Source organism: Odocoileus virginianus, chromosome 11 (assembly GCF_023699985.2).
Source record: "Odocoileus virginianus isolate 20LAN1187 ecotype Illinois chromosome 11, Ovbor_1.2, whole genome shotgun sequence".
Taxonomy (NCBI): domain Eukaryota; kingdom Metazoa; phylum Chordata; class Mammalia; order Artiodactyla; family Cervidae; genus Odocoileus; species Odocoileus virginianus.
In genome coordinates this window covers 49,955,355-50,027,443 of record NC_069684.1, presented here as the reverse complement: position 1 = coordinate 50,027,443, position 72,089 = coordinate 49,955,355, and the positions used below count along the sequence as shown (strand labels likewise).

At 43.7% G+C, this 72,089-nt stretch overlaps 1 protein-coding gene, 1 long non-coding RNA gene and 1 other non-coding gene across 4 annotated transcripts; 1 reads left to right on the top strand and 2 right to left on the bottom strand.

The window, feature by feature from the left end:
• Positions 1-37,013: 37,013 nt before the first annotated feature.
• LOC110128626 (uncharacterized) lies at positions 37,014-60,941 on the bottom strand. Of its 2 annotated transcripts, none has more exons than XR_002311240.2 (3): positions 60,785-60,941; positions 53,249-53,478; positions 37,014-37,088 (listed from the first exon to the last, which is right to left on the bottom strand). It is a non-coding gene; the product is annotated as an uncharacterized lncRNA (long non-coding RNA). The 2 variants fall into 2 exon arrangements; XR_011490389.1 differs by lacking the exon at positions 37,014-37,088 and adding an exon at positions 44,299-48,891.
• Positions 60,942-61,020: 79 nt separating this feature from the next.
• SRP9 (signal recognition particle 9) lies at positions 61,021-71,867 on the top strand. Its single transcript, XM_020879494.2, has 3 exons — positions 61,021-61,204; positions 65,832-65,900; positions 70,324-71,867. The coding sequence occupies exons 1-3, from the start codon at positions 61,133-61,135 to the stop codon at positions 70,441-70,443; spliced, it is 261 nt and encodes an 86-aa protein (XP_020735153.1). The 5' UTR covers positions 61,021-61,132; the 3' UTR covers positions 70,444-71,867.
• TRNAG-CCC (transfer RNA glycine (anticodon CCC)) lies at positions 66,526-66,598 on the bottom strand. The gene has a single exon. It is a non-coding gene; the product is annotated as a tRNA-Gly (tRNA).
• Positions 71,868-72,089: the final 222 nt, after the last annotated feature.

Sequence of the window (72,089 nt, the reverse complement as noted above, 5' to 3'; positions counted from 1 at the left end):
GTCAGCAAAGAGGGGTTTTAAGTGTTTACTCAGCGACTCTGAGGACCCTGCTTTAACTGGCCAACAGAGGTATGCGTCAGACCCAGTGGGTCCCTAATCCATCCGGCAGTTATGTGTCTGGTATCTATCTTCTGCTGGCCTTACTTAAATCTTTAGGGATACAGCTGTGAGCAAGGAGATTCCACTCTCTTCTCAAGGAGTTTGTAGACTGGAAGGGAGACAGATGAGCAAATAGGTAGTTTGTGGATATAACGTGGGGAGTGTTACAATGGGGGTCAATATGGAGACTGTGTGGAGATAACTCCAGTCTTAATAGAGAACTGGCACTAGTGGTAAAGAATCCACCTGCAAATGCAGGAGATGCAAGAAATTCGGGTTCGATCCCTGTGTTGGGAAGATCCCCTGGAGAAGAAAATGGCAACCCATTCCATCATTCTTGCCTGGAAAATCCCATGGACAGCAGAACCTTTCGTGCTATAGTCCATAGGGTTGCAAAGAGTTGGACATGACTAAGCACACACATGCAAAGGCTATAAAGATTCTTCCAGCCATGGTGAGTGGCAGGATCAAAGACCCAAAGGCAAGAAAGAACCCCACAGTTTTGGAAACTGAAAGTGGAACTGAGTGTGCCTGGAGGGAAGAGAAGATGAACAGAGTGGAAATGTCAGGGTAGTGGGAGGAGCCAGATCACGAGGAGCCCAAACTATCCCACCAGGGTCCATCCAACATGCTCCAGAGTCTGGTTTTATCCTGCAAGGAGGGAGGGAGTTTGGAAACAGAGGCCAGTTAAGAAAGTAATGACCATGAAAATGAAAAAAATGAATAGCTTTGAGGGATTTATAGGAGGACTAATTGACAAGGCTTGTTGATTGATTGGATAAGGGAGAAATGAAGAAAGATTCTCAAGTTTCTAGCTTGGACAACTAAGAGTGATGTCACTCACTCAAAGAGGAAACAGTAGGCAAAACTAGTTTGTGGGGAATGATGATAAGCTTGTTTTTGAACACATGGACTTTGAAAGGCCTATGGGAAATGCAAGTAGAGAAGGCAATGCAGAGTATGTGCATCTGGAGGTCTGGGCTAGAGGCACTAAATTATTGGTCCTCAGCATCGGACGGTAAAGAAAGTCACAGAGTCACTGGGCTGAACCAAGGGAGAGAGGAGAATAAGAAGAGAAGCAGGTTGAGACTAAAATAGGAGAGAATCTAACCACTTAGGGGAGGGCAGAGGCTGAAGGACCCGCAGAAGAGGAACTCACACAGGAGACCGACGAGGGAAAATAGGAGGAAAGTAGGAGGCAAAGCTGGGAGAGTGTGAGGTTATGGAGTTCCAGGGAAGAAAAGGCATTTCAAGGAAGGGACAATCAACGGTGTTAGAAGCTGCGGAGAAGTCGAGGAAGAAAAGACTCAAGACTGTCTGTTGGATCTTGCAGCCACATGATGATTTTAGTGATCTTGGTAAGACTGGCTTGGAAGAGTGGTAGGTGGATTCAGAAAAAAAAATGGAGGAAGGAAAGACAGTGAGAGGGGATCACTGTTTAAAGAAGGTTAAGTAGAGGAGAAAATAGAATGACAGATGGAGGGGCATGTGGGGTCAAGGAAAGTTTTTAATTTCATTGTCATTTAAAAAAACTGAGATAAATTGAGTTTTAAAAAAATGCTGATGGATAGGAGCCTGTATAAGAAACACGGAAGAAGTAGAGAGAGTGAATAACTGATAGAAAAGCAGTTCCTGAGGAGGCAGGATGGGATAGAACTCAGAACAACGAGGAGGGCCCTGGACTGATGCCCTCTGCTGAGTCTTTTACGACCATTATCTCATTTAATGCCCATAATCATCCAGTAAAATAGGTACTATCATTATCCCGATTTTTAAAGTGGGGACCAGTGTTTCACACAATTTGCCTCACAGCTAGTTAGCAATGGATCTGGGACGTCAGTCTCAACAGGAGTGGAAGAGAAGAAGATGGACTCAGATGCAGGCAGATCTGGTGACGGGAATCCCTGTTTACTGTCTTCTATCTTTATGAATTGGAGGCGGGGGAGGGCCTTGGACGGGCCGGAGAGGAGGGAGAGGTCGCCTGCCTCTGTGAGCTGTGACAGATAAGCAGCGACAAGGCCACGTCTTCCGCAGCTCCTGGAAGCCAGGGAGCAGAAACAGAGGCAGCGGCCACACAGGAGTGGTTCTCGCTTGTCTCTCTCTCTTCACCTTTCAGACCCGAGGGAGGGCTGCCTTGGAGGTGTACTAGCCGGACCGCCAATGTAGAGAGAAAGGGGCAGGAATCTCTGGTTACCTGCCAAGGCATGTCAGAACAATAGTCCTGCCAGGTCCTGGAAAATCATGGTGCAACGCCCATGTCATTACCATCCCTATAATTTTTCACTGGCTTTTGGAGAAACTTCCATTTTCTTGCTCCAACTTTAATTTTGAGCAACTTTCATTTCCATTTCATTTTTGAGGTACTAAGTCTCAGCAACATAACAGTTTTTAATTCTCAGATGTTTCATTCATTTCATCATTCATTTATTCATTCCACAAATATTGATCGAAAGTCAGACTGTGTTTAGTTGCTCAGTTGTGTTGTTCTTTGCCACCCCATGGACTGTAGCCCACTGGGCACCGCTGTCCACGGGGATTCTCCAGGCAAGAATACTATCCCTTCTCCAGGGGAATCTTCTTGGCCCAGGAATCAAATGGGGTCTTCTGCATTGCAGACAGATTCTTTCCCAGTTGAGCAAACAGGGAAACAATGGTGGCGAACACATCCATTTTCCCTGTCCTCCAAAGCCAGGGAAACAAATCTATTCTAACCAGAGTGTAAGTGCCACAAGATCAGGGATTGACTATTTTGCTCACTGCTGCATTCCTACTGCTGGTAACAGTGCCTGGCAAGCAATAGATAATCAACAAATAGGTTTTGGATTCAGAAACACTTTTAACTGTGAAGTAAAAGAAGTTGAAGCTTAAGCCCCTTGCTTGCACTGGTCCCTTTCAAGGCTCTGGGAGGGACCCTACTATGTGCTTTTGTGGTTATATGTTTTTATTAAAGTTACCAAAGAAAGATATTTTAACTACTTAAGACCTATTTCTACTCCAACTTGCCCTCCATCACCTTTCCCTCCTATCAAGGGATATTGGAGTGGCCACAGGCATTTAGGGATTGGGCTAAGAGGAAGCTGTGCTGGGAATACATTTAGTATGGGGGGTAGGGGACACAGTTATATGGTATGCTGTCATTTAAGTATGAAGTTATGGCTAGCTGTCCTAGTATCAGAACATCTTCAAGGAACACTCCCACCAACCACTTTGAAGACTTGCCCAGCATGTCACAAAGGAGCAGAGTCTGATGTGGTGTCACAAAAATGACAGTGCCCTAGGCTCTTGGCACTGGAACTTGTATGTGGTAGAGAAAGAAAGTCTTCCTCAAAGAGGGCTTCTGAAATTGTTTCAGGCCCCTCAAAATGTGGATCTGCCCTTGGCTAGATGAAAAGGTGAATCTAAGTTCTCTTGGGTTGAGAAATAATCAGCTCCTTCTTTACTTGTCTTTAGTTCTTATGGACAATAGAGTTAAGTTCACACCTTATTTTTGGTCCTGGGGAAGACATCAAACCCTGCTAGTAAATGGCTCGTCTTCCTAAATGATGCTCTTGTGAGACTTCTCACCAAAGGGCAGCTAGCTTCCAATCACACCTCTAGAGCTGATATAGCCATCAAGTTCTAATTCCCTATACATAACAACCAAATAAATATTGTCACCGCCAAGTTCTTTGTACCAGTTGCTTTACAAGCAGAATCATTACACCTTAGCTAATGGTTTTATTATTAGACTTCTGGTGGTGGTCATTCATTTGTTTGTTCATTCATTCATTCAATAAATGTATTGAATCTTTACTATGAGTCAGGCATTGGAGGGTAAAACATTAAACAAGACACAGTCCCCTTCTTCAAAGAGCTTTTAGGCTCATGGAGAAGTGAGACATTTAAATAGGCAATGACAATTCAAGATTCATACTAAGATGGGGGCGGTGATGAGCACAGCATTTTCAAAGCACTTGGGTGGAGCATCTAACTCTGGAGGCGAGTCAGGGAAAAGCTTGGAAAAGCTGAGTCAACCCCTTGGCAGGGATGTGGAAGCTCCGGGTGGGGGTTAGGGGAGGGTGAACTGGATCAAAAGTTCCCAAGTCAGGCTGATCATCACATCACCTGGGGCAGCTTCGAGACATCCAGGCCCACCCCAGACCTAGTGACTCAGAATTTCAGTGGGGTGAACCTCAGGAATCTGTCTTTTTAACAACACCACAACCTGGCGGTGTTTTTGATCAGACAGATCTGGTGAAGTGAATGACCTTTGGGACGGTAGGGAGGCATAAAGAGGCCTGCAGGGACAGGGAAGGTCCTATGGTGGAGATTACATGAGACGGAGGAGCTGAGGATGGAGGCAAGCAGAGGGGTCGTTCCAGGCAAGGAAACAAAAGCCTCCTAGATGGACTGTTTGAACAGATCACAGGCCCTTTTAGAGGTCACTCAGGGCAGCTGGCAGTTCGTAAGGCTGCCAGCTAACTCAGACTGTGAAAGCCATTTAACACCCTGACAGAGGGCACAATGCCAGGTGCGTTTTGCAGGAAACAGGTGTGTGAGTACCTGTGTATGAGCAGGAAGGAGAAGCCTCAGGCTGCCCTATGACCCTGCAGGGACATGCCCTCCCCCAAAGTTTGGCCCTAGTCTCGCCTCCAATTCTTCTAGTTTAAGAGATAGTTCCTTGTGTCAATTACCTTAAGACAAAACCAAAAACATTACTTAGATTTAATTCATATTTTGGCTTGGCCAAAAATTTCCTTTGGTTTTAAAGTAAAAATAAAAGACACATTTTTCATTTTCACCAAGAACCTTTATGAACAACCTGTTCACCGTTTTGTTCCACTACCTTCTGCCATTTCTCAGGCAACTTCATAATTTCGTCTTCCCAAAACTTTTTATCTCTTTGAGCAAAAAATTGTTCCAGCTGCCTTTTACAGTCTTCCAGGGAATTGAAATTTTTTCCATTAAGAGAATTTTGTAAAGACTGAAATAAATGGAAATCTGAGGGGGCAATGTCTGGTGAACATGGTGGAGGAATCAGAACTTCCCAGCCAAGATGTAACAGTTTTGCCTGGCCATCAAAGAAATGTGTGATTTTGTGTTATCCTGATGGAAAGTTATGCACTTTCTATTGACAATTTACAGATGCTTTTTGTCGAGTACTGCTTTCAGTTGGTCTAGTTGGGGAGCAGGGTGAAAAGCAAAAGTGGTAGTGGTTCATTTCACTTGCCCCCCAACCTCTTCCATTCCACATTATTGTACAGTATCCACTTTTCATCACCCATCACAATTTGATTTAAAAACAGAACATTGTCATTTCATTTCAGTAGAGAGTTTGCATGTGGGAAAAGGGTCAAGGTTTTTTGTGCTTAGCTTAAAGTGGAACCCAAACATCGAAGCAGCTAACATAACCAAGCTGGTGCAAATGATTCTCAGGGCTTAATTTGAATATTTTTAATATGTTGGCTCTCTCTCACATAGTATAAAGTTGACTGTTTTCAATTAATATCTTGATTTGATCTCGATCAACTTCAAATGCTCTACCTGACTATGGAGCATCATCCACAGAAAAATCTCCATATATAATTTTGTAATCTCCATACAAAGCTATGTAAACCACTTTTGACACGTTCAATCAATCACAGCACCTTCTCCATACACTGCACAAATCTTTTTTTGCATTTCAGTTGCATTTTTATCTTCCTTCAAATAATAAAGCATAATATGCCAAAAATGTTGCTTGCTTTCTTCCATCTTCCATATTAAAATGGCTACACAAAAATTCACCAATTTTGATTTTTTTTAAAAATGCACACTGATATGAGAGCTGTCACAACACATTCTAACAAAATTGTTTCAAATGAAGTTAAAGACAACTAAGCTTTTTCTACTAGGAGGCTGCCCAGGTGGCACGAGTGGTAAAGTATCTTCCTGCCAATGCAGGAGACCCAATAGCGTGGGTTCGATCCCTGGGTTGGGAAGATCCCCTGGAGTAGGAAATGGCACCCCACTCCAGTATTCTTGTCTGGAAAATTCCATGGGCAGAAGAGCCTGGCAGGCTACAGTCCATGGGGCTACAAAGAGCCGGACACAACTGAGCACCACCAAGTAAGCGCTACTAGAGCCTCTTACAGAAAAAAACAAACGAACATTTTGGCCAATCCAATACCATAAAATTCATTCTTTTAGTATATAATTCAGTAGTTTTTAGTATATTCACAGAGCTGTGCCACCATCACCATTATCTAATTTTAGAACATTTTCACCACTCCTGAAAGAAACTTGAACCCATTAGGAGTCACTTCTCATCCTCCTCTTCCTCCTACTCTTGCCTCTCTCCCCATCCCCTAGACATCTCCAGTCTGGTTTCTCTCTATAAATGTGTCTGTATATTTCATATATAAGTGTAGTCATATTATATATGGCCTTTTCATAGCATGTTTTCAAGGCTCATCCATGTTGAAGTATGTATTGGTACTTCATTCCTTTTGATGTCTCAAGAATATTCCATTGGATAGGTTTTGTTTATCCATTAATCAGTTGCCAGACATTTGGATTGTTTCTATCTTTTGAATGTTAGGAATAATGCAGCTATGAACATTGTGTATCAGTGTTTGTGTAAACAAGGGGTTTTAGTTCTCTTGGGTATATACGTAGGAGCAGAATTTATGGGTCATGTGGTAACTATATGTTTAACTTTTTGAAGAACTGCCACACTATTTTCCAAAGCAACTGCCCCATTTTATATACACATCAGCAGTGTAGCAGTTCTGACTTCTTCACATCCTCCTCAATACTTGTTTTTTACCTTGTTTTCATTATAGCTTCACCCAAAGGTGGAGTGGCACCTCATTGTGTTGATTTGCATCTCTATTATGATCAATGATATTGAGCATCTTTTCATGTGCTTATCAGCCATATGTATATTTTCTTTGGAGAAATGTCTATTCAAATCCTGTGCCCATTTTTCAGTTGTCTTTTATTGTCAAGTTGTAAGACTTTCTTATATATTCTAGATACAAATCCCTTATCAGATATATGGCCCATTCTGTGGCTGTCTTTTCAATTTCTTGATGGCATCCTTTTGAAACACAAACGTTTTTACTTTTGATGAATTTATTTTTTCTTTTGTTACTTGTGCTTGTGCATATTTAAGAAACCATTGCCTAATCCAAGAAAATGAAAACTTACTTCTATATCTTCTAAGAGTTTTATAGTTTAGCTCTTATATTTAGATTATGATCCACTTTGGATTAATTTTTATATGGTGTGATATAGGGGGTCAACTTCATTCTTTTCATGAGGATATCCAGTTGTCCTATACCGTTTGTTCAAAATACTATTTATTCCCCCTTGAATTGTTGGGATCCGTTTTGAAATCAATTAAACCATATGTGATGGAGAAGGCAATGGCACCCCACTCCAGTACTCTTGCCTGGAAAATCCCATGGACAGAGGAGCCTGGTAGGCTGCCATCTATGGGGTTGCACAGAGTCGGATACGACTGAAGTGACTTAGCAGCAGCAGCAGCAACCATATGTGAAGGTGTATTTCTGGACCCTCAGTTCTATTCCATTGGTCTATATCTCTATTCTTATGCCAGTACTCCATTTTCTTGACCTTTGTAGTAAACTTTGGAAACCAGGAAGTAGGAGTCCTCCAACTTTGTTCTTTTTCAAGATGGTTTTGGCTATTCTGGGTCCCTTGGATTTCCATATGAATTTTAGGACCAGCTTGTTAATTTCTGCAAAAAAGGCAGTTGCAATTTTAATACGGATCTCACAGCAGTCATTTATCCTTGAAGTAGTTTCATGAGATAACTAACAGTTCAGTGAGGGGCACAGGTATTTATTATCTTACTTGACAGATAGGAAAATTGGAACCAAAACAGTGCATTTAAGAAACTCCTCACTTTGACAATGCTACCTTCAATAGTAGAACGGATACCTCCTAACCCCCATGATGCCTATCTCCTTCTCTGTTGTTCTCTGTTAATCTTCAAATATTTACTTAGCACTTGCTCTGTGCCAGGCACAGTTCTAGGTACTCAAAAATGTAGGAGTCAAACTTAAGAGAGAACCCTTTGAAGTTTGCAGTCAAACCAATTGTTACTTTTGATACAGAGAGGTGATGTCCAAGCAATTTTCATGCTCTGTACTGTACAGAAAATCCCAACTAAATTTTCTTTTAATCTAAAAATTTACCATTATTTTCCTGATTGCAAAACTAAATGTGCTCACTTCAGATAAGAAAGGGAGTGGATCTTGAAATTTCTTAAGCTCCTGGGGACTTTGCTAGTTTCCTGGGGCCTAAGTAATTTTATGATTTACAAGGTGAAACATTGTAAAAGTTAAAGAAAAACCAGCTGCAGTTTTGCAAACAAATGGAAGATGATATCAGTTTGTGGCCTGGGATTATATGTGGGAGCCCCCAGAATTACAATTTAAAGTCTTACCCATGGAGTGGACTCACAGCCTGGGAACCTTTCCCAGTTGGAACTCCAGGTTGCTGTCATTTGGGACTTTCAAGTGCTGTTCAAGTCTGGATGTAAGTGTTGACCCAATTTGGTGATGTATATACTATTACCTGTCTCTATTGTTTCTATTTCTTTTGGTGCTTCTAATGCAAAGAAATAGAAGAAAACAATAGGATGGGAAAGACTAGAGATCTCTTCAAGAAAATCAGAGATACCAAGGGAATATTTCATGCAAAGATGGGCACAATAAAGGACAGAAATAGTATGGACCTAACAGAAGCAGAAGATATTAAGAAGAGGTGGCAAGAACACACAGAACTATACAAAAAAAGATCTTCATGACCCAGATAATCACGATGGTATGATCATTCACCTAGAGCCAGACATCCTGGAATGTGAAGTCAAGTGGGCCTTAGGAAGCATCACTACGAACAAAGCTAGTGGAAGTGATGGAATTCCAGTTGAGCTATTTCAAATCCTGAAAGATGATGCTGTGAAAGTGCTACACTCAATATGCCAGCAATTTGGAAAACTCAGTAGTGGCCACAGGACTGGAAAAGGTCCGTTTTCATTCCAATCCCAAAGAAAGGCAATCCCAAAGAATGCTCAAACTACCGCACAATTTCTCTCATCTCACATGCTAGTAACGTAATGCTCAAAATTCTCCAAGCCAGGCTTCAACAGTATGTGAACCGAGAATTTCCAGATGTTCAAGCTGATTTTAGAAAAGGCAGAGGAACCAGAGATCAAGTTGCCAACATCTGCTGGATCATTGTAAAAGCAAGAGAGTTCCAGAAAAACATCTACTTCTGCTTTATAGACTATGCCAAAGCCTTTGACTGTGTGGATCACAACAAACTGTGGAAAATTCTGAAAGAGATGGGATTACCAGACCACCTGACCTGCCTCTTGAGAAATCTGTATGCAGGTCAGGAAGCAACAGTTAGAACTGGACACGGAAAAACAGACTGGTTCCAAATAGGGAAAGGAGTACATCAAGGCTGTATATTGTCACCCTGCTTATTTAACTTCTGTGCAGAATACATCATGAGAAATGCTGGGCTGGATGAAGCACAAGCTGGAATCAAGATTGCCAGGAGACATATCAATAACCTCAGATATGCAGATGACACCACCCTTATGGCAGAAAGTGAAGAAGAACTAAAGAGCCTCTTGATGAAAGTGAAAGAGGAGAGTGAAAAAGTTGACTTAAAACTCAACATTCAGAAAACTAGGATCTTGGCACCTGGTCCCATCACTTCATGGTAAATAGATGGGGAAACAGTGGAAACAGTGATAGACTGTTTTTTGGGGGCTCCAAAATCACTGCAGATGGTGATTGCAGCCATGAAATTAAAAGACAATTACTCCTTGGAAGAAAAGTTATGACCAACCTAAACAACATATTAAAAAGCAGAGACTTAGCCAACAAAGGTCCTTCTAGTCAAAGCTATGGTTTTTCCAGCAGTCATGTATGGATGTGAGAGTTGGACTATAAAGAACGCTGAGCACCAAAGAATTGATGCTTTTGAACTGTGGTGTTGGAGAAGACTCTTGAGAGTCCCTTGGACTGCAAGGAGGTCAAACCAGTCAATCCTAAAGGAAATCAACTCCGAATATTCATTGGAAAGACTGATGCTGAAGCTGAAGCTCCAGTACTTTGACGACCTGAGGCAAAGAGCCTACTCATTGGAAACAACCCTGATGCTGGGAAAGACTGAGGGCAGGAGAAGAAGGGGATGACAGAGGATAAGATGGCTCGACGGCATCACTGACTTAATGAACATGGGTTTGAGCAAACTCGGAATCAGTGAAGGACAGGGAAGCCTGGCATGCTGCAGTCCATGGGATCACAAAGAGTCAGACACAACTTAGCAACTCAACAGCAATAATCAGCAATTAAAACCTAGTGCAAAGGCCAGAGGACCTCCTTGGGAGCATATAAGGAGACGCTCACCTAGGCCTGGAGGACAGGGAAAGCAGAGGATCAGGTCCAAGACTTAATCACAAGAGTGGCAGAGCACTAAAGATGGTCAAGCTCCCAGCCTGGGTAGGACAGAGCCCCAACTGGGAAAGAATGGAAACTCTATACATGTAATGTGAATATCTGAGTTGATATATCCCCATAAATTTAAATTTTCAGGTTATCTGAACCCTCTGAGCTTGCAGAAATGGCCTGCCTCTCCCAGTGAAGGGCTGGCCCTGCCCCCTTGCTTACAGAAGATGCAGGGGACTCTCCCCCGCAGGATACAAACCTGCTGTAGAATCTGCCACTACCTGCCCTCCTGACCACTAAGCCAATACCCAAGGTACAGTCACAGCATAACGTGGACAGAGACAAGCTGGGCCTGATGAGGAAGGAAAGGGCTCCTACTCCGAGAAGCAGCCAAACCTCCCAACACATACCAGGAGCTGCTATGAGAGGACACAGGGGAATAACTACATCCTGAAGGCCTGGGATCAACAGGGCAACACAGGAAGTTGCAAAAGAGACTGATTTTCAATTTGGGAGCAGTCTTTCAGGACATAGCATTTAATACCCCGGCAAGATTCCAGAATGACAGTGTGAACACGCTGCTAAAAAAAAAACAAACCAGTTTTTTCTTTTAACTTTTCACTTTATATTCTAGTGGTAGTTGATTAACAATGTTGTGATAGTTTCACTATTCTCCCCTAAACTCTCCTCCCATCCTGGCTGTCAAATACTGTTGCGCTGAGTTCCCTCTGTTATACAGTAGGTCCTTGTTTGTTAGCTAGGATGCTTCTTGTTTTTTTTTCCTTTTTGGTCACATGGCATGGGGGGATCTTAGTTCCCCAACCAGGGATCAAATCCATGCCCCCTGCAGTGGAAGCACAGAGGCTTAACTGCTGGACCACCAGGGAGGTCGCTAGGATAGTTCTTGCTACTGCTAAGTCACTTCAGTCGTATCCGACTCGGTGCAACCCCATAGACAGCAGCCCACCAGGCTCCTCTGTCCCTGGGATTCTCCAGGCAAGAACACTGGATAGTTCTTAGAAGCATGGAAAAAGTGATGGCCCACACTAAGTGAGGTAGAAATGCCAGGATGGCCATGGCAGATGATGGAAGAAAGAAACAAAAAGGCTCGAGAAAGTGGCACTCTAGAATTGCTATGCTATGTGCAACAGAAAAGCCTGCCAGGTGGCTATGTCCCACCAGAAGGCCTGGGCACAGCTCAAAGTATAGGAAGTGCCCGGCGAGTGAAAGGGGGTACCAGTGCCATTAAGAGTCTACGGGCCAGGGCTAACGGTAGGAGATGCAGTTACAGAACCAAGCCTACTCATGATAATGAGGATGATAGCCCTGAAACACCCGGGGCCAGATGTGGTGTGGCACCCTCAGCAACCAGGTGGATGCGATTATCGTAACGAGCAGCAAGGCTGGAGTAGCAGCCAGGGGACCCTGGCCCTCAGAGAGCTGTGGAGCTGGTTGATAGAACACAGCAACAGTAACGGGGCGCAAGTGCTCTGCTTGTTCTGGTGATCAGTAATCCAAGGACAGAAGTCCCAATAAAAAGCCATGATCCTTTGCTCAGTTTCCAGAAAGGAACTCGTTTTTTGACCTAGAACTCAGAGGTTGAAAGACAGGTCAGGTCCCCAGTAGGAAGTACCCTGTAACACCATGGTGATGTACCTGGCAGGGATTTCCCAAGTCTTTCCCTAACAGGAACTGTGGCTGCTTATTTGGGTCGTCAGATACTGAGAAAAGTGAATACTCTTTCAAGGACAGTTGAGTATGGGGTCCGAGTTGAGATCCTGAAGTATCATCATGAGACCCCTGTTACAGTGAGTACACATAGGGGCCACTTAGTAAGTGGAGACTGGGCCAGGTGTGGCCCTCAGTATGTCCACTGGGCGTGTGGGCCCACTGGGTGTTCCTTTCCCTAGTCCCTGAATATACAATTAGAATGCTCATATCTTGGTTTCTTGGCCTGTGGAAAAGAAGTTATTTAGTGAAAAAGTCTTTGAAACTCCCTTTCTTGCACCACTCCTGCCCACAGGAGCCGAGACAATAAATCGAAAGCAACGGCACATCCCAGGGAGGATGAGAGCAACTCATACAAAGTAATTACGAAAGTACAATAATTCAGCATCTTAAGGGCTATACAGCTGGCGGTCCCCATCACGTCTCCATTTAATCATTAGTCTACACCCTGCAAAAAGTCAGACAGATCCTGGAGGATCACAAGAGATTACTGTCATAGAGTAGATCTGTCTGGAGCTGCTGGGCCAGCTGTGCTGTCTTCGCTGGAGCAAACTGTCTTATCCTCGGGTCCATAATCTGTGGCCAGTGAACCAATGAACACACTTATTTCTACCCCTGCTGGAAGGAGGATCAGAGCAGTTGGTTCACTTGGAACAGACAACATATACATTTACAATCTTGCTTCGGAGCTGTGTTAATGCTCCCACTCTTGGTATAATGTCATCCCAAGAGATCTGGACTGGTTGGATATTGATGACATCATGCTAATCGGAGCCGCTGAGCCAGAAGTGACTAGCACTTTAGAGACCTCTGTAACACATGTATTCCAGGGAGTGGGAGAAAAACCTTGTGAAGATTCAGGGGTGTGGATCTTTTTTTGGGGTTCAGTAGCCTGGGGCATGCTGAGACATTCCCTCTCCCCAAAAGTAAAAGATATATTTTTGGCTCTTGGCTTTCCCACCACAAAGAAGGAAATCCAATAGCTAGGAAGCCTCTTTGAGTTTTACAGCCAACATGTTCCAAACCTGGGAATATCACTTCAAACTGCATACTGGGTGACACAAAAGCCTGTCAACTTTAAGTGCAGCCAGGGGCAGTAAAGGGCTCTGCAGAGAGTGTCAAGGCTGCCATGCAGACAGTCCTGCTGCTTGGGCCATAAGATTTGGTAGACCCTGGGTTCCTAGCAGTATCAGTGCTAGAAAAAGACGTCATGTGGCATTCATGACAAGTCCCGATGGGAGAATCACAATGCCAATACACAGGGTTCTGGAGCAAGGCCATGCCATCTGCAGTAGAGAATTAAATACCTTTCTAGAAAGCTCCTGGCAGGCTACTAGTCCCTAATAGAGACAAAACACCTGACCATGGGACAACAAGTGGCCAGGCAGCCAGAACTGCTCAGCATGAGCTGGGTTTTGCCAGAGCCATTGGAATCCTAAGGTCAGGCAGTCCCAGAAGTAGTTCATCATAAGACAGAAATGCTCCATGCAGGATCAGCCATGGGCAGGATTGATGGGTATCAGTGATCTACTCAAGTTGGTCACACACACACACAGGCTGCCCATCCCTGCTACATCAGCCCCTCTCTCTCAGCGCATTCCCACGGCTCCATGTAGATCTCTGGAGAGCTAGTGATGACTGGTTAACAGAAGAGGAGAAATCCCTAGTGAGGTTCATGGAGGGGTGGTCTTGATACATGGGTGCAAGCTGGAGATGGATGGTAGCTGTACCCCAGTGTCATTCAGGGTGATCTCCAAAGACAATGGAAGCAAAAATCCTCTTCATGGCCAGACCTTCAGGCACTGAATCTGTCATCCAATTTGCGTGGAAAAAAATGTGGCTTTGGGTTTTGGAATAAATAAAAACTCATGGGCTGTGGTAAATGGCTTGGTCACTCGCCTCGAAAGAGAAAGAGTTGAAGATTAGGACAAGGAAGTCTGTGGTGGAGACGCTTGGGTGGACATTCGGGAGCCGGCATGCAGTGTAAAGGTTGCTGTGTGTATGTGCTCAGTCATGTCCAGCTCTCTGCAGCACCATGGACTGTAGCCCACCAGGCTCCTCTGTCCATGGAATTTTCCAGGCAAGAATACTGGAGCGGGTTGCCGTTTCTACTCAAGGATTGGCTAGCACAGTAATCCTTCTTCAAAGAAGTATTAAACAACCAGGTAAGCAAATGACTCAGCCAGCTGAGTCATATGTACGTCTGTCATATGTACTGGGACACTGGCTGCTTGAATAGAGGAAACATATGGAGGGATAGAGGCTATTACTGAGCCCAGAAGCTTGGGGTCCCTTTCACCAAAGCTGATCTAGCTACTGAGCTGCACGTCCAACAACAGAGCCAGCAACTGAGACCAACTCTGAGTCTTTTTTTGCTCTCATCCCTTGAGGAAACCAACTAGCTACTTTGTGAAAAGTAACAAATTTTTTAAGTAGAAAAACTAGCAGAAAATATGATATTTATTAAGTCTGAGCAGGACTGACAATTCTCATGGCTTTAAAGCAAGAGAAATTATCAGTGAAGAAAAGATGAACAGATTTGAATTTTTAAAATTTAAAACTTCCATGCAAATGAGGAGACAACAGACTGTGATAACTTGCATTAAATTATAACACAAAATGATTAATATGTTATGACTTTAATATAAAACTTACTCATTATATAAGAAAAGTGCTGGGACTCTAATAGATAAATATAGTATATGACAACTACCATTTATTGAATATTTTTCTATGCTAACAGATTTATAAAATAAGATGGTATGGGTTGTTTTGTGTATAAAATGTTTTGTAAACCTTTTTTTCACACAACAGCACAGACTACATTACTAACCAGTGTCTAGAACACAGTTTTCAGTAGTTGCAAAGTATTTTATTGGTGAGGAAATACACTCTATTTTACTGAAAGTTTTCTTTCTTTCTTCTTCTTTTTTTTTCAATTAATGTTGCAAGAATTAGATATTCCAGTGATGGAATATCTTTACTTTTTCTCCATGCAGAGCCAGTACTGCTACCCAAGTCTTCTAGAGTATTCCAATCCACCAGCATCAGATCCCACATAACATTGTATTAGACCAAGGGGCTCACTTTATAGCAAAAGAGACCTATGATACATACATTATACTATCTAATCAGAGAGAGTGAAGGAATAGGCTATTGCGGCATCAACTTGGAGGCATGATGAGCATGGCAACAAACTTTCTTAGTCTAGGAACCAAAAGGTAGAAGCATCACCCTCAATGATCCACAAAGCACAAGAGAATTTGAAGCACAAAGAGAATTTGTGCTTCCTGTCTCTGCAATGCTGGACTCCGCAGGGTTACAGATCCTGAGTATAAAAGAAGAAATAGTTCTACTGGGGTACATAAAAAATTCTCCCTGAACTATAAGCTATGGCTGCCACTCAGGGAATTTAGTTTTTTGATGCCAAATGACAAGTATGCAAGAAGAGGAGTCACTGTCTTGGCAGGGGTGACCGACACTGATCAGTGGAGAAGGTTGGATGGCTATGACACATTTGGGGCAAAAAGAAAGAACACATGTGGCATGCAGGAGATCCATTTGGGTGAGCCTTGCTACTCCCCCACCCATTTTTCATATGGACAAATCCGGAAATTCTGCCTGAGAAGGGCATGGTCACAGGGAACATATCCCTCAGAGACAAGGGTCTGGGTCACCCGCCAGGTCAACCACCTAGACCAGCAGACGTGGTATTTGTGCATGACTGGAGTCCAGAATGGATAACAGGGGCAAGGAGAGAAAATACATTTCAACTGCTGCCCCAAGGCGGTCTGCCATTTCAGGGGCTGTAGTTTATTCCCTTAACCTTCCTATTGTAAGCTTCCTCTTGGAAAGATGCCGCCCGGAATTCTGGAGGAGCTGCTCCCCAAACATCTACAAAGCAGTAGATCTAGCAGAGAAGGGTTGGATTATAATGGATGCTATAATGCACTACCCATGATCCCCATCAGAGCTGATGACCTTATTCGCCCTATTGGGAGTGTGGCCAGCAGACAGGCCTCAGCTGTCAGCTATGCCCTGGAACTTCCTCTGTTGAGGAGAGTCACATGGTCCCTTCCCTATGGTTGCCCACCAAAGGGCAGTTCAATCCAACAACTGGTTGAATCAGGGAAAGACTATCCTAGCCCCTTATCCAAACCCACCCCAGCTCCGAGAGGCCTGCAGGCTTCAGAACTCCACATGAGGTTGGCTGACAGCATTTTTGAGACACATAAACCCTGCTTCTTCCACTCTCTGATGTGGGAGTTGACCCTAAGGGCATTCCTTAATAAACTTGCTGCAGACCAGTTTGTCAAGAAGCAACAGTTAGAACTGCACATGGAACAGCAGACTGGTTCAAAATTGGGAAAGGTGGGCGTGAAGGCTGCATATTATCACCCTGCTTACTTAACTTGTATGCAGAGTACACTACGCGAAATGCTGAGCTGGATGAATCACAAGCTGGAATCAGGATTGCCGGGAGAAATATCAAATATGCAGATGACACCACACTTATGGCAGAAAGCAAAGAGGAACTAAAGAAACTCTTGATGAAAGTGAAAGAGGAGAGTGAAAAAGCTGACTTAAAACTCAACATTCAAAAAACGAAGATCACGGCATCCGGTTCCATCACTTCTTGGCAAATAGATGGGAAAACAAGGGAAACAGTGACAGATTTTATTTTCTTGGGCTCCAAAATCACTGCAGATGGTGATTGCAGCCATGAAATTAAAAGACGTTTGCTCCTTGGAAGAAAAGCTATGACAAACTTTGACAGCGTATTCCGAAAGCAGAGACATTACTTTGCCAACAAAGGTCTGTCTAGTCAAAGCTATGATTTTTCCAGTAGTCATGTATGGATGTGAGAATTGAACCATAAAGAAGGCTGAGCACTGAAGAACTGATGCTTTTGAACTGTGGTGTTGGAAAAGACTCTTGAGAGTCCCTTGGACTTCAAGGAGATCAAATCAGTCAATCCTAAAGGAAATCCATCCTGAATATTCATTGGAAGGACTGATGCTGAAGCTGAAGCTCCAATACTTTGGCCACCTGATGCGGAGAGCCAATTCATTGGATAAGACCCTGATGTTGGGAAAGATTGAAGGCAGGAGAAGGAGATGACAGAGGATGAGATGGTTTGATGATCACCAACTCAATAGACGTGAATTTGAACAAGCTCTGGGAGAAAGTGAAGGACAGGGAAGCCTGGAATGCTGCAGTCCATAGGGTCGCAAAGAGTAGGATAGGACTTAGCAATTGAACAACAACAACAATAAGACCAATCTCCAGTTCCAAGGCTGCCCCCAAGGCTGCCTCCAGGGAACCCAACCTGTGACGACGATATCTGAGCAGACTTGAAAAGAAGAAAAATGAAGATCATTGTGACTAGTCCAAAAGCCCTGAAGACAGGACTCTCTGTGGTAATAAAACAGAAGAAAGACCAAAGTGGCTGTGGTGGAGGGCATGAATGGGAGGGTAGTGAAAGATGAGATCAGAGTGATCGTAAGAAACCAGATCATGGAGGATCTTGAGAGCCTTCACTGGGATTTGACTTTTTACTCCAAAGCGGGCACCACTGCAAGGATTTGACAAGAAAAGTGCCGTACTCTAACTTAAAGTGAAAGAATCACTCAGGCTGCTGTTTTGAGAAAAGAGGTGGTGGGGGGACTTCACTGGTGGTCCAGTGGCTGGGACTCCGTGCTCCCAATGCAGGAGTCCCCAGTTCGATCCTTGGTCAAGGAACCAGATCCCACATGCCAACTAAAGATCCCACAGGCTGCAATGAAGATGAAAGATCATGCAAGCAGCAATGAAGACCCGGTGCAGCCATATAAATAAATAACAAAATTTTTAAAAAGTGGTGGAGAGTAAGGATGGTCACAGGGCAACGAGTTAGGAGTCTATTTCAATAACTCAGACCAGGCTAGTAGAGACAGTGATAAAAATTGATCTGATTTCAGATGTGTTCTGTAGGTAGAGTCAACAGATTTTCTAAGATAGGATGTGGGAAGGGGACAAGGAAAGAAAAAAAAAGTTAAGGATGACTCTAAGTTTTTGTTCTGAACAACCTGAAGAGCAGAATGGAGGTAGGAATGCCAGGGTCCGAGGAGCAAACTGGGGAGTAAAAATAAAGATGTTAATTTTATTTTATATATTCATTTTGAGATGACTATTAGACACCCAAAGATATTGTGTCATCAGTTGGAAAAATCAGCCGGTATGTCAGGGGAGAGATCAGGAAGGAAGAAATACTTTAGAATCATTAGCATACAGATATTACTGAAATTGAATGAGACCATCAGGCGAGGTGAAGGGGCGTAGGTGGAGAAGACCAAGGACTGAGTCACGGGTGTTCCATCCTTAACAGGGCAGGGAAAAGGGAAGATCCAGCCAAGGAGATGGAGGAATAACCAATGTGAAGCAGTAGGAAAATAAAGAGTGTACAGGGTCCTGGAAGCTAAGAGAAAAAAATGTATGTCCAAAAAGGAGGGGCCAACTGTGTCAAATTATGCCCAAAGGGTAAATATGACAGCTATGAATGAATCTTTGAATTTAGTCAATGTTGGTAACTTTGACAAAAGCAGTTTCACTGAAGTGGTGGGGGCAAGAAATGGGTGGGAATGAATTTCAAAGAGAGTGCAGATAGACTACTCCTTTAAGGAGTTTTGTTACCAAGAAAAGTAAAAAAATGGTGAGGAGCAGCACAGGAAATAGTTAGGAGAAGGTACTATTATTATTGTGCCCATTTTACAGATGATGAAACTGAGGTTTAAAGAAGTTGAGGAAATTACTTAGATTCATTCAGCTAGTAAGTTGTGATTTGAGCACAGACCTGTGTGATAGAAGCTTCAGTTCAGTTCAGTTCAGTCTCTCAGTTGTGTCCAACTCTTTGATAGAAGCTTACTTATTCTTAATAGGGTTGATCAATATTCTTATAGATAAGCATATAATCACATCTCTGATTATTTCCTTAAAATAAATTTCTAGGGGTAGAAATCCTGGGTCAAAAGGTAGGTACCTGTGCATAGCTTTGAATCTGCATTGCCAAAGCCCTAAAAAAAAATATTATGGATGGTTACATTTTCATCAGCAGCCTATGAAGTCTGTTTCCCTGTATTACTGTCGACACTGGATCCTATCTTTTCTCTCTTCCTCAGTGGTAGAGGTAAGAATAATAATATCTTATTTTGCATATGTATGATTACCAGTTAGAATTGACCATGTTCTATAAGTCTCTTTCCCAGCACCTTCTTGGCTTCTGCTGAGGTTTATTATTCTCAGAAATGGTCACCCTCATCTGACCACTCTCATCATGAATACTCATCCTTTGTGGCAACATGTCCAGTTTAGAATGTAAACTGCACAGAAAAAATATAATTAAAAGTTAATAATAGCTTAGAAATTAACTCTTGGGTGTTTTTTTTTTTAATATCTGAGCCACTCTGGAAGAGCTAAAATATTAGGAAAAGTTGGAGGGCAAGGTGGGACTGTGTGCTAACAGGACCCTCTGCTGCTAAGTCGCTTCAGTCGTGTCCAACTCTGTGTGACCCCGTGGATGGCAGCCCCCCAGGCTCCCCTGTCCCTGGGATTCTCCAGGCAAGAATACTGGAGTGGGTTGCCATTTCCTTCTCCAATGCATGCATGCGAAGTTGCTTCAGTCGTGTCCTACTGTGCAACCCCATAGACTGCAGGCCACCAGGCTCCGCTGTCCACAGGATTCTCTAGGCAAGAATACTGGAGTGGGTTGCCATTTCCTTCTCCCAGCAGAACTCTATAGATGACCCTTTATGTCATACGTGACTATGACATGAGAGTACCCAGTGCCAAATAATCCCCCAGAGGGTGCCACAGACTCTCCCAGAGGGTGCATGGGTGGAAGAAGGGAGATTCCCTTGTAAAATATACTTTGTAGCCCATAATTTCCAAGTCAGCCACTTTTTTTTTCAATAGTTTTTTTTCCCAAAAACTTTTCTGTTCTTCCTTTGATCTTCAATCTGGAAAGACAGCTGATAAACTGGCTGTTGCACCTTTAAGAGAAGTATAGATATTTAGTCATGCCAGCAATACTAGTTGTAAAAAGATTAGGAAATAAAAACAAGCAGAAAGAAAAACAATTAAACCAATAGAAATTCCTCCCATCGTTCTCTCAAATAATTATTATTTACATTTTCCTGATTTTTGTTTCCAGATAGTTTTATTAAAATTTTACATAATATATTTATGTAAGCTGTTATTTTCAATGAATGAAACCTGAACATCTTTCTAGCTTTCTAGTTGTCAATAAATGTTGATATATTGTCACTTTTAATGAGTTTATTTTTATAAAATTCTGTTATGTGGATAATTGTGATCAATTAATCTCGTACTTTGAGGCTTTTAGGTTATTTCTCAGTTTTTTTAATATTATAACAAATAAGATCTATAATCTGACAGATACATATTTGTACACTCATCCACTATTACGTTAGTGAGAAATCAAAGAAGGGTTACCAGGTCAAAGAGCATGCACATTTCTAGGATTTTCAAGATGTATTTCTAATTGTCCAAACATTTCCCAAAACACTTTATCTCCACAACAGAGTTCTAGCTCATAAATGAACATTGGTTTTCACTAAACAATGTTCCTGCTGAAATAATCAGAAGGAAGTCACAAGTTTTCTTTGGAAAGATAGTTCCCCAAGCAAGGATGTTACTTAAGAAAGATGAAGTGAAAACAAGAGATAAAGGAAGAGGGCATCTATTAACATCTAGAAAGTGGAGAAGCAGGTCTGTCCTCAAGGGGGACCTGAACTTCCAGAAGCTTCCATCTGGCCTTGACTCTGGTTAATGGCAGCAGCAGTCCCAGGGCTCTTGTTTGCACCTGTCTACATTTGCGCCTGTCTCCTTCCAACGCTCTTGTTAACACTTATCCAATGCCAACTCCTTGTGCAGGTGGTTCTCATTGGCTTGTTGTTGCTTTGGGAAGGAGATAATACCTTCTAAGTTTCCTTCCAGCACACAAAATTCCTGCTGACTGACAGAAGACGTGATGACATCGGAAGATGATGCCACATATCACACATCAAAGATGGATGTGTGTGGACATGTGGCTGGCACAGACACCAAGAGAACTTGATGTCCTCTTAGGAAGACCTGAATCATAAACAACAGAAGAATCCTCTGCAAGAATACCAATCACCACCCTCACTCCACACCCTGGTCTGTTAACCCAACAGGCACCAAACCAAGCTCATTATTATTTCCCCATCTTGTCTTCACGCACTGGCATTGCCACCACGTAGAAGCCTGTGCAGGAAGCCTCATCTGTCATTCATGACTTCTCCCTCACCTTGACCTCCAGCATCTAAGCTGCCAATTGTTTGCAGTCATTCCATCCTCAGAGCATCTCTTTCCCTTCTCTCCATTCTCATAGCCATGGGTAAAACTGCCATGCCTCTTGCCTATGAGAAGGTGGCAGTGTCCTGAATGGTCTCTCCATGAAAGTTCAAAAAGCTTGTCATGGCTCCACACAGGCTGCAGAGTAACATTTCCACTCCTGGCAGCCCTTCCAAAATCTGACCCCTTCCTTGCTTTTCAGCGTCACCCCTGCCCCTTCCCTTCCTGAGTCACAATTGTCTGGACCCCCACCCCCACCCCAGTAGCCTCCTTCTTATACTTTTGTTTCAGTGTTTTTCCCTCACTGTCCTCACTCTCTTGCTCAGGCTGCTGAAGTCCTTCTCATCCTTAAAGATTCGATGCAAACATTAATTCTCTGTAGCTTTCTCCAGGCAGAATTAATTATCCTTTCTTGGTGTTCCCATGGTGTTTTGTCTGTACTGCTGGGGAAACATTCATCACGATATTAGCTGCCTCTTAATGGACTAGAAGTTCACTGAGGACATGGAGTATTTCTCATTCATCTTTGGATTCCCAGGACCTAGACTAATGCCAGGAATAGCGTAGGTGCTTAGTAAATATTGGTTGAGTTGGATGCAGTCAGAAATAGACTCAGGTCACCTGACTCTTATCCAGGGCCTTTTATACTATTCCAAAGCAAAGGCTGCATGACTAGAATAGGCTAATCTCTCAACTCTCCAGCAGCCATTTCTATCAATATTACCTGTTAAAATTCCACTGGAAATGAATTCTTCTGTGTATGATACTATCTCTAGCTAAATTACAATTATCCCCGAGAGAGATGCATTTTTACCAAAATTAACTCTACTAAAATTTTCACGCTGGAAGAGAACTTGGAAATTATTAGTTTTTCTTTCCCAACAACTAGCCTACAAGAGAAACCTGCAGGTTCTGGCACTAGATAAGTGCTGACAGAAACAGTAGAAGACATTGAAAGCAGGGGGTGAAGGGGTTGGTAAAGGCCAGTCCTGCGTGAGGTACCATGAAGGGACACACAGGGCAGTAGGAGAACATGTATGTTGTGGAGGGGATGTCCATAGGGGAAAAGAATTGTGTAGTGGGAGGATGGAGGCAGCAAAGAAAAATTCCCCCAACTTCTCAGTCTGGTCAAAGGTCTTCCCCGTATATAGTACTGATCCCTAGTTCTGATATCCAAACATCTCTGGTAAACCTTTTTTTTTGCTAGAGTGCCAGAAAATTCTTGGGTAATTTTCCAATTTTAATTCACCTTCATCTTAAAAATAAATACGTGCCTCATGGCATTTTTAAGAGGGGTGGGTGTTTGACGAGATGAAATGAGTGACAATAGGGTGTCACAACTCCAGAAAGGTTTCGTATCGCTGGTTTAGTTTCCCAGTGAGTAGGAGTTTGATGAACTGAAAAAATGAAATGGCTTCCAAATCACTCTGCCCTACTATGCTGGTTTGCAAACACATAACCTTCCTACACTGCTTGAAAAGCTTCAGCCCGGGGGTGAATGAACCTTGCAAAGTTAGCACTTGGCATTCACCTGGCACTTTGAAAAAGGCCGTGAAAGGAAACATTACCAGTGTATTGATAGCTGCATGACCCCAAGGGAAGGGAAGCCCAGCCAAGGCGCTCTGGACAGGCATCCAGGTCAGAGCACAAAGCCTTCCTGGGAATTCTCAGGACTGCAGCAGGCTGGAGCTCTGGCCTCACATTTCACTCCAAAGGAGGCCATCACCTAAATGGGTTGAGATGCTCCTTTCTGCTTCTCTGTATTCAGAGGTTCAAACACCCAGGAAAAGAGAGAAAAGGACAGATCAGCCTAATTAGCATCTGTTTACTCTTGGGTTTCACTCTGAAGCAGCATTGGGTGGTATCTGTCAGGACCGGAGGAGTCTAGAAGCTGCTTCCTATGTTTGAAGGCATTCATGACTTAATTCACTTTTTTTTTTTTAAGCTCTGGATTATGTAGGACTCCTCTATGTGATTGTTACCTTGGATAAATATTTCAAATTGTGATCTTACTATGCCTTGGAGATGGCTCAGATGCTAAAGAATGTGCCCACAATGCAGGAGACCTGGGTTCGATCCCTGGGTGGGGAAGATCCCCCAGAGGAGGGAATGGCAGCCCACTCCAATATTCTTGTCTGGAGAATTCCATGGACAGAAGCTACAGTCCATGGGGTCACAAAGAGGCAGACACGGCTGAGCAACTAAAATAATAAATATGCCTCAAAAAAGAGAGTTTGAGGAGCCTGTTAGGCCAGGATCCATGTCTTTTAGAGGGAGGTGTAGGGACTCCTTCACAGGTGCCCTACTGTGGCCTAGATGATTTTGTCACCTTTCCTCACACCCAGGGACTGAGTGCCTCTCCCTCTTTGCTTTTTCAAAATTCTTCATAGCTACTAAGGAATAGGGTGAGGATAATGTACACCAGGGCTCTTCCAACATTTAAAAAGTTTTATTTTTTTTTCTGTTTTGGCCATGCCACGTGGCGTGCAGGATCTTAGTTCCCTGACCGTGGATTGAACCTGTGTCTCCTACAGTGGAAGCACAGAGTCTTAGCCACTGTACCACCAGAGTAGTCCCACTACCAACAATTTAAAATACTGATTTATTTGGCTGTGCTCGGTCTTAACTGCAATGCTCGAAATCTTCGACCTTTGCTGTGGCACACAGGAACTTTAGCTGCAGCATGTGAACTCTTATTTGTGGCATGTGGGAATCTAGGTCCCTGACCAGGGGTCGAACCTGGGCCCTCTGCATTGGCAGTGCAGAGTTTCAGCCACCGGACCAACCCAGGAAGTCCACCAGTGTCAACATTTTTGAAGAAAAGGAACTCTTTCAGGTGACATCTTTACCCAACCTCAGTATAGAAAATAAGAGGGTTGAGGTCCTCTGGCTAACCTGGGATGCGGGCCTGGTTGACCTCACCCTCTCCGCCCCTGGGAAGTAAACCTGTCCCAAGTTTCAGAATCCTGCCATTACCCAAATCACAGTTTCTCAATCTCCAAGGGAAATGCTGTCATCTGGCACTTCCATGGCTGCTTTAAAACGTTACAAAAGACCTGGTGGCCTCCCCCTGGGAGGGGCAGTCACCTGCATCTGGAGCTAGGCCGGCGGGTGTGGCAGGAGGAAATGACCGCTGTCCGCTCTGCTGGGGGGCTCTCGTCTTCCCATCCTGCTTGCTGTCCACACCACGCAGGGCACCTGGTGGAGAAAAGGTGTTAGGAAGAAGCAGAGGCTGCCAGAGGGCAGAAAGGGCACAACACATGTTGACTTAGGTCAGCCCTCAGGTAGCTCTCCCCTCCCAGCTGACTCAGGACGCCTCCCACCATGCTGCCTGCTTGCTGAGGCCTGTCTCAACAACTGGCATTGGATGGTTGTGACTAGTCAGTTTTCCCCCAGGAGTTAATGAACACAGAGCTGAGGCAGAACGGCCACTGCTCGGAGTCCTCCCAGAAGCTCCAGCTCAGGCCGTCTCCTTGTCTGAACACCCCTAGCAAGTGGGGCCATCCCAGCAGCTTCCAGGCTGATTCAGTTTAGTAATCCACAAGAGCTGTTACTCCGGGGTTTTCTGGAGAAGCAAAAGGAAGGGGCTCTGACTCAGTGAGCAGAGGGAGCTGCTTTGGTGTTGGAATCCAAATGAAATAAGATTTGTTCTCCGGAATCTGTAAACTCTGTTCCCCAGGACCAGGAAAGCATGAAGTCAGGCCTGAGCTTTCAAGGGGCTGGTTTCAAGTGCCCACAGGCTTCAGCAAAGAGGGAAAAGCCATTGGCCCCCTGCTCCTAATTCCCTCACCCATCAGGCTGAGTGGGTTCACCACGTTCCTGGCACAGTTCCAGACAAGCTCACTAGGCTACCTGTCCCCTGAAAACCGACCCAACCAGGAGGACGTGTGCCAGGAGTGATTCTGCTTGTGGTGCCAGCGACAGATCGCGACACTGCCTGCCTTGATCGAAGGCATGAGACCCTTGGGTGAGGGGGGCAGACTAGCCCCCACTGGGAGCAGGCTAGGCTTTGTCCCTGAGGGGTACACTTCCCCGGAGCCAGAGCCCAACACTCAGCTCCATGGACGCACACTAATTCTGTCCTGAGAGGCAGCTTAAGGAAGAACAGTGGAGATTCCAGAATCAGGAGCCTGATTGTCTGAGCTCAAGGCCCAGCCTCTGTAAAGACGATAATGATCATACCTGCTTCCTAGAATCATAGCCAAGAATGAGCTAACATATGTAATGAGACAGGGCTCAGCTCACAGTAGGTGCAGCGTAAGCACAAACTGCCTTTATCTCGACACCCAGATTTGCCTCAACTTCCTCCTCGGCCCACTGGGGCCACACTCCAGCCATGATTTCTTGCCGGCGCTGAAAACATGGGGCTGCATCTGGCTTTCTTAACTCTATCCCAGCCCCACTGCATCTCCAGGGCTCTATAGTGTGACATTTGTCCTGGAAGAGATCCCACCTCCCTGCTCCAGGACTTGCTGGCAGACAGATCCACTTGTGATCTAGTTGGATGAGTCATTTTTCACCTCTTGTCCTAAGTTGTGAGTGAAAACAGTCCCATATCCTAGAATTCCACATGTGCATTTTTCCTGGGATTATGAGTGGCCATTGTGAGCGGTGAGTACACGGACCACAGAGGCCCCAGCAGGCACTCACCCAGTGGATGGCTGGAGCTTGCTGAGTTATGTAAGCAACATGCTGGAAATCTGGGAGTCATCAACTCAGCTTTTGCTACTCGGTCTCACGCTCTTCAGCCTGTTACTTCTATGTTCTGCCTTCAATAGGGATAAGCTATCTCCAAGATTGTTTTAAGAGACACTAGTGAAAATGATTACCAAGTGCCTCTCTAACCAGAAAGTTCAGGAAACATACATGCTTTATGCAAGGGCATTCAGTCTTTTTCTCCTCCCTTTTCAAACTGAACCACAGAATCAATCATGTTTTTCCAAGTGCAGTGTCACCAGGACAAGATGTGAATCCATTCTCTGGGTGCTGCCCTCCGCTAGGGAGGGGCCCCTGCCCTTTGGAGCCTGGTGTCTGGGGCTGCGGCTGGCTTTCCAAGGTTAACTGCCCATCCCTTCCTGGGATTCCAGCCCAGATACCAGGGTTGCATATTTCTCTAGTTTCGGAGGAAGCTTTGTTCAGGGGTTGAGTCTCTACAATGGCTTTGGCCATCTATCTCCATTCTGCATCCTCAGATGTAAACTTAACTATCTTGTGTTGAAAACCTATTGTACTCAGGCACTATTCTGAACGCACTCACCAGCATTATCTTGCTTGCTCCTCGGAGCCCCTTGGTGAGGTAGATGTGGTGTTACCACTCCTATTTCCCCTAAGGAAGTAGACATGTTGGGGGTCATTACACTAGTCAGCAAAGCAGCACAGAAAGCAAGGGTCAGGGCCAGGACTCCACCCCAGTGCACGTTATGACTTCCCATGTTTCCTTTATCAGCTGTCCTGCATTCAGATGGTTCCAGAGTAAGAGAAAATCAAGCTGGAGTTGGAGGGCATGCTAATTAGATAGCGCAAGGTAGTGGGGCCTTCTGCCCAGGTCCTGGTGAGGATGCGCTAAGTGTGGCCTCTGGGAACCATCTGCCTTGGGGGATGAGGGTGGAGGGAAATTTTCCCTCCTCCTCCTTCTTGTCCTGGAGGCCAGTGCACAGACCTGCAGGCAGTCAGAGCACTTTCTACAAGCTTCAGATCTGAAATACAAAGCATCCAGGCTGTCAACCCCAGAGCAGGGCCCCCAGTGGCCTGTGTTTCGTTCAACGTTGTCGGCAATCCCCATTTCGGCTGAGTCATCCAGGCCTCTGAGAGTTGCCCACTTGCGTCAGAGCCTTTCTGCAGCTTGTTTATGGTGACCCCTTCATAGAGTCCCATCTCATAGTGAAGGCAAGCGATGGGTGCAAACAAAAACCAGAGCACAGGAGATGACCCTTCCCATGTTTCTCTTGGTTCTCTACAAAGAGATGAAAAGGTTGATTACTAGCCTCTCCATCAAAGGGCACCAAGATATAAAGCAAAGTGGAGCCGCCTATAGATCTATTGATATTTTAACTTATAGTAAAGGGGAGGGGAGGGCGTGTTCTGACAGTTTTGCTTGGAGACTGGGGCAGAGGCTTCAGTTTCCTGCATACTAACTGTTCTCCTCTTCTCCCTTAATTATAAAACTCCAAGTTTATTTGCGGCAGCAGTGTGCCCAGCTACAGTCCACATTTCCAAACTTTCCTGACCAATTAGATAAAAGAGGATGTTATGTGTAAAATTTCCAGAAAGTCTGCTTAGACTCAGATGGGCCAGAAATCCTTTTGTTGTCCATTGGCCTTCTCCTTCTGTCCTGCTGCCTGGATGCAGATGTGATGGCTGACATACCACAGTCCTCTTGGACCATGAGGAGACCTGGGACCATGAAGTGACCTTGGAAGGTGCAAAAGGATGGTGCTGAAGAAAGTTAGAGTATCTTGGGGTTCCTGGTAATGTCGGGATGGGTAACTGTCCAGGACTGAATTCCTCTGGACTTCTTTCTCAGGAGAAAACGAACACTAGTTTTCTGTTGCATAAAGTCTAACTTAATTCTAACTGATGGATCCAATTTAATAGAATTTCTAGCTAGTCAAGGGCCCTGAGCCCCGTCTGCTCTATCTGCCTCCTAAACACACATACCTAAGTCTGCCTTATACTGTGATGAATCTCAGTGTCTTACTGTGCTTCAGTCGCTTAGCTTCAGTTGTGCTGACTCTGCGACCCGAAGGGAGGTAGCCCACCAGGCTCCTCTGTTCATGAGATTATCCAGGCAAGAATGCTGGAGTGGGTTGCCACTTCCTTCTCCAGGGGCTCTTCCCAACTCAGGAATCGAACCCACATGGACTGCACTGCAGGCAGATTCTTTACCACTGAACCACCTGAGAAGCCTGATAAATCACAGAGTATGTGGCTATCTATAAAAGCTGAGGTAAGGAGACTTTGGGGCTTGAATTCAATCCTTTACTGTATAAATTTGTATTAAATATCTACCATGCACCAGGTACTGAGCTAAAATACAGGATCTCCGTTGTTTAGTCACTAAGTTGTGTCCAACTCTTTGCAACCTCATGGACTGTAGCCCGCCAGGCTCCTCTGTCCGTGGAATTTTCCAGGCAAGAACACTGGAGTAGGGTTGTCATTTACCCACCTCAGGGATCTTCCCGACCCAGGGATCGAATCCACATAGCCAGCACTGAGGCAGATTCTTTACTGCTGACCCACCAGGGAAGCAACGTGGCCTCTACTCTCAGGAATTTAATCAGGCAATTTAAATGGTGTACTTTGAGGAAGCCCCGTAACAGAGAGGCGATCCCTCATCTAACCTTGGGAAAGGCTTCCCAGGGAAAACTGGGGCCTTGTAGGGCTAGTGGAAACCAGTTAGGAGTACAGGTAGTCAAATAAGAAGCTTTCTGTAGCGGATATGCAATCCCTTTTAATGGACTACATTTGTCTTTCCAAACAGGCCGTGACCCAGCAGTTGATTCTTGCTAAGCTTGCAACGATCTTGCGATGATCAATACTGACAGCCACTCCATTACTGGACTGACAGTTTAAAAGGTAGTTTATCATTTTCATTCTTTTTCTTTTACCACAGTCTTTTCTCCCTTCTAGGGCCTAGGGGGAAAAAAATGCCTGTGGATCAGAAATCTGATCCTTTACTGAGAGGAGATTTGGATGAAGGTCAGATTCTGGTTGTATCCAGATCAACTTGCACGTTCACTCTGTGCTCTTAGCCCTTGACCTGAGAAGAGCGGTGGTGCCAGGCAGGAGAGCTTCCCGAGTGATCCAGGGTCTCCAGGGATCAGTTTGATCATCACTCCCGGACCTGGTCTTATCAGGCCAGTTCTAAGTCTGCTGCTTCTGCCTTTAATTGAAGTTCAAAGTTCTTGTTTACATTGAAGGTGAGACTGAATTGGTCTTAAGTAGGAGAAATAACTCAAGCCAGCTTAAACACAAAAGGGTAAGTCATTGAATGAGTGAAGTTTTCTTTTTATGTCCCCTGCAGGAGATCAGCTGAGTCTTAGGAAAACCCCTAACACTGGGGCCTAGAAGGTATTGGGATATCTATCTGTCCATGTCGCCTCTCTATGGAAGAAGTGGAAGTGTTGGTCACTCAAAGTTGTGTCCTACTCTTTGCGACCCCATGGGCAATAGCTCGCCTGACTCCTTTATCTACAGGATTTCCCAGGCAAGGATACTGGAGTGGGTTGCCATTCCCTTCTCCAGGGGATCTTCCCTACCCATGGATCAAACCCAGGTCTCCTTCATTGCAGGCAGATTCTTTACCATCTGAGCCACCCACCTCTCTATGACTATGTCCATTTCTGTCCTCTTACTCTATAGTAGACTTTTTATGCTCTCCAGTTCACATGGTTAAAAAAAATAAATAAAGTACACTCCAGTATTTGTGCCTGGAAAATTCCATGGACAGAGGAGCCTGGGGTCGCAAAGAGTTGGACACAACTGAGCACGCGCTTGCACACACACACACACACACACTCACTCACGATTATTTGTCAGCTTGACTGTTTTTCTTTGGTTCTGCATTTTCTCACTTCTCTGATTAAATCTATTCATTCTTTGAGACTTGAGGAAGGCCTAGGAGACTATGTTTTTTTCTACAAACAAGAAGCAGACAGAGGACATGGTAAGTGGGTCTCTCTCTGCTCTCTGCCATGTGAAGACATAAGGAGAAGACAGCCATTCACAGACCAGGAAGAGAGCCCTCACCAGACACTGGATCTGCTGAAGACCTGATCTTAGACTTTTCAGCCTCCAGAATTGTGAGAAATTAACATTATTTAAAGAGAAGGGAAAAAAAATTAAAGTAATAAGAAATACCCAAAAGGCCTTGCCTTAGCTCCTGGTATTTCACATGTTCAAGAGATCAGCCCAGATTGACTCTTTTAGTCTCAATTCTAAATCCCGTGGCAGTGATTTAGAATTATCACTTCTAATATTAATTGCCCAGCATGGCTTAGAAGCACATCCTAGGATGAGAACCAGGGAAAGGGGCCACAGACAGAGCTGCAGAGCCTCCGTCTAGAGCACAGGCAGTGTTGGTGAGGAAGGTCAGCACACAGCCCAGCAGATATCAACTCCAGTCTCTGCAGGGCAGCCTTGGGGTCCCAGAACCTACTTTTCTTCTGTAAGTCCTCTCTGATCCATGCAGTCAGGACCTGATCTCTCAGACAAATGTCTGTACCCTGGTTAGAATATGAGCTCTCTAAGGGCAGATGTTTTAATCTGTCCTGTTCAGTTAATCCCAGAAATTAGAACAATGCTTGGCACCTTGGGAGGCACTCAAGCACATGGGACATTGAATAATGAAATTAACATCTCCATTCCTGGAAGGGGAAGGGGGACAGGATGACAGCCAGCAAGGGGCATGCACAGGAGAGAGGATCAGAACAGAACCTCTGAAAGTGGCCCTGATGCATATTTGGAGGCACTGACCTACCCAGTTTCTGGGCTCTGGATGTGGTTATGAAGCAGCACACAAGTCCTGATCTCTGATAAGGTAAACACCATTTGCTGGATGCCAAGCCTGTGTTCTCAGCATTGACAGGCCTAGGTTTACAATTTCTTTGGTCCTGTGATTCCTGGCTACCTTTAAGCCTCTCTGAGGCTTAAAATAAATAGTTTATTAGTAAACAGACCACCAGGTTATTGAGATCAAACTATTCAACATATTAAATACTGCCTTGTATGTACTACATGCAAGCAGTTCTATAAATATTTATTGACTCTTGCAAAACATGGTGTTGGGTTTTGTGTTGTTTCGTGGTGGGTAAATTGGGACTAGGGTAGAACTGTAGCTATGTAATTTACTATAGGCCTTGGGTTCCTAGAGGAGATGAAACTGACTGGTATAATTAGCATTTCTCACACAAGAATAGCCCTGCCTTCACCTGATTCCTTTTGTGGAAATGCCATTCTTTCTGAATGAAGGCAAAGCTTTGGTCCATCAGCGGGAGCCCTAAACACAGCACGGGCCATTTGAGGGGGATGATGGCATTTGTCTTGCCCCACAGATTCCTTCCTACCCACAGTGTGGGCAGAGGGCAGATAGAAGCTAATGGCTCCCATGGAGCAAGTCCCTGGCCTCATTCACTCTGTCTCCTCCCCACCTGGCTTCTGGTCCCAGGTTTCTCAAGCACAGTTCAGACTCTCTGAATCTCCCTCTGCTACCCCGATCCAGCCACCTCCATCCCTCAGATTCCCTTCAGACCTGCCTTCCTGCCTCCCCTCCTTCCACAGCCTCGCTGCCTCTTCTGCTTTGGTTTCAATGCCCTGCTCCCAACTCTCCCAGGGCTCGCCACCCCCACCCCCTCATCCTACACTGACCTGAGAAAGCATGTGTCCCAGGCCCTGCTCCCCCAGACTCCCCCCCGACCCTCCCTCCCTCCTTCCCTCAGTTTGGCCTCACAGGGCAGCCAGTTTGTGTTTGAGAATCCCTCTCCTCCGGATGTTCCATTATCCACCTCCAGCCGTTACGGACACAGTGACAATCTGAACCCAAAGGAGAACACCAGAGAAATTTTTAACAGAGAAAAAAAAGAACAGATAATTTCAAAAGGACATTAAGCTCTATTCAGGGACACAATCTCCAATCAACAAAATGAAAGGCAAGCGGTGGCCCCACGGGGACCGACTGAAAGGCAGCCCGTTGGTGAGAGTGTTCTGGATTCAGCTTCTCACACACGGGGCCTCCCTCCCTGCCCCCAGCGACAGCCCCCTCCCCGGCAGCCAGCCCCGCCCGCCCTGGGCGACGATCAGGTCTGGACTCCACAAGCAACAGAGCCTGGGGCCTCCCTGCGAGTGGGGCTTCCTCCCTGACAGGACTCACAAAGGCTCCCTCACCAGGGGTAACAGCAGGACCGCACTTGGCTGACAGAATCCTTTGGCAGAAAAATGCTGTCTGAGTCAGCCCTCAGAAATAATTAACCCTCAGGATGTTTCCTGGAGCACCGAAGTAGGTTGAATGTTGAAGATACAGGGAGTGATGAAGCATTTGTCTTCTGAAGGTGAGGGAGGGAATGCTTGGGCAGTCAGAGTCCTCCCAGTTAGCTAGAACCTGTTCTCAGGGCCTCAAGACTGCTCTGAGAGGCAGGCAGAAGGCCCTTCTTTCCTTAAGAGACTCTTCCAGGAGGCCTGTTTCCATTTAGGGGCTTTTCGTAACATGTGAGTCAGGCAGTAAACAAATAAGAAGAGCCACTCTTTGTTGCTAAGTATGGTACCAAGTGCTCAGAGAAAATACAAGTGAAATCTGTATCTTGACCAAGCCTTGGGAAATTCACCACCTGGGCAGAGAAGTGAGACAGGAACAAAAGAATGAATTTGATAGTCTGTTGGTCATGCATTCATACATTCAGTGTAAAAGGAGAATAGGCATTTTTCTTGAGCCTAAGCAGATTATTTTACACATGTAGACCAGGAGCCCAAAGACTTGCTAAGATAATAATGTTGCCCATGATTTATATTGATTCTTCCTTCTAAGAGGACTTCAGAGCTCCTTGCCAATGTCTCAGTGAGACTTGGTCAGATTCTCCTCTTTCATTTCCCTCCTTAACAAGGGCAAAATTTCTCATCTTCACTTAACAATCAGGAAAGTTAAGACAGAAGCCACTGGTAGGCCTGCCTTGCAACCAGCCCCAGGTCTACAAAGACTCAAAGGTGCAGACACTGGCATCTCCATCGTCACGCACACAATAAATTCATTAAGAACGGCAGACGTCACACTGGGGCTTACCATCAACACAGATAACACTGAAGTACTCTATTATGATGCCATGGGAGATAGCTCTGGTGTCAACTAACATTTTTATAAAAAGTCAAATAGCAAATAGTAAATATTTTAGGCTTTGTTGGCCAAAAGCTAACTCTATTGCATATTCTTTTTTCAACACACTAAAAATGTATTAAAACACACATAACATAAAATTCAATATCTTTCTCAAGGGGGAAAGATACTCTCTTCAAAAAATAATGTTGGGAAAACTGGATATCTCTATGCAAAAGAATGAAGTTGTATCCTTACCTTACACATATACAAAAATGAACTAAAAATGGATTAAAAGCCTAAACATAAGACCCAAAACTATAAAATCCTTAAAAGAAAACATAAGGGAAGACTTCTTGACATTGGACTTGAAATGATTTCTTGGTTATAATACCAAAAGTAGAGGCAATAAAAGCAACAGTATACAAATGGGATGACATCAAACGTAAAAACTTATACATCAAAGAACACATCAACAGATTAAAAAGGCAACCTATGAAGTGGGAGAAAATATTTGCAAGTCACATTCCTGATAAAGGGTTAGTATCCAGGATATATAAAGAACTGCTAGAATTCAACAACAAAAAATCAAATAACCCAATTAAAAATAGGCAAAGGACTTGAATACACATTTCTCTAAAGATGATATACAAGTGGCCAACAAATATATGAAAAAAATACTTGACTTCACCAATTATCAAAGAAATGGAAATAAAAACCACAATGAGATACCACCTCACACTCATTAGAATATTGTTGCTGTTTAATAGCTAAGTCGTGTCCAATTCTTTTGCAACCTCATGGACCGTAGCCTGCCAGGTTCTTCTGTCCATGGGATCTCCCAGGCAAGAATACTGGAGTGGGCTGCCATTTCCTTCTCCAGGGATCGAACCCACATCTCCTGCACTGCAGGTGGATTCTTTGCTGCTGAACCACCAGGGAAGTGGTTCACTATTTGTTCACTATTCACTATTTGAATAGTGGTTCCACTATTCAAAAAAACCTGCAGGGGCTTCCCTGGTGGCTCAGAAAACATTTTTTAACTAGCTTGACCCATTTAAGTGTACAATTTAGTGTGCATGTACACATATGTAACAACCCTTTAAGAACGTAAAAAGCTGTTCCCAGTGTGCAAACTTTATATATAAAACAGGCTGTAACTAAATTTGACCCATAGGACATAGTTTGCTGACCCTCCATCCAGGATCAATACAAATAAGACCCAGATTTGGTAAAATGTAAAGGCTTTAAATGGCAACCCACTCCAGTATTCTTGCCTGGAGAATCCCATGGACGGAGGAGCCTGGTGGGCTACAGTCCACGGGGTTGCAAAGAGTCGGATAAGACACTAACTAACTAAAGGCTTTAAAACAGGACAAAGGAAAATCATCATATACATGAGACAATAGTGTGTTTGTTAAGACTGGTGCCTTAGTCAGACTTATAGCCACATCCTAGGTATATAATGTGGGTCAGATGGTAAAGAATCTGCCTCAAGGCAGGAGACCAGAGTTCAATCCCTGGGTTAGGAAGATCCTCTAGAGAGGAAATGGCAGCCCACTCCAGTATTCTTGCCTGGGAAATCCCGTGGACAGAAGAGCCTGGCAGGCTACAGTCCATGGGGTCGCAAAGATTCAGACATGACTGAGAGACTTTCACTGGGTATATAACCTTTAGACAAGTTACTTAGCCTCCCTATCCCCAGTTAGCTCATCTGTAAATTGGGGTGATAACTGAACCTTCCTTGTAGAGTTGTTGCGAGGACTAAATGAGGTAACACATCATAAGCACTTGGCAAGGTGATGGCCACACAGGAAGATCACGGTAAACTTGGGCCTCTATACATATTTTAAGAAAAGGAATTGTGAGAAAGACATCTGGTTAATCACACTATCAAGGTTGGAGCCATTGCAATTCCAAGATGAGGCAAGGGTCAAATATTTTTGCTCAGCCTGGGAAGTCTCTGGATGCATGTGGGCTACAAAAACTGACTGCAGGTCGTATTGTCACTGACCACGGCTTCTGGCCTCCTTAATCCACAGAAATTGATAAGAAGCCAGACAAGAAATTCAGGAAAGGCTTTATTGGGGTCCCTGTTGCAGCAGGAGGGAGCAAAAACAAATAACAATTTCCTTTGCTTGCTCCCTGAGTGGGGGCAAGGCTGGTTCCTTGTATCAGGTATGTCTTGGGGTCAGTCCAGAGGGGCGGCTTAGGTGGTTTGCTCACTCCTTTGGTGGTGTTGAGTGCAGGGGACATGTGCAGTACTCTTCCTTCGCTCCCAACATCCTGCTTTTTTGTTCCCAGCTCTTCAGAAATGGCAGTTGGGTTTTTGGTCTTTTTATATCTTGTGGTCCAAGATAGATTTGCCCTCACTGCTCATGCACACAGTTATTTTTAGTTACTCACAATTTCTTTGTATTTGGTTGCTCAAGGAGACATGTGTCCAGGTACAACTATAGCGGCAAAGGGTCCCAGGTCTCAGGTCTCAGGTCCCAGCCTGTCTGTCTGGTCCCATTGCCCTGGGGCTCTTGGGTGGGAAGCCAGGCCCCCTTGGGTTCATCGATGGTGCAGTTTGAACCCTGCCCATTTGGCCCCCTGCTTCCCCATCCCCTTGGCCCCAAACTTTAAGGCCAGGGAGAAGCTGCCCCTACCAGAGACCATTTCCCTTCCAGGCAGAAGTGGAGGCAATCAGATGGAACCAGTGATGAGTGGCGTCACAAGAAAGAGAGCTTGGGGCTCCATGGGTGAGGCCAAAACCTCAGAGGCCAAGCCGTCCACACACAACCCTGAGGGCTGCTTTTCTTTGCTCCAGTGGGTGTGACAGTTGGCCAGGGGGCTAGGAACAGAGATTGATCTGTGCACACCCTGGCTTCTTAGCAGGCATCAGAGAAATTGAGGACAGGGTTGAGAATTCTGGCACACCCCTCAAAACAGCCTCCCCGCCCCGTCAGCAGCCTTTACTGGAGGCCCACTGCGTGGACCCTGGGGGGACCAGCGGGAGGTTAAATGGGAAACCAAGTCCGGGCTGGGCCCCCAGCTATAGAGGGTTCACATTGATCCACATGCTCACCCTGCCCAACCATCAGCAGCCTCTCCTCAGGGGTCACTGGGGCCCTGCCTTAAGGGGCAGCAGCCCGCCAGGTGGTGGGCGGGGATCCTTTGTTGTTAGCAGAAAAACAACCACAGATCAGATTTCAAGGCTTTGGGTTTCCACCTCCTACTTCCAGTCTTTTCTAAATAGCTGCAGGAACAGGAACCCCAGAGGGGAGGTGGCCACAGGCCTTCAGCACAAAGGGCAGGAACCTCTCCGAGCCCCACCCAGCCCCACCCAGCTCCCTCTGCCCGGGCCTGGGAGCAGCCCTGACTTTCCTCAGTCGGGGAGACAGAGGAGTCTGTAGGAGCCTCCAGGCGCTCGGAGGAGCAAGCCTGGATGGTTCTGACTCCAAGGACAAAGCACCTGCAAAATCCACACCAGAAACTCAACCAAGAAGAACAAAAAGGGCAAACAAAATCAATTCCCCCCGCCCCTCCAGAAGACAGAATTTTCATAAGCCAAAGCATAGGTGTTCAGAGACATTTATCCTGTGCGAGAATTCCACCCTCTTTAGGAGTCTTCTTCTCCTTTCCCTTTCCTCCTGAAACAAAAAAAAAAAGGAGATAAGTCCCTCCCCATTCACGCTGAAACACTTCTGAATTGAATTTGAGTTGAAAGTCGCTCAGTCGTGTCCTACTCTTTGCTTGCGACCCCATGGACTATACAGTCCATGGAATTCTCCAGGCCAGAATGCTGGAGTGGGTAACCTTTCCCTTCTCCAGGGGATCTTCCCAACCCAGAGATTGAACCCAGATCTCCCGCATTGCAGGCGGATTCTTTACCAGATGAGCCACAGGTATCAGCGATAAATGGCTTATGAATTACTTCTGCCATTGTGAGCTAGTTTCAAAACTCTTGTTAGGATAACAACAAGGAACTACTGTAAAGCACAGGGGCCTATATTCAATATCTTGTAATAGCCGACAATGGCAAAGCATCTGAAAAAGAATATTATATATATTTATATATAGGTTTAAAAAACAGAATCACTTTGCTGTACACTTGAAACTAATACACCATTATAAATCAATTATACTTCAAAATAAAATAAATGGAAAATCATTCAGCAAATACGAAAAAACTGGAGTTAGGATGAGAAATGTATATTCAATAAGATTGTAATAACTAGACTTATCTTGGTGATCATTTCATAATGTAAAACATATTGGATCACTATATTGTGTGCCTGAAACTGATAAAACATGGTGGGTCAGTTATAAATCAATAATAAAAAATTTTTGATAAAAAAAAAAGACATGGGCCTTTAGAGACTAAAGGTCACAAACCTCACCAACAGTGCCCTCTTTAACCCTGAGCACTGCGTGTGAGGGTAGGGGGAGCATCGAGGCATGTTCAGACTGGGACTGTGCCTGAGATCAAAGTGTCACTTGCGTTTTTCATTGCAATACCACCCCCAGGTCCCCTCCACGGGTTAGTCGTTCCTCAAGCAGTCACGTCACCAGCAGCCTTTCAGCTGGTATCTGTAGTCACGCTGACCTGGGGGTACTCAGGCTTTATGAGATTCTGGGACCAGGCATCAAACCCCTTAGGGCTGGAGCCCCACCCTAAGCACACTCAGTTCAGCAGAAAGCAGCCGAAGCTAATAAAGGAAGATGTATTTTAGAGGTCGTGGCCCAAAGTTGGCTCCATTCAACTGCAGCTCCAGCTCTGACCAAGGCTGAGATAAAAATTTATATTATTTTGCATTTTAAACAATCTACTAGTCTTTCAAAGAGTACTGATGGATGAGCAGCAATTAACAGCTCAGTACTCCGTTGTAAATTGCCAATAAATGCTACCATTTCAAGTGTGCATTTTTTTCCTTCTTCATTTTCTCCTCTGTGCTCTTTGTCTCTGTTTTTAAACCAGCATATATTTATTGACTTTCTTTAGACAAAGTGGGCTAGGAGCCACAGGGCATAAACATACACCAGCCAAGTGTTTGCATTTGTTATTGTTGTTCAGTTGCTATGTCGTGCCTGACTCTTTGCGACCCCATGGACTGCAGCATGCCAAGTTTCGCTGTCCTTCACTATCTCCTGGAGTTTGCTCAAACTCATGTTCACTGAGTCGGTGATGTCATACAACCACCTTATCTTCTGTCACCCCCTTCTCCTGCCCTCAGTTTTTCCCAGCATTAATGTCTTTTCCAGTGAGTCAGCTCTTCACATCAAGTGGCCAAAGTATTGGCGCTTCAGCTTTAGCATCAGTCCTTCCAATGAATATTCAGGGTTGATTTCCTTTAGGATTGGCTGGTTTGATCTCTTTGCTGTCCAAGGGACTCTCAAGAGTTTTCTCCAGCACAACAATTTGAAAGCATCAATTCTTCAGCACTCAGCCTTCTTTATGGTCCAACTCTCATATCGGTACATGACTACTGGAAAAATCATAGCTTTAAGTATATGGACTTCTGTTGGCAAAGTGATATCTCTGTTTTTGAATGCACTGTCTAGGTTTGTCATAGCCTTTCTTCTGAAGAGCAAGAATCTTTTAATTTCATGGCTGCAGTCACCGTCCACAGTGATTTTGGAGCCCAAGAAAATAAAATCTGTCACTGTTTCCACTTTTTCCCCATCTATTTGCCATGAAGTTATGGGACTGTATCTCAAAAAGATACACCAGCCAAGTGTTTGCATTTGAGAGATTCCTAGTCTGGCTAGGGTAGTAACACTGTACACACAGGGAAAAAAACCAAATGGCCGAAGTGCTGTGTGATGAATGCTGGCTCTGAAAAAGCAAGCTTCACACTCGATGTTCAGGGAGTTTGCTTTTCAGTTGCTTGAGGGTTGTCAACGACTTCTGTTTCCAAGGAGAAGCTTTCCTTTACATCAGTGGTTCCCAAACTTGAAAGTCTATGCATTAGTGACACGAATTCTGTGAAAAAGGTGTTCTATTGGCCAAAAACATTTGGGAGACATGCAGATTTCTTTTTTTTGCAATTGAGATGCAACTGACATATAATATTGTATAAGGTCCCCTCACTGCTGACCCCAAGAATTTCTAACCCTGTTTAGAAGGCAAAAAAAAGTTCATACTCATTCTCTGTATGAACTTTCCCCTCCAAGTTCAGCCCATATGATCCCTCTTTGCCCATACCGCCAAAAGCACTTCCGTGTCACCAGTTTAGCACCCGACCATTTTCATGTGTTTCCTCTTTGTATAGTTCCATACCTCATACCACTCAACTCATGCAGAATATATAGCAAATGCTCACTAATAAGGAATTACCTTCTTATTAAATACACTTCAGTGTCATGGATAAAAGCAGACTCTAGACTCAGGGGCCAGAGTTCAGAAACTCACGCTGGCTTATTAACTGTGTAACCTTGGGAAAGTTACTTAACCTCTCTGGATTTTTTTCTTTTTATTTTAGTATCTCATGAGGTTGCTGTGAACATTAGACTAAAGTGCCCAGCACACAGTCAACATTTAATCAACGTTAGCTATTTTTGTTACTAGTCCTAAGTGTGTTCTGCACTTGGTCACCAAGGAAGGAGAGAGCCTGGCCAGTGCATGGAGGGCTAGATTTCAAGGGCAGCTCATAACACTGGCCCCAAACACAGTGATATTGTTTATCTCTGCTAAGATCTTGAAGTGCTTTAAAATCTCAACTTATCAATTTTCATAGGAGTTTCTTGCCATAAGTTGGAATCCAATATAATCAACCTCGGGAGGGGTTAATGACCTGCTCAAGGTTACTTGCCAGGGTCAACCACAGGCTAGAAATAGAAATTGGCTCCATGATCACCTCTTTGTCTCACTAGCTTCCTCCCAGTGTGGTTTTGGCAAAAATACATAGGAGTGATGTAGCAACTGGAGTGAAGGTCAAAGAACATCATCTGTGTTTAGCCCAGCCTTGATGATGCTTTTGTTCCTCCATCCTCCCACAAGCAGGCTGATATATCCAGCAGCCTCCTGTCCCTCTCTAAGTGCTCAAAATAGTATTCCCTGACCTCCATTCACCAGGATAAGCCAGGGAAAGGAAGAGAGGGAGCGCTGGAAATGCCACTGGAAGGGCTGACAGGCAGAAAGCGGCTCCCTGACCTCAGACCTTTCAGCATCAACACCTCCTTCTCATCACCTTGGCTGCCTCCCGCCATCACAGCAATCACACTAGCTCCTTGGAAGGACCCTGCAATGCCCTCGCTGCTGCCATAAGCAGGGAAAGTTCTCAGCAGCCTGAACATCCTGTGGCCGAGTTGGCGACAGCCCTATTTATGACTGCAAAAGCAGTTAGGCTCGGAAAAAAGCAAAATAGAAAAGTCAGAAAACCATGTAACAAAGTCATTGAAGAAACTCATCCGGGATGTGTGTAAATGTGTGTGTGTGTTTTCCAACTCTCTCTGCCCTCCCTCTCCGGATAGTCAGAGCTCCTTGCTTTTACGATTCTAACAGCTAATAATTTATGGGGTACATGCCTGCTCAGTCGTGTCCGACGCTTTGCCATCCCATGGACTGTAGCCCCCCAGGCGCCTCTGTCCATTGGATTTCCCAGGCAAGAATACTGGAGTGGATTGCCATTTCCTTCTCCAGGGGATCCTCCTGACCCAGGGATCAAACCCATCTCTCTTGCATCTCCTGCATTGGCAGGCAGATTCTTTACTACTGCACCACCTGGGTCCCTAATTTATGGAGTACCATACTGCCTTCAGAGTCTCCCATGACCACCTGGATTGTTACCACTCCGGGGAGATTATTGCCTAAGTTATCAGGATTGAATGGGCACGTAAGTCATAGCTGACCAGTAAGTGACAGTGACCTAAGGTGGTACTCTGAGCTTCATGAGGGGTTGGGAGAAGTGGTCTGAGGAGGTGACAGAGGACAATGGAACAGTCTGGTCTGCCTAATTTACCGGTAATAGTGATAAGGAAGCAAGTGGGAGGGATGCCCGGAAGGTAGAAAACTGTAAACAGTGAATTCCTGACCAACAATCAGGCAGCCTCTGTTGTAACAGCACGTGCCTGGAGTGGCTTCCTGATAACCCAAACTTGGGCTCTGGGAGAGCAAGCTGTATAAAGGGGTCGGAGTGCAGTCTAGCCTAAGACTAAGGCCATGAACACCTTGGATTCTGTTCTTTATCACCAGCTTATTATCTGGAGTGCCAGATATTACCTGGGGACCGGTCAGTCACTTCCTTCATAGGAACCTTTTGTTCAGGATTTTTGCTTGCAGGTCTTCCTGTCTGCTTTTTATTGCTGGTCACACAGAGAATTTCAAGAAATAACTTCCTCTGGGTCTCTGCCCTCCAGCAGCTTACAAAATATGGCAGAATAGATAAGACATGGACACAGTGCTGCTGTTGTGGGGGAATGTACTAGAATGCTTTTCTGGAATCATTTTTGCAAAAGTACCCCTAGAACAGTGCTCAAAAGTTTCTTTTTAACATTTCTAGTTAATAGTCACATCAAATGGTAAAAGATGTTTGTTTGCTTTTATATACATTTTAAATACCTTCCTATATACCTCATTTCATCTGATTGTGGATACCATCAATAGAAGATGCACTTTTATTTTTGCATACCAGAAAGGAAGAAAAAAAACTTCTACTGATTGAAAAATGCACCCTGATTTCAGAGTTATCAATGTGTGAAAAAAACCTGCATCTTAGACCTGATACAATATTAGTCTTTAAGAAACCTCATTTCTATCAGCTTCTTGCTATAAGTCAGAGAAAAACACCTCACTCTCTGTGCAAACCCAATGTGAGGCCAGCCTGCTTTAATCTCACTGGAAAAAAAACCAGGAGGAAGGAAAGGAAGGGGGAAAGATGAATTTAATATTTCTATGGATGAGATACTAGATGGATAAGCATGTCTATTCATCTCACCTCTGCTTTCTGGGTCTGCCAAATAATTGAGCTCAGCATTAATGGAAAGGGATCTGACAAAAGGAAAGGAGGTGCCTTCTAGACTTGTTTTGTACAAAAAGATTTGCCTCTACCCAAGGCGGCGTGTGGGCTGTGCTACGGGAATGGTTCCGGCAGTGGAGCCAGATAAAAGCTTTGTGGTGAAGGCATTTGATCAGAGCTTGAAGGTAAAAGCATCTCAAGACTGAAAATGCAGGAAGTCAGGAAGACATGCGCCATGGCTGGGCACTTGCCACCTCGTTAGTGACAGCAGACAGTGAGCAGCAAAGGAGAAAGGAAGGCACAAGTCTTCAAAGCAGCACACAAAGGGTTAAGGATTTTGGACCTTTTTAAGCTGGCCATGGGCCACCATAAGGTTTATGAGCTTGGGAATAATTGATACAAAATAGCATTTCAGGGGTGAAAAACAGCATTTCAGGGGGAAAAACCCAGAATTTTAGATGACAAATTTGTAGTTCTGTGTATGGTTAAACTCATTGGGAAAAGGTAAAAGTTGAAAGACCCAATGAAAATTTTAAAAGTCGTCTTTTTTAAAATTTATTTTTTATTGAAGTGTAGTTGACTCACAGTGTTGAATTAATTTCTGCTGCAAAGCAAAGTGACTCAGTTGCACACATATATACATTAAAAAAAAATTATTTTCCACTATGGTTTATCCCAGGATATTGAGAATAGTCCTCTGTGCTATACAGTTAGACCTTGTTGTTTATCCATTCTGTATGTAATAGTTTGTATCCATTAACCCCGAATTCCCAGCCATTTCTCTCCCACCCCACCTGCCCCTTGGCATCTACAAGTCTGTTCTCTGTGGGTCTGTTTCTGAAAACTAACATTTATTGAGTGCACTATTGACAGAAACAGGAAATTAAAGGAAAGAGCTGTTTTGAGACAGCAGTGGTAGAGATAATTGAGTTGGAGGATGAATTTGAGATAATGGAAGATCTAACCACAAAGTAAATTGGAGACACAGAAATGACTCTGGGGAAAGAAAGGATTTTAATCACATTTGGGAATCCTTTTCATAGAGGTGCAGGTTGAGTCAGGGTGTTCTGAAGTCATGGGGAAAGGTTAGAATTTAGACACTTCCCAACTTAGAAATGAGGAGCTCCAAAAGAACACAGGAAGTGGGTTGTTTTAATTCCAGGAGGCTTTGTCCCCTACAGTCAAACATATAAGCGTTGGTTGGAGTTCCACATGTGTCCACAGGTGCCTAAATTACTCATAAGTTGGTTAAAATACACAATATTGGGGGAGGGGAAGAAAAAAAGCAAAGGTAATATTTAGAAGGGAGGCACTTTAGGATCTTAATTAAAAATTGTTTTTTGCAGAAATAGACTCAGAAATAGAAAATAAACTTATGGTTATCAAAGGGAAAGGGAGAAAGAGGAATAAATTAGGGGTATGGAATTAGCAAATACAAACTACTATATATAAAATAGATAAACAACAAGGTCCTACTGTATAGCACAAGGAACTATATTATCTTGTAATAACCTATAATGGAAAAGAATCTGAGAAAGAATAGATACATATATATATCTGAATCACTTTGCTATGTATCAGAAACACAACACTGGAAATCAACTATAATTCAATTTTTTTTAATTGTTTTTTAAATTAGAAAATATTTGAAATATTCAGAGTACAAGTAATAATATAATACAGACTTCTTACCCACCTCCCAAATATTTCAAAAGTCAATTTTTTATATATTTGCTCAGATTCTTTTTTAACATTGCTCCTAAAGAAAAACCAGACAGATACAACCGAGATCATCCTCACTCCTTCTCTTCTTCCCTGGAGACAAGCACTCTTCTCCTATTGCTCTGAAGCTCTTCTAATTATTTCTATACTTTTATGACATAGGGAGAGAGAGCCAAAAATATTATGTTAGATGTTTTATTTATATACATGATATAATAACATACATGTCCTTTTGCAATTTTCATTTCATTCAACACTCATATTATGTTTTGGAAATTTATCCATAATTACATATAATTATAAGTATATATGTGATTCATATTTATGAATTATGTATAATTATATATATAATAATGGAATACATTCATTAAACTTTTGTGTAGTGTGCCATTAATATGAATATGTCATGAATTATTTCTCCTTTTTTTTTTCTAGTTTTAACTATTATAAACAATGCTGTAATGGACATCCAAGTGTGTGTTCCAGGTATATGTTGTGCATGTGCCCAAGACTTTCTGAGGGGTATATATTTAGAAGTAGAATCCTAGGTTGTAGAATATTAATATAAACATTTCTGGCAGATATTGCCAAGCTGCTTTCTAAGTATATGTATTAAACGATACAGTGACTAATACCTGGTATTCAGTTCAGTTCAGATCAGTTCAGTCGCTCAGTTGTGTCCGACTATTTGCGACCCCATGAACCACAGCATGCCAGGCCTCCCTGTCCATCACCAACTCCCAGAGTCCACCCAAACCCATGTCCATTGAGTCGGTGATGCCATCCAACCATCTCATCCTCTGTCGTCCCCTCCTCCTCCTGCCCTCAGTCTTTCCCAGCATCAGGGTCTTTTCAAAAGTCAGCTCTTCACATCAGGTGGCCAAAATATTGGAGTTTCAGCTTCAACATCAGTCCTTCCAATGAACACCCAGGACTGATCTCCTTGAGGATGGACTGGTTGGATCTCCTTGTAGTCCAAGGGACTCTCAAGAGTCTTCTCCAACATCACAGTTCAAAAGCATCAATTCTTCTGCGTTTAGCTTTCTTTATAGTCCAACTCTCACATCCATACATGACCACCAGAAAAACCATAGCCTTGACTAGATGGGCCTTTGTTGACGAAGTAATACTTGTATTACCAGACTTTAAAAAAGTTTTGCTCATCTAACGGGCATAAATTGATGTCTTGTTCTCTAATTTGCATTTTTCTGATCACCAAAGTGTAGGCATTGGTCATCCAAGTGTCCCCTTCTGGGAGTGGAATTGCTTGTTCTAACTTATGCCCTTTTTTTCTATGAGGTTGATGATTTTTTTTAAACTGCTTTGTAGTCCTTTGTATACTTTGGATAGGAATCCGTTTTCAGATGCATGTGTTCTAAATATCTTCTCCAGTCTATGTCTTGTCTTTTAACACTATTTGCAGTATCTTTAATTTTTTAATTATGAAAATGTCCAATCACCCACAAAAATTAAAAGAACATACTCAACCATTAAAAGGGTTTTGTGTCCTTCGTCAATCTTTTTTTCTTTCTTATATTTCTACAATATTTTTTAAACCTTTTATGTTGCATTAGGATGTAGTGGATTAGTAAACAATGTTGTGATAGTTTCAGATGCACAGCAAAGAGACTCAGCCATATATATACATGTATCCATTCTACCCCAAACTCCTCTCGCATCCAGGCTGCCACATAACTTTGAGGAGAGATCCATGTGCTATACAGTAGGCCCTTGTTGGTTATCCATTTAATATGTTTCTGCTAACATATTTCATAGCAAATCCCAGATGGTACGTCATTTCACTACTACATACTTCAGTAAGCATCTACACAACTATGGATATTTTCCTTGTTTAAAAAAATGTATTTATTTTTATTTCTTGCGCCATGTGGTCTGTAGGATCTTAGTTCCCCAACCAGAGATTAAACCTGGACCCCCTGCATTGGAAACTTGGAGTCTTAACCCCCAGACTGCCAAGGCAGTCTTATGGACATTTTCTTATGTTGTCATCATGCCATGATATGATATCTATCAAAATTAACAATTATTCTTTCATATCACCTAATAGATGCTGATTTTGGATACATGGAAGTTTTTAACTGGGCCTCAGTTTTTCCACTGCAAGACACAGATGTACCATTGCCTGGCCTGGGGTTATGACAGCTGTCCTTCCTGTGTGAGAATGACCCATGAGGGGCTCCATGCTGACCGATGGCAGGGCCTTCAGGAGCAAGCAGGCCTTTGCACACCGGCAGGAGACTTGAGCACTGTCAGTCTCTACTCCGGCAGCTGCTCACAAGGCTGTGGTGACTTGAGTCACTATCTCTGACACCTCTGTCAGCCATCGACCTCAGAGAAGGTGGGCTGCCTGCCGCTAGTATTTCCCAATGCTCCTCTGTGAGGCTGCTGTGATTTCACACATAAATTCTTCATATCCCTGAGCGGAGAGGGGAGCCAGAGAAAGCCGCTCAGAGTCAGAATGGTTTGGGGGATGAGCTGGGTTAATTCCTCTGCCATGTTCTCAGAATAAAGAAAACAGACGTTCACTGGGGAAAGAAAGGGCATGAATACAACCACTAGAACAGTGTGTTCTGTGAATATCTTTACTCAGAGAAAAAGAGTCTATGGATTTCTCTCTATACTGCTCAACACAGCAAAGGACCCCGAGTTGCTGGAATTAATGGGAAGACTGGAACAGCTCTGGATAAGACACCAGTGAGGTAATGTCTGGTTTTTGTTAAATATCCCAAATAGATTACTCACTCTTGCTAGATAAAAGGTAAAGACATTGTCATGTATAAACACAAACGCTGAAAACAGGACCCCTGTGGGTTCCTGGGCTGGGGAGCCTCCAGGCTGCCCCAAGACCAGTGATGGTGGCATCACAGGTCAACCTGTACTCACAGGAAAACCAGTCAGCTCTGTGATCTTTGCACAGAAACTCTTATTCTCTAAGACCCTAGACCACCAGCAAGAGCTGGGATGTCCCTATCAGATGAAGCCAGAAAGAAGGGCCATGTGGAAAGGTCCTTTCTCCTTGTCTTCAGTAGAAGAGAACTACTCAGGCCAAAAAGGCTCCAGTCGCTCCTCTGAGCCCCTGGGAGCAATTCCTAGAGGATTCTGTGCCTGGAACAATTCCTTCCAATTAAGGTACTTTATGGGCTTCCCTGGTGGCCCAGTCGCTAAAGAAGTCACCTGCAATGCAGGAGGCTGTCTGCAATGTAGGAGACAAGGGTCTGATCCCTGGATTGAGCAGATTCCCTGGAGAACGAAATGGCAACCCACTCCAATATTCTTGCCTGGGAAATGCCATGGAATACAGAGGAGCCTGGCAGGCTACAATCCGTGGGGTCACAAGAGTCAGACAAGACTTAGCAACTAAACCACCACCAAGGTACTTTACAATTTTCAAAGAATTTCCACGTGCAGTGTTTCAACATATCCTCACAAGAACCTTGCAAGAGAAGCAGATTACACTGCAACCCCATAGACTAATTGATAGATTAAGTGACCTGGCAGGACCTCCAACCCAGAATGTGGACACCAAGCTCCGGGTTCGTTTTCTGCATCCACGCAGAGGGCTGGGTGACTGCTCCTGGTAGTCCTTCTGTAAGTCCTTGACCTTACAGCGTGGGGTTGTCAGAGGCGTGGGAGAGGCTGAGAAGGGAGCCAGGCATCACTTTCTGGTTCCTGGGGTCCAGCCTAGGCATTTCTTCATGTCACCACACCACCCCCATCACCCTGCCAGGGTACCATCTCTCTCCTCCCCCGCGTCACAGGCTGCCATGCGGAGAAGAGACAGCTCGGGGAGCTAAGAGTTGCCCAATGCTGGTCTCTGAGGCAGAGCTTCTGTTCTGGAAAAGAGACTAATGGATTGCCAGGGAAATAGACCGATTTCCCCAAGGATTCTTGCTTCAGCCAAGTCATCCCACACACTCTGTGGTAGGGGACTTGAGATTTCATTTCACAACTTCCTGGCAGATATCAGGGCAGCGGATGGTAATCCCGTTAGAGTTGGCCAGTCTCCCAATCAGGCCAGAATGCTCGATCTGCTGCAGACTTCCTCCTCCCCCACACGGCTGCCAGGCCAGCCGGGGCCGCAGTCTTGGTGGCAAGCTCTGAAACCTCACCAAGAAGTCTCTCCAGGACATGTGAAGGCAGCTCATGATGACGAGAGAAGCGCACTATAATATTATAACAGCGAGGCTCCCATACTTCCCGCACTACCAACCCCCAATCCGGCCTCTCCCCTCAGTGAAGGGTTGTGAATGCTCCCTACCCACCTTCATTTACAAGCCTGTGTCCTATGCATCCTGCCTCACAAGAAGCCCTGAGGCACACACAAGCTCCTTGAAGCTAGAAGTTTCTCCAGGATCCTGGGGGACCATTCTGCGAAGGAGAATGTGCGTGCTCAACCTATTGTATCATATCATCCAGGAAACTTTGCGTCTGAGCAGTCGAGCTCTTCTCACGACGCTTCTTATCGTTCCCAGATCCTCCTGAGGAAATCACCAGCCTCCCATGGGATCACAAGGCTTTAATAACCAGGAAATAAACAGCATGGAAATGCGACGAATCACATGGAGGTAAAACAGGAGCAGAGCAATATCTGCTATTATTAGAGTCAGACAGCCTTCTCCATCATCTTCCAGTTACCCAGGCTTTCAGCCGGTATGAAGTGGGGAGGGGTGGTAGAGAGAATACTTTCTGGTACATAGCAGATTCAAATGTTGGTTTTTCTGAGGTTGGAAGGGAAGATATTATTATCCCCACTCTGCAAAGGAACAAACCAAGGCCATAATTATTCAAGATTATATATGTATGTACATACATATATGTGTATATATACACATACATATATATTGTAATGAAATATGAGGAAGAGAAAGTTAAAAAAAAAAATCTCATTTAAAAAAGCATTAAAAAATTCCTTGCTTGGGAATAAACCTAACCAAGGAGTGAAAGACCTATATGCTGAGAACTATAAAACATCTATAAAGGAAATCAAAGACAATTCGAAAAAATGGAAAGATTTCACATGCTCTTGGATTGGATGAATTTAATATAGTCAAAAATAGCTAAAGTGTGAAACAGATCTCCAGTCCAGGTTGGATGCATGAGACAAGTGCTCAGGGCTGGTGCACTGGGAAGACCCAGAGGGATGGGATGGGGAGGGAGATAGGAGGGGGGATCAGGATGGGGAACGCATCTAAATCCATGGCTGATTTATGTTGACGTATGGCAAAAACCACTACAATATTGTAAAGTAATTAGCCTCCAACTAATAAAAATAAATTGAAAAAAAAAGAAAAATAGCTATACTACCCAAAGCAATCTACAGATTTAATGTGCTCTCTATCAAATTACCCATCACATTTTTCATAGAAGTAGAATAAATAATCCTAAAATTTATAAGGAACCATAGAAGACCCAAAATTGTCAAAGGAGTCCTGGGGAAAAAGAACAATCCTGGAGGCATAACCCTTTCAGACTTCAAACAATACTACAAAGCAACAGTAATCAAAACAGTGGTACTGGCACAAAGACAGACATATAGATAAACGGAATAGAATAAAGAGTCCAGAAATAAATCCTCACACCTATGGTCAATTCATCTTTGACAAAGGAGGCAAGAATATACAACAGAGAAGACAGTCTCTTCAGCAAGTGCTGCTGGGAAAACTGGACAGCTGCATGTAAATTAATGAAGTTAGAACACTGCCTCACAACACATACAAAAATAAAGTCAAAATGGCTTAAAGACTTAAATATGACATGATACCATAAAATTCCTAGAACAGAACATAGGCAAAACATTCTCTGACATAAACTATAGTAGCGTTTTCTTAGGTCAGTCTCCCAAGGCAATAGAAATAAAAGCAATAAGAAATAAATGGGACCTAATCAAACTTATAAGATTCTGTACAGTAAAGGAAGCCATAAACAAAAACAAAAAGACAACCTAAAACTAGGAGAAAACACTTGCGAATGATGCAACTGACAATTGGGCTTAATTTCCAGAATAGAAAAATAGATCATATAACTCAATAGCAAAAGAACAAAAAGCCCAACCAAAAAATGACCAGAGAAATAGACATTTCTCCAAATAAGACATACAGATGGGCAACAGGCACATGAAAATATGCTCAACATTGCTAATTATTAGAGAAATGCAAATCAGAACTACAATGAGGTATATCACCTCACACTGGTCAGAATGACCATCATCAAAAAGTCTACAAACAATAAATGCTGGACAGGATGTAGAGAAAAGGGAACTTTCTTACACTGTGTGGAATGTAAACTGGTGCAGTCACTGTGGAAAACAGTATGGAGTTTCCTTTAAAAACTATAAACAGAGTTACCATATGATCCTTCAACCCCACTCCTGGTTATATATCCAGAAAAGATGAAAGCTCTAATTCAAAAAGACACATGCATCCCACTATTCATAGTAGCACTATACCCAGTAGCCAAGACATGGTAGCAACTTAACAGTACATTGACAGATGAATGGAAAAAGGTGTAGCATATATGTACACAATGGAATATTAGCCCAAAAAGAATGAAACAACACCACTTGCAACACATGAATGGACCTAGAGATTATAATACTAAGTGAAGTAAGTCAGACAGAGGAAGACAAAAATCATATGATATTACTTATATGTGGATCTAAAAAAAAATAGTCAAATTAACTTACAAAACAAAAATAAACTCACTGACATAGAAAATGAACTTATGGCTATCAAAGGGGAAGAGGGAGTGATAAATTGGGAGTATGGGATTAACAGGTGCACATGACCATATATAAAATAGATAAACAACAAGGATTTACTGTATAGCATAGGGAACTACATTCAATATCTCATAAGAAACTATAATGGAAAATAATAAAAGAAAATATATATAAACATATATATACACACATATATATGTATAACTGAATCGCTTTCCTGTATACTTAAAACTAACACAATATTGTAAGTCAACTATAATTCTATTTTAAAAATATTTAAAAGATGCTCAACATCCCTCATTATTAGAGAAATGCAAATCTAAACTACAATGAGATATCACCCCACACCGATCAGAATGACCATCATCAAAAAGTCTACAAACAATAAATGCTGGAGAGGGTGTGGAGAAAAGGGAACACTTTTGCACTGCTAGTGGGAATATAAATTGATACAGTCACTATGGAAGACAGTATGGAGATTCCTTAAAAAACTAGGAATAAAACCACCATATGACCCAGCAATCCCACTCCTAGGCAAATACCCTGAGGAAATGAAAACTGAAAATGACATGTGTATCCCATTGCTCACTGCAGCACTATTTACAATAGCTAGAACATGGATGCAACCTAGATGTCCATCAACAGATGAGTGGATAAAGAAGTTGTGGTACATATACACAATGGAATATTACTCAGTCATAAAAAGGAATGCGTTTGAGTCAGTTCTAATGAGGTGGATGAACCTAGAGCCTATTATACAGACTGAAGTAAGTCAGAAAGAGAAAGATAAATATTGTGTACTAATGCATATATACGGAATCTAGAAAGATGGCACCAAAGAATTTATTTGTGGGGCAGCAATGGATAAACAGACATAGAGAACAGACTTATGGACATGGGGAGAGGCGAGGAGAGGGTGAGATGTATTGAGAGAGTAACATGGAAATTTACATTATCATATGCAAAATAGACAGCCAATGGGAATTTGCTGTGTGGCTCAGGAAACTCAAACAAGGTCTCTGTATCGACCTAGAGCAGTGGGATAGGGAGGGAGATGGGAGGGAGGTTCAAGAGGGCGGATATATGTATACCTATGGCTGATCCATGTTGAGGTTTGACAGAAAACAGCAAAATTCTGTAAAGCAATTAACCTTCAATTAAAGAATAAACAAATTTGAAAACAAAAGGAAAAAAAAATATTTATATGGTAGTGGTCCCTAGACTCAAAAGAACTTTCCAGGCCACACATGTTCATATTCCAGACTCCTGGGATATAAACCTGACCCCTTCCTTTTTCTTAAATCCTTCATCCAATTAACCCTCTTGATGCTCCAGCTTTAAACTATCTCATATATGTACCACCCTCACTACCCCCGGCACAGTTCTAAGCACTTTAAATCCAGCAACGAATTTATCCTCATAAAACACTAAAGTGGGTATCATTATTATTCTCATTCTACTGATGAGAAAACTGGTGCACATATGGGTGAAGTAATGTGTCCAAAGGCACATACTTGCAAAGTGGCAGAGCAGGAATCTGGGGGTTCTGACTCCTGAATCTCAGCTCTTGACCACTGCATTCCGTCAGCTCCACTCACTTTGCTCTCAGCGCCTGCCTCTCTCAGACATCAGTCATTGAGTCCCTCGAAGGCAAGCATCGGCTTTTTATTCTTATCCCTGAGCCCTAAGCACAACGTCTGGTGCACAAGACGTGATCAACAACTGTCTGCTGAATAAACAGTGGGTACCTGGGAAGAAGAGAAGCTAGAGAAAGGCCATCCGGTTTAAACCTAAAATCTCGGAGCTCAAATTAGTCATGAATTCTTTCTTCTGCTTTTATCCAAAATAATAAATGGCCACAAAATGGGTCATGATCCCACCAGAGTCCATCTCTGACGGACTTTGAGGGAGCAGCCCTCCCAAAGGCAGCACCAGCACTCTAAGGCCCTCGGGGGGCTCCCAGGCCCCCTGCCTGAGACCTGACGTCGGTCTCCCAGACTGCGCTTCTGGGCTTAGAATCAATAGGCTCCCCACAACAAACTGGAAATCTGACTCGCAGCTTCTATGCTGATGTGCTGAGGTGGAATCAAACGGGGAGGGCTTCCCAGAACATCCGAGTGAATCAGCTGCTCCGTTTGGGATGAATCCAGAACATGTGCCCACAAAGGGTAGCACGTTGCAAATTGAGATCTAAAATGAACCATCTGGTCTGGAGAAACGGCCAACTGGAGGGATGGGGGCCTGGAAACCTCCCAGAGAGCAAACTTATCTGGGGGAAATGATGAGTCAGCTCTGCCCAGAAACAAAAGCCTTTGACCAAGCCCTTTGCAATAGGTCCCACGGCATCTCTTCTTAGATGAGCCAGAATTGGGTAACTCCATCTAAAGGTTACCTTTGGATTCAAGGTTCTAAGATGTCTGGTCCTGGGGTCCGTATGGATCTGGTTACCATAGCATAGGATGCAGAGAATCACTTCACAGCCAGACGGATGTGTTAGGCAAGAGGTGACAGGAAGTCCTGGACTAGTCAGGGACCAGCCTTTTCCCCTAAAATTGAGGCAGCTTAGCCTTGATCCTGGAGGACAACTTTGTGTCTTCTTCTCCCAGCCATAGTCACTGTTGCCTGTAAAAAAGTAAAAAGCAAGCCAATTACCAGGTCTAATTATCTCCCTTCATTCTCCTCTTGGCAAGAGCTGCTAAGGCTCTTGCCAAAACTCTGCTTCACCAACACCCTGATCCAAAAAGCCCCAAGTTAGCAGGAGAAGGCTCTGCCAGCGCAGAGCAGCTGTAAGGCTTCCCAACACCAAGACAGGGCGCAGGAGTTCAAAGCCGCTCTCTCCCAGGAGCCCCCTCGGCCTCCGCATCTGGACAGAAAGGGGTGGTGGCGCCGGCCACCGGGAGCCACACCAGAGCATGACGCAGCGGCCACCAGCAGCCACTTGCCCTGTCTGCTCCCCCCCCAACCCCCAGAAAGCAAGGAGGCTTTTTAAAGGCCTGTTTGTACTTGCAGTGGGAGCTGCCAGGTCATGGTGAGCTTCATGGCCCCTTCTGTCCAGGCTTGCTTAGAGCTGAGCCTGGGCCTCCCAGCTGAGCTCAACTGGGAGGTGGGCCAGGGGCTCTCGAGGGGATGCTGGGAAGCTCTCCAGGCACCTTGCCAGTGCCTGTGTGCACATCCTTGCACTTCCCAAGTAGCTGTCCTGCCTCTGCCCAGGGGTGAGCCCGAGACCTGCTAGTCTCCTGCTGCCTGGAGCGAGGGGTCACTCACTCCTGGAAGATGCCCGGAGCCGTGGGGCTCTCTCTGACTCATGCAATAGCGAGCCAGTCTCCAAAACCCCAGTCAGCAGGGAGAGGCTAAACCAGGTGGCCATCTACTCAGCCTCCAACCCCGCAGCCCCAAGGGAAGAACGACCAGGTGCAGTTCACGGGGCAGTTATGAAACCTAAGAAGCTGGAATGGCTTTGGGCTGGGGCTTTGAGAACAGGCAGGTATTGTGTGGTCAGGTGCAGAGGGGGTATAGAATACCCATCAGTTCACATACAAACATCATCCCAGTCTTGTGCAGAGGGAGAAAGGGCCTTCCAGGAGCTTGAGTGGATTCCAACCAGAATGGAAAAAGGAAGGCTGTGTCCATGAGGGGGTTGGTGACCCACACCCAGAAGAAAGGAGGCCCAGAAGCCAATATGGACCTGTTTCCCAGCCCTCACCCCAATGCCTACAACAATTTTAAAGATCCCAGCATATGTGCCTGAGACATCTCCGGGGATACGGAAGTTCCATCGGTCAGTGATCAAAGACTCTTTTCCTAACAGCCTTGGACAGGGGTTAGTTTCTCCACATGCCATCATGCTGGCCATCAGCAAATATTTACTGTCTGCATGGTCAAAGGTCAGTGGCGGCCCTCCCGGTCCCTGCCTCCCGAAGACAGACCATAAAGGGCAACAGAGCTTAGCAGGAGCTTGAGCAACCAGACAAAGATGGCTTGCAATGGGTCAGGCACAAGAGACATGGAACACCTCATCTTTGTGCTGAAGCCAAAGCTTTGCATGTTTTACCATTTTCCTCTTTCACAGTGGCTGGAAGGCTGGGAAAGGTGAGAAGGGAATAAGAGCAGGAGAAAAACTGAGCGAGAACACAATGGCGCATGGAGAGAGTGATAATAGAGTGAGAGGTGGGGGCAGGGAGCCGTGGGACAGGAGCTCCGAGGTCTAAGTGGGGAAGAGGCCAGGCAGACACCTGTTCAGACAAGATTTCCCCCGGGGCTGGGCTTATCTTCTCCATCTGTCCTCCCACAGTCAACCAGTGTGCTGGACTTGGTAGCTTTCCCTTTCTCCCTTGACTTACTGATGAAGACTGTAGTTATCAACGCCCTGGTTCCTGCAGCCTCAGGTAGCCACATAAAGCTCGCAGGCCAGTCCCTCACCCTGTGGCCTCTAAAAAGATAAAATCCAGAGACAGGGTGTGGGAGGACCCTCCTCACCATGTTTCCCATTGTCAATGGCCATTCCAATGCCCTCTCTCCTAATGGGTCATCTCTGACACTAATGTCACCATATTTTGAGCACCCCAGCCTCCCCCTGGAGAAGGGCTCTATCTGCTCCCTGTTTGTGCCTTCATTTACACTTTCTCTGTATCCTAAAGCCTGCCTATTTCGTGTCATAATCTGACCTTTATTTCTTAAAAGAATTTTATTTATTTTTGGCTGTGCCGGGTCTTCATTGCTGCGTGGGCTTCTCTCTAGTTTCAGCGAGCAGGGGCCACTCTTGGTTGTGGTGCTTGGGCTCCGCATTGCGATGACTTTTCTTGTGGCAGAACATGGCCTCTAGGGCGTACAGGCTTCAGTAGCTGCGGCTCATGGGCTCAGCACTTGTGGCTCCTGGACTCTAGAGCGCAGGCTCAGTAGTTATGGCACATGGGCTTGGCTGCCCCACGGCATGTGGGATCTTCCCAGATCAGGGATCAAAGCCATGTCTCCCGCACCAGCAGGTGGATTCTTTGTCACTGAGCCACCAGGGAAGTCCCCTGACCTTTATTTTTTATATCTAGCTCCTTTGTGCAGCTTTTCCTGATTTGATCTCCAATTAACCTGTCCCTTCTCTGCTCAGAATTTTGTGACTTGAATGTAAACACTCCTTACTAATTCTAGTTGTGCACACAGCCACAGCCTGCTTAATGCTGTGTCCACTCCCCACCCCACCCCAAACTCCAGGGAGTATCAGGTAGACACTTAAGACATATTGACTGACTCATTGGAATGACTGGCTGAGGGCATGACAGCTGTGATCAATCAAGAGTCCACAGTCACCATTTCCCAGGCCACCCTGAGAGTTTCCACAGCAGAGCCTGCTGCGGAGTGGAGATGTCATCCGATTTCTTAATTAATGCAAACACTGTTCATCTGAATGCCCTAGGGCACAATTTTTTTTTCTTTTTTTTAATTGAAAAAAATGAGAACATTTTAAAAATGATAAAAATAACATTTACCAGCTTAGGAATAAATGAAGCTTTATTTCTAGACCTTCGGTTCCAGCAGCACTCCCGCCCTCCCCAACCCCAGCCCCAGTCCCCCTCTACAGGTTGGTTGTCCCCTTTTCCCACCTTTCCCACCATGCTTCTTTGGGTGATGAACAGAATTCCTGCCAGTGACCACTAATTGGGGTAATGGAGTGACTGCGTAATTGTTCTCTCTTCGCAGCCCAACCCACCACACTGGCTGCTTTCTGACTACCTGCCTATCATCTGTTCCAGGATCACTAATTTGCAACAACAACTTCCATTGTCGTCCACATCTGGGACTCTGGGGTTTTAAGTGAATCTCCCTAAGGCAGAGAACAGAAGATGCTGCTATTTCAGTGGGTCTCATCTACAATAGGACCATTCTCTGGGGTTTCTGGGCAGTGCGGGGCTGCCCGAGTGAAGGGGAAATCTGAGCAGTGATGGGACCCAGGCCAGAGCGCAGCGTGCTGAGGGAGGACAGCAGACAGGGGTAAAATTCTGACCTTTTCTTCCCAGCTACTTGGGTTTGCATTTCATTTTAATCAGTTTCAGATGAAACTGACAAGCCAGGATCCTCAGGAATCCTGGTGCCCCTGCCATTGCCCTCTGGCCTCCGGGGCATCGGTTGGGCAGCATCTGTCCTGGCCTGACCCAGCTTCCCCCAGAGGAGGCAGCATAGAGGGTGGCCTTTCCGATCCCCACAACTCAATCACAGCCTATTCTCTCTGTCAGCACGGCTGGACACAAGACAAGGCTTTATCCCCCTGTTGTTTTTTGAGGTATGTTCATTCTACTTGAAATCTGTTTCACCTTAAAGGGATCATTGGCTCAGTGGTAAAGAATCCACATGGTAAAGAATCCGCCTGCCAATGTAGAAGATGTGGTTCCCATCTGAATTGGAAGCATCTGTTGGAGGAGGAAATGACAACCCACTCCAGAATTCTTGCCTGAAAAACCCCATGGACAGAGGAGTGTAGTGAGTTACAGTCCATGGGGTCACAAGGAGTCAGCATGACTGAGTGACGAAGCACAACACAACAACGACAAAAGGATCGTGACCTGCCCAGACTATGGCAAGGTTAGCATTTTTAGAACAGGGCGTAACTAGGACACCGAGGGACAGCCTCCGGGCACTCTGTCACGTGCCTGGGGGGGGCGGGTTTGTTGGTGGACGTGGCACGAGGGTGCTGGCACAACCTTTGGTCTCTGAGCCCCCTTGAGCTGGGCTCTGGAAATGGGCTTTGTTTCTTGGGGTGACTTCTATCTCCACCTGCCTTCCATCTTGGCCTGTGTCCCTCCCTCCCTCCCTACCCCACCCTGCCCCCCAGGCTCAAGGCGCCCCTCACTGTTCCTAGGCAGCTCTGGGCTTCTGATCCACAGAACTGGGCAGTGTGGGCTGTGGGTCCTGGGAGTCAGTTCCGGGCTTCACACAGTCAGACTCTTGTCTTTACCTCCAGACCACCCTCCCCATCCCCAAACACCTGGGAGGAGGGGATGTTGAGGCCTGCTTGAATCCCCATAAATGCTTGCTTCTGCCTCCAGTCTTGATCATTTATAAACTCGTCTTATTCCTACACCCTGCTCTGCTCACATTAGCATTTAAGCTGCTCAGGCACATCTTTGTTTTCACTGTAGAATACCTGGTAGGGTGACTGACACAGAAGAGGTGCTCAATAAGTAATTAATGAATTAAACTGGGTTGGAAGTTCCGGACAGTTAAGTAAGAGCTGAGGCTCTTTCTGGAAAGGAAAAGTTGAGACTGAGCAAAAGATAAACAAAACGCACCAATACCCGTCTCAGCTAAGGCAGGGTTTTGCACTCCGTTGGGATCTTGAAAAGGCTGAAGTCGGCTCTCAGGGATCCGTCTCCGCGAGACCGTCTGCTCACCACTGCCCTCCGCTGGACACCTGGCCAAAGCAGCCCGGCCAGTGGGGACATTCTCGGGTTTCCTTTCCTCCCCAGGCTGGATCCAGCTCCTGGGCAAACCGGTTTCTCTGTTGGCTTCTCTTACCAGGTTTGTTTCACTCTAACTGTGCTGCACTGAATTCATGAGACCTGGGAAGGCACAAGAGAACTGTGACTTCTTTGAGTCCTGGCGTGTGGAGGGTTCCACAAATGCTTAATGCATGAAAATCAACATAATGACCTTTAGTTCCCGACATGCCAGCAGCACTGTGGACTTATTATGATTGCAAACATAAGAATCCACTTAAGAACCTACTCCTACAACGGTCTACACACCCTATGCTGCCAGCTTTTAGGAGACAACTGAGAAGAACAAAGAGGGACAAAAAGCTTCTGGGAAAGAATTAAAAAACAATCAGTCATTTCTATCTTGACAACAACAGACCTTCCTCCTTAGGGGAAAAAGGGAGGAAGGGGAGAGTAAACATGGGTACCACTAAATCTTGTGGAATGACTTCACTCTCCTGTCCTAAATCTTATGGAATGACTTCTGTCTTCCACACTGTGCCACATTTCTGTCTTTAATTATAGATATGGGTGAATTTGCCTTATTATCTCTACCCCTGACCTCTTTAGCTTATAAGCATTTTGCCCAACACACTGACCCTTAAAAGTTATTGAATTCCTGGCAGTCAAATATGGTGTATGCGTGGCTAATAATTTGCCAAATGGCAATAGTAAAATAAGTTAAAAAGGACGCATCACATTTATGGCTTATAAATTGCTTCAATTTGCTGAAAAATTGTTTTCGTCTCCCGAAATTGAACTCTGGAGTTAGCCCAAGGCCTGGCAGGCATTTGGAGATATGAATCTGAAGCTCACGGAAGAACCTGGACTAAGCAGCATAGAGGTGGAAGTAAAAACCCAAATATCGCCCAGGAAGAACTCGGAGGGTGAAATCAAAGTATGATAGCTCAGGACCCAGTGCTGAAGGGCCAAGGGAGTGGAGGAGGCTAGGACAGAGCCAGAGAGGGAAAAGCCAAAGAGGTAGGAGGAGCAAGGAAGGATGGAGTCAAAAATACCAAGGAGCTGGGAAATTTCAAGGATGAAGGAGTGGCACATGGCCTCAGATGCAGATGAATAATCTGGTCAAGAAAGGATTGAGGGCCTTCCCTGGTGGTCCAGGGGCTAAGACTCCATACTCCCAACGCAGGGGGCCCAGTTTCCATCCCTGATCAGGGAAAGAGATGCCACATGCAGCACCCAGTGCAATGAAATAAAGAAATAAATATATATTAATATATTTTTAAAATTTAAAAAAGAAAGGATTGAGAGTTGAATATGAAGGTCACTAGTGACCCTGAGAGCAGTTAGTGACCTTGTGAAAGCAACTTCATTTGAGGGTTGAGGTGGGGACAGAGTGGAAGGCACTGTGGTGGGAATGGGATTGAAAGGGAAGCAAGGACATGGAAACAATCATAGGAGGTAACCAACTTAGGCAAAAGAATAAAGGCTTTCAGTTTTGACCGTGCACAGGCTGGACTTCACCGATTCAGCTTCCCTTCAACCACTAGTGACATGTTCCAAAAATAAAAATTAATCATTCCACGTCCTGTTGTGATTAATATCTGCTGGCTCTCCACTTGCTGAACAATGGAGAGCAAAGTCCAGGGCCGATCTGTTTAGTATAATTTATTTTCTATAATTGTATTTATTTATTTTTGTCTGTACTGGGTCTTCCTTACTCTGCAACGGCTTTCTCAAGTTCTGGCAAGCGGGGGATTACTCTTTGTTTTGTTGTAGTGCTTGGGGCTTCTGATTGTGGGGGCTTCTCTTGTTCCAGTGCGCAGGCTCTAGGGCGCAGTCTCAGTAGTTGTGGCTCATGGGCTTAGTGGCTCAGCGGCATGTGAGATCTTCCCGGGACCAGGGATAGAAGCTGTATCTTCTGAATTGGCAGACGGATTCTTTACCACTGAGCCGCCAGGGAAGCCTTAAAACTGATGTTTTACTATACATAAAATATACTTACACTTGATTAGAGAAAAATACCGTTCTACCTCACTCCATAGCCTGGAGAACAAAGTTCAAATTTCTTCCGGCTTAAGTGATACGATTTCTTCCCTTGATTCTTCCCCCATGTCCCCAAATACGTGCTTGCGCGCTAAGTTGCTTCGGTCCTATCTGACTCTTTGCAACTCTATGGCTATTCTGTCCGTGGGAGTCTGCAGGCAAGAACACTGAAGTGGGTTGCCATGCCCTCCTCCAGAGGGTGCCCACATTAAATACACTACAGATCTAAAATGGGCCTCGACGTCCTGCCCTGCCCACCTTTTCAACACCTATCATGTTTTTCAAGATTCAACTTGTGCCATCCCTGTTAGGGTCCTCTAGACACAGAGGCCTATCATCTAAAGCCTTCCATTGCACTCTTCCGTTTATGTCTCCCCTTTCTTTTACTAAGCTGTAGGCGAGACAGCTCCAGCGCTTATCACTAACCCGCTCTATCTTTGCTGAAGAAACCTGGGCTTTACCGTTGTAGTCCAGCCCGAAGGACAGCGGGACAGATCCTCCTCCAGTCCTACAAGGGGCGCTGTGGCAATCTCCATCGTCTCCCCCTCTCTCCACCTCTCCGGACCCTCTCCCAGACTCACACGCTTGGGGCTCCGCCTCCTAGGCAACATCCCTCCTTCCCATTGGTCAAGAACGAGCCGGGCTGGCCAATGGAGCGAGGCGTTGGTGCGAGGTGGCGCCACCATCTTTGAGCCTCTGGGACCCTGTCTTGGTAGGCGGCTGTGGGAGTTAGGGAGGTAGGTGGGCTGTGCTGCGCCGCCTCCGGTCCACAGCCGTGCCTCTTTCTGTCCTTCTGCCTCGGTCCCACGATGCCGCAGTTCCAGACTTGGGAGGAGTTCAGTCGCGCAGCGGAGAAACTCTACCTCGCCGACCCAATGAAGGTAAATCGCAGGCGGAGCTAGTGTCTCTGTCCCAGCTCCGGGTCAGGATGTCTTCTCTGCCGTCCGCTCGGCCTCCGGAGCTTCTGCAGCATCTTAGGTGGTGCTGTATGTGAAGAGAGACGGATTCCACGCGAAGTCCGATTGTTCTTTTCCTCTCTTCTCTTAGTAAGGGCCCAGTGAAGCCTGAAACCAGCAAAATCAGGGTCAAGTCAGGGCTCTTAGAAGCCTTCCCCCGCCTACAATCCCTGAACTTCCATATCGTTGGTTTACGTGTCTCTAAGGGCAGGGCTCCTCCCCCTGCAGCTTCGGCTTCCTGTGGCGTTTCCATTCAGTCGCATCCGACTTTTTGCGACCCCATAGACTGCACCACTCCAAGCTTCCCTGTCCATCACCAACTCCCGGAGTTTACTCAAACTCATGTCGATCGAGTTGGTGATGCCATCTAACCATCTCATTCTCTGTCTCATTCTCTTCTCCCGCCTTCAATCTTACCCAGCATCGGGGTCTTTTCGAATGAGTCAGTTCTTCTCATCAGGTTGCCAAAGTATTGGAGTTTCAGCTTCAGCATCAGTCCTTCCAATGAATATTCAGGACTGATTTCCTTTAGGATGGACTGGTTGGATCTCCTTGCAGTCCAAGGGACTCGCAAAAGTCTCTTCCAACACCACAGTTCAAAAGCATCAAAGACCCCAATTTGGCAGCATCTACCTTCCGCAGATTACTGGTTCTTAATATTTTGGAGGTCAGTGCCCTTTGAGAGCAGGAGAATGCACTTAACACATAAATATTTGTAAACAGTTTTAGGGGGTCTGTGGATCTCTGTGGGCTTCACTGGAGTCTCAGATGGTAAAGAACCTGCCTGCAATGCAGGAGACCCGGGTTTGATCCCTGGGCCAGGTAGATCCCCTGGAGAAGGGAATGGCAACCCACTCCAGTATTCTTGCCTGGAGAATTCCATGGACAGAGGAGCCTGGCGGGACTGGTCTAGAGTCCATGGGGTCACAAAGAGTCAGACACAAAATGAGCGACTAACACACACACCTGCAATTCATTCATTGCCCCCACCTGCAATTCATTCATGGCCCCTCTTGACATCGACTTATCATAATTTTTGGGGGGCCATGAGTGAAATACAGGGATCCATGTGTGTGTGTGTTAGTAAGCAAAGAAGTTGCAAGGACAAGAATTTAGCATTTGGGTCTTCATTTTCCTTCCTCTTGGTTTTTATTGTCATCTAAATATTATTTGAAATACTTAAAAGTCCTGCTAGCTTTTTAAACCTAGATAAGTAACAAGAAGCCGAAAACCTTCTTAGCTCCATTCTTTGCAATAAAGTGATGTAATAGTAATAAATGATAAAATGAATTAGGTACTTGTGAAATTGAGTACTTTGTTTATGTCACAATTTCTGCCTCCTCCATTTGGTTGATTTTGTTCATAGGACGATTTGTTTCTTTAAGCAGTGTACCATGAGGACTATACAGGACTTTTGTAGAAGTACCCACAGTGTAAACTAAAAATATTTGGAAAGATAGTAAAGAATAAACAAATCCACAGTAAGAGTAGTAATCCTATAAGAATGTGGTCATAGTTATAGGGAAAATGAAAATAAAATGATTATTATTGAGCGTTGCTATGAACAAAGCATGTGTAGAATAGATGGGAGAGGGAGAACCTATGAGTTCTTTTCAGAAAATTCCAGTGGCCTAAAAACTTGTGCCTTCTCATGATAACCTTCCGTTGGTTTTTAACTGATTTTTTTGATAGGTCGGTGAGGGGATGAGTGGACAGAGAGCTTGGCTGACAGTTGTATTGAATACCTTCTATGTGACAGACATTATATATATATATATATATACTTATCTGTATAATTTATTTATCCAACTGAAGACAATCCCTTGAGGTAGTTGAATGAACAGTCTTAGATACATTAAATGATGTGCCTGGTGATCTCTAAGAGATTAGGCTAAAATTTGAACCCACATCTCTAAACACCGTGTTCATGCTGTTTCTACCAATCCATACTACTGAAACTAAAGAAGAAAAGAAATTTTGTCAGAACTCTTTGGGATCTGTTTTACAGAATTGTCTTCTCTCCCTCTTGATCATATATATCACCTTTTACTATTCTCTGTTGCATCCGCTCTAAGTGAAAATGATGATATTGCTAGACCATGTAATAACCTCTTAGTCTGTCTGCCTGCTTTTAAAATTCCTTCTTCACTCTCATATATACCACAGCAATCTCAGACACAAAAATTGAATGATCAGTTTCCTGTTTTAAAGCTGGTTCTTCACTGGTTGCTGGTAAAAGTCCCACCTTCCAGGCCCCAGTCTGACCCTCTCTCCAGTCTTGTTGGCTTTGTCTCCCACCATTTCCACCATCCTCAGCCCTCGCTAGCCTCAGAAAGCTACAGGATGCATCATATCTTCATTCAGACTGGCGCTTCAGCCTTTCTCCTAACTTCTTCCCTAAAAGTAAGGGGAAAAAAAAATGCCTTTCTGAAGCCATTTCCATAAATTCTTTTTACACTTTCCTTGTTTTCTCTTTTAGCATTTTACCTGTATATGTCTTTCTAGAACTTAATTCATGTTGTCTTATGTTTTGATTATTTAAGTTGGTTGAATTCAAAGTTACTAAGAAAGCAAGAACCTTGATTTCTTTTCCTTCTCAGTGGCATCTGACATGGTAACCTAGGCGCTTTCTAATTTACCAATAAAAAGGGGGTTGGGGCTTCCCAGGTGGTGCTAGTGGTAAAGAACTCACCTGCCAATATAGCAGACTTAGTGGGTTCCAGATCCCCTGGAGGAGGGCATGGCAGTCCACTCCAGTATCCTTGCCTGGAGAATCCCATGGACGTAGTAGCCTGGCAGGCTACAGTCCACGGGATCATAAAGTTTTTTAACTCATTTCTCCTAATGAAGCCACTGAGTATTCTTTTAAGCAGGAGTTAAAACTTTACATCGTTGTCATGCTTAGTACATTTTTAAGTTGGTTTCCTTTTGTTTCCAGAGGACTGAATTTTTTTACTATGTAAAACTGAACTTACTAGCTCAATAAGTAGAATCTTATTAGGTAGTCTAAAGATACTTACACCTACTTAAGTGCTTGGTAAGTTCCCTTTCCTCCCTCACCAAGACAAATCTCAGGATGATATGACCTTTTTAAGTTTGCAAACCCAGGGGAGTAGAAGGCATAATGAGAAAAGCTGTAGAAAAAGCTCTAATAGCCCTTTTTATTTAGTTTCCAGAATTATCTTGAGGGTCCTGTGCTACATTGGAGCCGTTTTAAATATATGTTCCTGTTTTGGCTGATAGAACTTAGCAATTTTTAAAACAACTAGCTAAAGTTAAACTAGAGTGATTTATTATATTTTTGGTCAATAAGAGACTTGTCTCTGCTGCACTATTTTGAATCCAGCATTTAAAGAAATATAATGTTCATGGAGGTTGTAAACTCTATTGGGAGCTGTCTTCTTTTATTGGAATATACTAATATCTAAGTCATTTTCTTGGCTTCCTGACTGTAGAACACCCAGTAGCAAAAAGTGCTGTGTGTTATGGCACTCAGTGGAGGAGTTATTCTAGACGTGGAAAGTTGTGTCTCATGTCGTGCCGTCATGAGAAAGATAGGATTTTGCTCAGTAATTAGTCTGAGTCCACCTCTTGAGAGCCATGGGAAAATGGAAAGTATGAACTGCAGCTGCAGTGCTCTTTCCTGGGAAATGGATTTGAACTTCACTACCCATTTCTGCTCCTTTCCCCCTCTTTTTTTTTTTTCCTATCAGTCCTCTGTGGCTAGATGTGTGGGTATTGTAGGGCAGAAGAAAACCTTCTCCTTTACTCTTTTAGGTTTCATAAGAGGGGCTCTGCAAATTAAACTGACAAAAGACAGGTTAATAGATAGAAAGAATTACACTTAGCATAGAAGTTCACAAAGTGGAGGATTTGGGGACCTATATACCATCTGAAGGGTGGGAAAGTATGGGAGAGAGGTTGGGCAGAGGAAAAGAGGTTTGGGGCTTCTAGGAGGGAGTAGTTCTGAGAAGGTGACTAGGGAATGTATGGGCAATATTAGAGTTGTTTGGTAAGGTTTTTAGGGAACAAACCTTCTCTTTTCCCAGGGAGAAGAAACACCTTTACAATTGGAAACTTACGTTATCTTTACAAAGCTTAATTTATGTCCTGCTTTTGATCAGAAAGGGCAGAGAACTAATTGCCTTCAGCTCAAAACTTTCCTTTAGCTGAAGTGGTATACTTTTGAGGTAGCATGCTGTGAATACCCTTCAGTACGTAGTCTTACTGGCAAGAAATGCCAAACCACCTTAAGAGTCTTACAGACATTCTCTGAATATGGGTGTGCCTTGGGAATTTTCAGTACATCTCTTCAAAGTGGCTGAAAATAAAATACCTGACTTTCTTTTAAGTCTTAAAAATATTGTAGCAGTAGGAATGAACAAAGTACTGTTTTCCCTCGTTTTAGTAATGATGAGTTTACAGTAAAGGTGCCTTTAGATATTTTAGCTATTAATTCTAAAAGGATCTATTTTAGCTCACTTGAAGACTAAATTATTTATGAGAAATGTCTTCTGACTTCACTGTTTCTAAATATGTATTTTTATTTCAGGCCCGTGTGGTTCTCAAATATAGGCATTCTGATGGGAGTTTGTGTATTAAAGTAACAGATGATTTAGTTGTAAGTATACATTTTTATTTGTTGCATACTTTCAGATTTGTTTGAGTTAATCATTTGTTTGAAATTATTTACATAGAATTTATGCAGGTCACCCATTAGAATGCTTATTTTGTGTTTCATTCCCAAGTCAAGAGCCTTGTTCTTGAAGCTACTTTTATAGGCACTTGGAAACATAATTCAACTCGCTTCGTTAATAGTTTGTCAAGTATAGTTTAATAACAGCTGAACAAGAAGAACATAGAGACCAAACATAGATACAGGGGGTGAAGGTTTCCTTGTAGATGCGTAAGTAAGTGGTATTTGAATACAAGTTGTAGGTTCTGTAGTTATATTTCTCTTGTTTCCTGTCTGCCCATTCTTCTCGCTTCCTCACACCCCATTTATTTCTTAACCCTCTGCCATGTGGTTTCTACATGAAGCTTTTCCCTGAAACTGCTCTCAGCGAGGGCTCAGCAGCAGCCCCTTCATTTTCACACCCAGCACTCTCAGCACTTCATACCTTGCTTGACCTCCTGGCTGCTTTTAATATTTTTAATATTTATTTGGCTGCACCAGGTCTTCGTTGAGACATGCAAGATCCTTAATTGCAGCATTCAGATTCTTAGTCGCAGCATGTGGGATCTAGTTCCATGCCCAGGGGTTGAACCTGGGCCCCCTGCATTGGGAGTGCAGAGTCTTAGCCACTGGACCACCATGGAAGTCCCCACTCCTTGCTGCTTTTGATACAGAAAACCACTTCTTGTAGAAATTATTTTGGCATCTTTGGCTCCATTTTCTCTTGTTTTTCTTTTTCTCTGTTTATTTCATTCTTTGCTAGTTATTTTGCTGACTTGCCCCCATCAATATTGGTTTCTCCAGGATTCTGTCCTTGATGTCTTCTTACCACTTCTGGATCAGTCCATTAAGTCCAGTACTGCCTGTATGTGTCTGTTTCCAGTTTTGTACCGTTAGCTCATATTTTTCTTTTGGCTTCCTGACTAGGTCTAAGTTGAGCATCCTTCCTCCTCTACTTCGTAAGGTTAGCCTGTCTAAAATGGAAGTCCTCATCCCTTATCAAACTGGTTCCTCCTGCTTCCTGTCTTTAATTACACTGTCATCTACCTGCTCAGAACCTGGGAGTCATCTTTGGTCCCTTCCTTTCCTTTATTCTCACGTTTACTATTCCTTCATTTGAAAAACTTGTATTTTGATTCTCTGATAAGTTCCATATGCTTTGCTGGGCATTTGTGAATTACTGATTGAATCTCTCATCTCATTTCCTGTCATGAACCCTTCATCCTCATTGCTAACCTCTTAAGGCCTCGTTGTCGCTTGCCTGGGCTAGTAGCTCTGTGTCCCTGCTTCCAGTTCATCCTTCAGTTGTCCCATACTACTGTCCCGCCAGAGTGATTTCTAAAAATGCAAATTGGATTCTTACTACCCTGCTTAACAATCTTTAGTGGCTTCTCATCACTCATAATGTAAACTCCACCCTCACATCCCCTCTAATCTCGGTCTTTTTTGTGTTACTTAAGGGCTCCTTTAATATGCCATGCAGTCTTAGGCCTCTGAGCTTTTGAACAAGTCTGTCTCCATCTTTGCAGTATTGAATCCCACCCCTGCCCCAGTGTGACAAGCCACCTGCTTATATTTCAAAACCCATCTCAGAAGGACTGCTTCATTTCTTATTTTTATTTCTGCCTCTTTTTGTGCTGTTTCACAATTTTTTTAAAATCACATTTGACTTTTAATAAGTTGTGGGCTTCAAAATAACAAGAATAGATGAGTTATAGTCATACCTGTATTTGTAGTGACTAGTCCTGACCCAAAGGGCACTTAGCAAACATTTCTTTTAATGGATTAACTCTTTTAAAAATCTCATGGTGACTTTAAAAATGACTTTTGGTCATATCTTTTACTTTGTTTGTATTCAGGATTCCATTATGAGGTTGTATGAAGTCAGATCTTTTTAAATTAATGTCATATCTTTGCAGAACCTACTAAGTTTGGTGAAATGTGAAAAAGGAGTAAATTGAGCTGTTGTGTGCTAAACCTAGATTGAGGAGATTTGAATCCTAGCTTAGCAATGTAACAGCATTTTAGTCTTGGGGAAGATCAGGCCAAAAGTTTGGCTTTGGGGGGCCTTAATTTTCTCATCTGTGAAGTGCCATATTAATAGTCTGCTTACAGCTCAGTTGGTAAAGAATCTGCCTGCAATGCAGGAGACCCGGGTTCGATTCCTGGGTTGGGAAGATCCCCTGGAGAAGGAAATGGCAACCCACTCCAGTATTCTTGCCTGGAGAATCCCATGGACAGAGGAGCCTGGCAGGTCCATGGGGTCGCAAAGAGTCAGACACAACTTAGCAACTAAACCACCACCACCACCTACCTAATTGGGTTGTTGTGCAAAATGAAATATGTGGAAGTACTTAGCACTAGTGCTTGCCACTTAGTAGGTTCAGTAAATGTATACTTGAATCCTGAGCATTCACATTGAGAAAAATGTTACTTGTGATTGTCACAGAGTGGATAGATATATCTACTGAAGAGAAATTGGTATGTTCTGCTTTAGAAATAGAGGAAAATGCAGAATTGAATTCAATACAAAAGACTTTAGCTCCAAATGATGACTTTGGCCTCTGGTAATGATTAAATATAGTTAAAGATCCATGGTAAGCAGTACTGGAAAGAACTTTAACATTAATGATTTCCATGATAAGATCTAAGTATGAAGGATACTTTTTGTTCCCTTTCTTAAAACTACTGAGAATTAGTCCTTATCTGGAAGGGACCAAAGATACAATCAAATCCATCATACTAAACAACAAATGTGTGGACCAACTCCAATGAAAGAATCTATTTTCTAATGATTTTTAAAGAAAACTTTGTATACTTCCCTCAGTAATTCATTTTAATAGCTCAGAAAACTCTTCTTAGATTTGATTATTATTGTCTTAGAGCTTTGACTTTTTTATAGTCCCATTTATGCATCTTTTGTTTCTAATTCCATGACTGATTTATAGTATTGTTTTCTATGAACCTCTTTCTGTGTCAAACTGTAGAGAGAAGGTATATGTTCTCCTATAGTACATAACACTAAAATTGAAACTCTGGAGATGATTATGGCCGCTTTATAAGATTGTTAGATTTGTACAATGTGTGAACTTTTCTAAGTAAGTGGTTTAAGGGCTGTATGAATTCAAATCAGTTGCGCATTGTCAGCCACAAACCGGCACCTGCCATCTACCTCTACAAGGATTAAGTCATGTACTGCTGCAGCTGCTGACCTCCAACACCCCTTGAAGGAGCCCAGGATGGAGAGCAGAAATGAGGCACACTCTGCTCCCGGAAACCTGGCAGGACAGGTCTTCAGATAATTATATATTTTCAGGAGCTGATTTTCTGAGCCCAATTCTTATATCTCCTCATATCTAGAAAAGCACTGAAATCTTTCATGGTGATGACTGTTTCTCATGACAAGCAGAAGCATCACAAGACCAGCAAAAACTTTCTAAGAAATAAACATGCTTGATTGCATGTACTCCCCCTTCACCAGAATTACATGTATACTGTCCTTCTCCTTTATGTCTCTGGAACAGTCTCTCAGAGCAGTTTGAGGTACTGTCTCCTGGGCTGCAGTCCTCGTATTGCCCCAGATAAAACTTTTAACTCACAACTCTGATGTTGTGTGGTGTTTTTAAGTTGACAGCATGATCAGGTTGAACTCCAAATCACATTAAGTTGATGAATATTACTGCAGGATCACAAAGTTCCTATTGCTTAAAACTCATATGAATACATAAGATGGGCTGAAGAAAGATGGATTTGTGTTACAAAATGAGACTGCCAGCTTAAGTTTGGTAATTTTGAAGATTCTAGATGAAGAATTGAATGTAAAGCAAGGAAGAGTTTGGATTGGTTTAAGTTATAAATAATACCAGAAATCAAGGTTTAATTTATCTGGCTTTGATGTAGGTAGCAACCAGCAGTAAGCAGGAATTCCTGATTTTTAAAAGATGATCATTAACCATACACTTCCCATTTCATAAACAGAGAAAGAGATCCTAAAATGTATATGCTTTTGCCACTATAACTGTAGAATCACTTATAACCAGATCCCAGGGAGAAAATACCTGATTGCAACCTTTAGTTTTTGTCATCAGACCATGACAGAATTTGATTACATTAGTCTACTGGTCATTTTTGAGATGCTTCAAATAGGGTTCATTTTGTTTTTTGTCCATAGCAGTGGCATTTTAAATATTATAAAATACTAAACTTAAGGAATGTAATTGTGGGAACCTGGAAACTTGAATGATCTCTGGAGGGAGTAAGGCAAAACAGTGGTAGGGAAAGACTCAGATTTTTACCCAAGAATATGTTTGCTACATCATTAGTAATCTAGTTTTACATAGTTAATGTGTGCTTTTAAAATTCCTGACAGTGTTTGGTGTATAGAACAGACCAAGCTCAAGATGTAAAGAAGATTGAGAAATTCCACAGTCAACTAATGCGACTTATGGTGGCCAAGGAATCCCGCAGTGTTGCCATGGAAACGGACTGAATGGTTTGAAATGAAGACTGTTATGTTCTTAGGAAGTAAATATCTTTTGAATTTGAAAGAGTATTGGGAGAGAAAATACTTTATGTAACTAAGTGGGCTATTCAGAAGCCAAGAGATCATTTTTTTGTACTTTTTTTTTTAATGTTTACTTTAGAGAGCCAGGAATGTAAATGCTTTCAGTTAGGAAGCCTTTATTTATTTTTTGGAGATTGAACAAAAAATGCATCTATCTTGGAAACTTTTTGTAGATTATTTGGTATTAAGCAAAATAAATAATTACTCGCTGTTAAGTTTGTATCAGTAACTTGAAAATGAGATTAAGAAAAGCCAGTTCTTCCTTAAATTTAGTTAATCTGTGTTTGAAAGAAAATTGAATATAATTGTTTTGCTAGATTGATGCATAAATTTTGTGCTGTTGATGACCAGCAAATATAAAATAAGGTAACTGGAATTAACTGTGCACAGCAATATAGCTGATTATATATAGTAGTATAGTCTCAATTATATCTAAAAATAATTTTGAAAACAGGTATGCTTTACCTTAAACTTTACAAATTTAAGCTATATTTTTAAATATAAGGGGTTCATATTATCGTTAACTTGTTGAGCAAAGACTTAACTTTGAATCTGATTTTCAGTGCTCTGAAACATCTGCAGTTACTTTAAATGCATGAACAGAATGATCACTAATGGATTGAAATCACCATATTACAGAAATATTTGCCACATATTTGCCATCTATCTTTTCTCAGAAGGGCTAAAGATTATTTGAACTGTTAAATTTTTGCATACCTCTATGATACCCCAGCCTGTTTCTCTCTTTACTTAACCATGGTATTAAGCATGACTGTCACAACTGTTTCCTTTAAACCAGAAATATGATATTATTTGACATTTATCTTATATTTGCAATTAATTTTACCAACCTAAATATAATGTTATATGTTGATACCTACATTAAAATATTTTTTGTTTGGAATTTGTTGTGCTGACCAGCATTTCAACATGCAAGGTTCCATTAACTGTATGAATTTTGGCATGTTTCAGAGAGGTCAGTAAATAAAATATTACATAAATGTGTATTATGTCTCTAAGTTTATAACTTCTTAAGAATAACGGATTTCTTGACTGGGATATTCTATGTTAGTTTGGACTAAAGTGAGCCTAATTATGCTGTATGTACGTTTTATTTGTTTCTTCGTACTTTTATTACTCAGCTTTCTCTGTTACAACAATTGTTTTTTTTCCCCCCACTGTTTCTCACAGTTGTATTACAAAAGAACCATGCTAGCTTTTTTAAGTCTCCTATTGATAGACATTTAGTTGTTTCCAGTCTTTTGCTGTTAGGATGCTGCACTGAATATACACATGAGCAGTATATGTACATTTGATTTCTAGAAATAAAATTGGTGAGTCAAAGGGCATATGTATTTCGAATTTTAATAGATACTGTCAAATTGCTTTACGCGGAGACTGTCCCATTTTGCATGCCCAGCAGAATGCAGGAGAATGCTGTTTCTTCACACCATTGCTGCACAAAAATACAGATTCCAGATTTTTGGCATTCCGATGCGTGAAGCACTGTTGTTGTTGTTCAGTCGCTAAGTTGTGTCCAGCTTTTGCCACCCCGTGGACTGTAGCCCACC

Excerpts from the sequence above, each read along its gene's own strand:
- SRP9 (XM_020879494.2), top strand. The coding sequence starts at position 61,133 with ATGCCGCAGTTCCAGACTTGGGAGGAGTTCAGTCGCGCAGCGGAGAAA. Across the intron at positions 61,205-65,831 it reads ACCTCGCCGACCCAATGAAG|GCCCGTGTGGTTCTCAAATA; the intron begins GTAAATCGCAGG and ends TTTTTATTTCAG. Across the intron at positions 65,901-70,323 it reads AAGTAACAGATGATTTAGTT|TGTTTGGTGTATAGAACAGA; the intron begins GTAAGTATACAT and ends AATTCCTGACAG.